Source organism: Diadema antillarum, unplaced genomic scaffold, assembly GCF_040938485.1.
Source record: "Diadema antillarum isolate AM-2024a unplaced genomic scaffold, OU_Dant_1.0 seq00000178_RagTag, whole genome shotgun sequence".
Taxonomy (NCBI): domain Eukaryota; kingdom Metazoa; phylum Echinodermata; class Echinoidea; order Diadematoida; family Diadematidae; genus Diadema; species Diadema antillarum.
In genome coordinates this window covers 795,041-862,760 of record NW_027271245.1, presented here as the reverse complement: position 1 = coordinate 862,760, position 67,720 = coordinate 795,041, and the positions used below count along the sequence as shown (strand labels likewise).

General features: G+C 37.5%; 1 protein-coding gene across 1 annotated transcript; it reads right to left on the bottom strand.

The window, feature by feature from the left end:
• Positions 1–7,016: 7,016 nt before the first annotated feature.
• On the bottom strand, positions 7,017–24,204 carry LOC139728420 (MFS-type transporter SLC18B1-like). Its single transcript, XM_071639366.1, has 14 exons — positions 24,135–24,204; positions 23,271–23,623; positions 21,842–21,937; positions 21,001–21,074; positions 20,108–20,255; positions 18,879–18,947; positions 18,128–18,215; positions 16,611–16,753; positions 12,141–12,239; positions 11,504–11,595; positions 10,674–10,778; positions 9,792–9,866; positions 8,013–8,156; positions 7,017–7,665 (listed from the first exon to the last, which is right to left on the bottom strand). Exons 2-14 carry the CDS (start codon positions 23,601–23,603, stop codon positions 7,419–7,421), a joined length of 1,713 nt encoding a protein of 570 aa, XP_071495467.1. The 5' UTR covers positions 23,604–23,623; positions 24,135–24,204; the 3' UTR covers positions 7,017–7,418.
• Between the last annotated feature and the right edge of the window lie 43,516 nt (positions 24,205–67,720).

Here is a 67,720-nt window from a genome sequence, read left to right as displayed (position 1 = left end):
CCCTGATTTTTATGTGATGACTCAAAATAGGTTAAAGGCATTTCTTCGTTTACATTATCTTAAAGTTTGGGATCATAAAAACATATGAAAATAAAGATGTATTTACATATTATTACACAAGGGAACCTCATAACAAGAACCAAACAACCATGACAATTACTGTGTTATGTCAGGTTTCTCACATCAGTGTTTTAACATATATAAATTAAAGTCAAATTCACTTTGTTATATGGATGACGGTTTTATATTTACTATATCCAACCTATTTTTAATGAGGTTCCACTATAACAGCCTCTTTCTTACCCAAGTGTTATATCATATTCATATCACAAGTTAGGCCATGTCATCATTATATGGAAAATCTGATAATTGAACAGGGTTGCTCTTTACAAATACATTGTTAAAGGTATGTGTGTGTGGGGGGGGGGGGGGCAGTGAAAGGAATATATGAGACATTGAATAGTGTCCGTATCTCCCAAACATTTTAAGGATTGAGGGAGGGGAGTTGCTGTCTTTGTGTTCAGTGAGGGTATCCTGCCATCAGTGTGGGATGTGGGAATCCCAAAAACTTCCCAAGTATTACTAGTAGTTGGAATATGAATAAAGGTGTGAGGGTCGAGCATTTGTATGAATTTAGTTTTCACATACCCTGGTAAAATGGGTATTTTGAACAAAAAAGAAAAAAGTTGAGGCAATTTATTATCGATGTAGAGAATATAAAAGAAATCTTTGTTGCATCTGACAATATACATAGCAGCTTTCACTCTGTAATACAATTACTGGCCATTATTGCTCAAGAAATGCTCCTTAAGATTTAATTCTAAACTCAGCAAAGTGCAGATTTGTTTCAATTTGAACATCAATGTGTAAGACTGCCAGTGCTTGCTTTATGTATTAAGCGTTGTAATCTGTATGAAGTGATGATAAGCAAATACAAAGTGCCTTGCTATCTGTATATGAGATTATTGGGAATAATTGTGAAATGTGTCAGAAATGTACCTGGTACCAAGATACAAGGATTCTCTTATGGACACTGTGTTTACAGGATTAATGATGCATTTTCAAAACTTAAATGCAAAGTATGTCTAATTTGTCATTGGGTATTAGACTGATATATCCTGCAAATTTCAGAAGCGACTGATATTCTTTTGTTATGTTAATTCAATCTGATTTGCATCATTATTATATTTTTCAGCTAAGAGGTTCACCAAAGATGGAATGTTTTTGTCGATATTTACGGATGTTTCATTATTCTCTGAAGGCATTGCAAGAGAGATTTTATTTGTCTCCTTTCTTATCAAGTGCCACAGAAGTGAGGGTGGATTGATACAGTGCATAGTCCAGGAAATACATGTTCTGTTAACTTCTGTCATTTTATCGCTACATGTAACTATTATTGCAGAGCAGTTTCAAAGAAATCTGAGATAGTCGAACTTATTGGTTCCGATAGTGTATTTGTTGCTCCTGCCCTTTTCTGTTGTTGTAGGTATTTATCTGATTGTTTTGTACCTACACTCAGCCAAAATCTTCCAGTAAATGCTGTGTGATCATTATGCATACATCTTTGTGTGTTACAGGTCAAACTCTTCACATGTACATATTCATCCTCAGCAGATTACAGAGAAACCTTGTTGGAACCCTATTCCCTAGAGGGAAAGGAACTCACGTCTGGTAAAAATTGGACCATGGCTCCCAAGGACACAGGATTATGGCAGTAATGAGCCAATTTCCCCCCCCCCCCACCCCCCAATAAAAAAAAAAACAAACACAAAACACAAAACACAAAAACACAACAAAACCACAACAAAAACAAAAGAAAGAAAGAAAGAAGAAGGAGATGATATTACTTTTAAATCCAAAACAGGTGGAGTCAGGTTTAAAAGTATGTGACTGCACTATGAATTTCAATATTTTTTTTTTTTACTTCTGATAAATTTGATGGGAACTTGTCATTTGCTGACTGGTTAGACTCATCTTCGGGGGCAAGGGATCATCCCTGCATGGGCCCATCAAGGGCCAGGAGCTGGACCTAGATGTTGAACATCATCAGCTTGTTTTCACTCATTGTAACAATTAATTCTTGTATGTGTATTTCTGTGTTGAGAACTGGTGAAGGCTCTATTTTTGGTGCATTTGTTTGTTGACTGTTACAAATGGAGAGTAATTAATCCCTAACTTGTTATAGAACTGTTTCATTTTTATTCCCAAGGAGGGAGCAAATGCCTGGTTGGATAGTCTTCTTTGCAATGTCCCAAGCAGACTTTTGCCGAACTTTTCAGGAATCAGAAATAAAGTGACTGGGTATTGGCTTGTTCACCAATGTATATTGGCCGGCAAGGGCCAAGGGCCCTTGATGATAATCTATAAGGTAAGCTGATCAGGTATCTTCTAGATCCAAAACTACCAGATCCAAATTTGGGTAGAGTGTACATTCTATGTGTTGTGAAGGCTAATTCATAGCTGATCCCATCGTGGTTCCATCATGTTCAAGTTTGTTCTGTTCAACTTTGTTAATATAAGTGTCCTCCTAGCCTAGCTGTGTCTCAGAAGGAGGCCTCAGTGAATAACTATAGAGAAGGGGGGATGTATATATGTCACATTTATGTTGACAAGGTATTGTCTTTATATTATTTGTGCAAATTTCTATTCAATATGAAATGTTCTTCACATTCCAGATGTGACAATGGTTTTGCCTTTTGTCACCCAAGTTCTGAGTAACAGTATATTGTTGCAGTGATATTATCTCTAGCGTATATTTCTCATAAGATGAAAAAAATATGAGTGTTCTCTGACATAGACAGATAATTTGAAACTAATGCCAGTTGATTCCTCAATATGACTCTCTAATGTCACAATTAACAGGTTGTCACGATAAAATATTTTCATATTTGTCACCCATGACATATAAAATGCAATGTCAGTCATGGATATGAATGGCAGAATGATCAAGTAAATTTAAGAAATGCCTGTCGTAAAATTCTTCTTCCTTTGCAATGAATTAGTAAAATGATTGCAATGTGTATTACAATAAATGCCTAGCAAATGAAAATGACAATTTTTACCCATAATTTATCTCGTATTTATTGTGCAAGTACTTTATATTTTCCCCCTTCTCCAGTGCAGTATGTTAAGTTAATAGCACTGTTGAATAGTATTAGTATCTATCACTTTTGTTATATTCATTTCTTGTTTGTTTTCATTTTACGTCTGTACAATACAAGACGGCTGGTTAATCCATAGTCAGCTGCACTATCATAGTGCTGCTGGTCTTCTATGGGGACCAGTCATATGATTTGTGTGTACCTGGGGTGGACCACTTGATCACCAGGTTGTGCACTCTCCTCTTTGCTATGAATTAATGAATTAGAATCTTTTGAAGCACATGAGTTGTGACTCTCTCACACACGGGACCTCCATTTTATGTCCAACCCGAGGGACAGAGTGTTTTGTCTCCACTAGAGGGGGGACAGCACGACAACACACAACATTGCTCAGCAGAACTCACTGGGTTTCAAACTTGAGCCCGAACCTTAGCCATGTGATTGCAAGGCAGATACACTACTGACTGATCCTGCTTTCTCCCGCTGGACTGAGATATGTTCCACAGTTTGTTCCCTGTAGTTTTGATTCACGCCATAATCACATTTTTGGCTCTCTCACATTTTGTCACAAACTGAAATAGAGCACTCTCATTCTGCTGCAAGGAAGGGTTCAAAGGTCACCAAGAAGTTTAATCTTCAAACATGGCTTCACCATGTATTAAAAGACATCATATCTTTGGGTATATGATACATACAAAACTATCATTTACATTTCACAGGAAGCTGACTTTGCACACGAAATTGTCAAGTGATGCACTGTGTATAAAATGCAGCACATGATTTGACACTTACGTCAAACTTACTTTCACAAAAATTACATCAATCAGTGCTTGTAGTCTACAAGACGCTGCATACTGCAGAGCAGACGTACAAACACATCAACATATAACCCTCTGTGCGCTGTGAGTGCTGATTGGTACAGAAAATTCCATAGCACTACACACACTGTCCAAAGTGAGTGGCACAGAAAAGGGTTAACAAGAAAGTCATGAACAAGAAAGTAAGTCGGTGCTCTTGGTTTCCTGACAAGACAAACAAGATGTACTTTTTACAGAAATAACCTTCAAAATGACCACGCATCAGCTTTGATTAACTTTGTGCACAGGCACATACACAAGCAGGTATCATAGAAACATGTCACTACATGTACTGTACACCCAGATTTTAAACAGTAATTGTGTAGTTTTTATGACAGACAAAACTTACACATATAAACTTGATGTTATTTATGTCAAACTGGAAGAGGGCTGAAAACGCAACAAGCTAAAACTGATAAAGAAAAAACTTAAAACATTACAACACTGTCACCTGTATAGTGACACAAGGCAAATGTAACTGGAAAAAAGTAAAAAATTATTGCATCTGTTTGACAGAATATTGCACAATCCAGACAATAAAAATGTCCATGCGCTCACTCCAAAAATACACCTGAATTTCATCGCTTCAAAAATTTACGCCGCTTTATCAAGAGAATTAAGAAATAATTGTTACATTTAAAAGTCATCATTTCCAATATCGCCTTAATTTCTGAGTGCTCAGATAACTGCCTCAATGGTGTCAAATTATTGCACAAAATATGATGTGATAATCACATCAATTTGCTCTCTTCTAGATGTATGTCTTCACGTACATGATTATATCATTAAACTGATATCTTTGCAAGTTAAAATTAGGTATATGTGAACAAGTGCATAAAAATATTTTACACTTACATACTTCGTACTGATTTTATTTTCTCCAGCACAATGTGCCTAGTTGTTAAAGTTTACTGATTGTTACCAGTTAGCTTGAGAGTACCATAGGGTTGGTATCACTCGTCCACTATCAAACTTTGTGGGATGGACCAAATGTATGCTCTTTATAGCTACAAGCAAACCACTTACCGGGGTAGTCTTAAGTGGCTATCAACTGCATGTTCTATCTACATGTCTCTTTGTGCCTAAAATGTCACTTGGTTTGCTTAAAATTCTTTCACATTCCAAAACAGACCTAAAATATCACTCAACAACTAACCAGAGCTACATTCTTTCTTCTCCTAATCCTCAACAAGCCAAATTTAGCATGTATCCTAAGATAGGACTCTCGTGATTACAACACTAAGCCTTGTAAAAGGATTGTCTGACATAACATCAACAGATTTATGCAATGTGCATTACAAATTATGCTATAAGCTGACAAAATTAAATAGCAGTTTGATATTATTGATATAATGAAATAAATATAAATTTGAATACACCAAATGATTCATTACTATAAGTCAGTATGCAGATGAATGGGTAAGCATGTCTATTCTACTAATAACTAAGATGTGTTAAACTGTGGTTATTCCTAATAATCTAATGCATTACACATGGGAATCTATGCAACTTGCACTAAGTGGCATGTCTGTTAGAAGACATATTATTACGTGATTAAGGGCTTAAACCCCGTGGCATCTTAACTTGCTAATATCAAACATACTCAGACTCCAGTAACCATGGAAACAAGTAGAAACCATGTCACCTGATTTGACTTTGCCTCGCTGATGGCTGTCAGAGTAAGTTAAGTTTGTAGCATGTCTTTCAAGCTATGGAGCTTCAATTTTCACTTCGACATGTACTAGGAAACTTATAACATATTTATCCAACATATTTGTTCAAACAGATATTAGATATTGAATACAGAAGGTATGAACGCATAAGATAAAACAGAGAAAACATAACTCAGTAGAATATTTTCTTCTCTTGCAGTGCTGTGCTTGTTACCTAGACATGCATTCGCCAAAGCAATTGGCATGTAATCTTGCTTGGCCTGAATGCATCACCTAGCTAATTGCTTGTTTAAACTGGACATTTTGATTAGTTAGATTGATTTCATAGTATTTCAGTAATAACACATTACACAGAAAGAAATGAAACTTAGTACATCATTAACAATGTTTTGCAATCTGTGTGGATTATCATTATGAAGCTTCTGATCAGTATCAGCTTCAAAGCTTTCCACAATTGGCTTCATTTTGCACTATGTACACATTGAAAAAAAAATCATCTTTACTTGCAAATGGGTTACAAAAATCCTGCAGTTTGCCCAGATAGTTAGCAGCCTCTAAAAATTCCATGATCCAGGATGGGCAAACACTAATGTGAACAACACCTGTATCACTATGCAGGCATGCATTTGCAACATTCTACCTCCATATTATTTTTCTGTCAAATAGTAGTTATTGATTCATCTTATAACTTAAGTAAATATTGCACAAATTATTTTAATTTGGTTTGTAGACATCCACCCAATAAAATGACAATAATTTGTGTCGACAAAGATAATTCGTACTTCATCAATATGACAACACTTTTTTAAAGAGAAAAATAATTTCACACATAAAACTAAGTCATAGCAAAAGTAAAGATTTTGCTTGTCGCCCAAATATACATGTAGTACGTTATGAATAGGTAAAGTGCCTATGAGACATCAACCAGGTGACTCATTAGTGTATAGCATAATGAATGTCCAATGAGACATTAAATGGTAATTTGGAAAGGCACACAAAAAGTATATCTGGAAAAAAAAATGAGGTACTAAAAGACAGTCTCCTGCCAATTCAGAATATTAGTAAGTATTGGCTGGTCACGATTTGCTGGTGTATGTGTACCAATCCTAACAACACAATATATACACACAAATTGATTTGTTGGCCTAAAAAGACACCATCGCAAAATTGGATGCCTGGGCCTCACACACACACACACACACACACACACAGCCACATGATACATATTACATCATGACTTCAAATCTGATTCGGCAAGCTGCAGGCTGAGGAATGTATAGTACAAGTAGTAGAGATGTCACCCTTTTGGTCACCATTAATGTATCCAACAAAAGAGGCCTTTGTTGTTATTTTTTTCATCTGATAGGATACGAAAGCTCGGACATCGCTTGGTCAGCAGTCAAGAACGGGTCACCCTTTGGAAGTTCTTCACAAAGTCCATCTGTTTCACTCACTCATCTTAGCAGAGCAAAAGTTCCGTGGGTACACTTGATCTGAGACCTCTGATTTCTTCATGTCGATGGTTGATCCTCCCCCGTCTTCTCGTTCAGAGCAAACACTTTCTCATTCAAAGCAAACACTTTCTCAAGTGAATAGCTAGCTATTGGAAAGATTCTGTATCACGCATAGAAAAAATAATCCTCTCTGTAAAAACACATACACATCACACCATAAGGCCCTGTATGGGGACATGATTTCAGGTAGATATTTTAGTGTCAGTGCTGACTAGATTCTTCCAGCAGCGAGGCAAGAAAGAGGGAGGAAGGAATAAAGATGGAGAGAGCCCTCTACGTGTTGACGATGAGAGGACGTTTGTCCGAGACCTGGTCAATCCAAAGTCCATTGTCCAGATAGCTGTCCACACAGATTGTGTAGCTGTCGATAAAGGTTTCTCTGACTTGCGGAGACTCTGGCTCGAGTAGGACAGATGCGTTGATGGACACAGCACCGTTTTGTAGCATCTTAGGTCCAGATGACTCGGGATCAGAACTCCCCGCTTCTTTGTCGCCAAAGTAGATCCATGGTTTCCTCCGACTACAACAACAAAAGAGATCACACGAATATTGATGAGAAGCCTGTTTTAGTAAGTTTAGAGTTACAGTGTTTGAACAGTCAATCTTCCATCTAACATATTCCTCTAACCACGTGTAGCAGGCCTACCATTTGTAAGCAAAAGATTTTCAGTGATCATATACATCCTTATGAATATCATATCATCCCATTACATTCAACACTTTTCTGACCATTAAAATGAGTGCACATACAAAATTAATGTAAAACTTCAGAACTCATGATATATCTTTGTCATCTTTATTCATTTTGATAACCAATTGTGGAGGCTCAAAAGAAACCATGGCAACCAAAGAATCAATTGCACCTACCCTTTGCCACACTGGAACTCCCACAAGCAGAAGGCACCGAACCAGATAACAACAGAGAAGCAACACAAAGCAAAGACAGTGGCTGCCCAGTCAAAGCCATACGTGTCCTTCAGCACACCTCCAAGCACTGGGCCGAGGAAGTTGCTAAAATTAGAAGCCAAACATAAGTCATATATATAATTCAGTTAGCCTTACTTGGAGTAAATGCTTTATTTTTCCTATAATAATCTGCATGTATATCATGAAAACCTATTTCCAATGTGATTACAGATTCACACATTGGAAATAGGTTTTTATGACATGAGTCAACTCTCACGTTTGGGAGCACTGCGATATATGCTAGAGCATAAGGCTCTGCATTGTACACCATAAGGTCCTGAGTTCAAATCCCACATATTACATTCATCTTGTGACACAATGCTTTACCCACAATACCTCAGTTAACCTTAGCATTTAAATGGTAGTGCTTCAGTAATATTAGTGGCATCAGGCCTTCTGGCAACCAGTGTCAACACCAAAGAGGTTACCCTGGTAACATAATACCATAATTATCTTTTTTAATTGTTTTCCCTATTAATTTATCAAGTATCTACATTTTGCATGCCTGGTATGAGATCTTTAGAAGAATGATTTTATCAGATAGCCTGGGGTGGTATTCTGAGGTCGTAATTAAGTCTGTAATTAACTTTGTGATTAAGTCGTGAAGTTAATAGGCCCTTAATCATGGGCAAAATCGGTATTCTGAGGACGTAATTAAGGTATGATTAAGTCCCCTGTAATTATCTTAGGTCCCTCCCATCTAATTGTTATTCCATCCAATCAGACGAGTTGTTAGAAGCCAAAATGATGATTACACGCGCAAATATGCCCTCAATGCGCGCTCCTCCACGCCCCTGTAATTACAGCCCAAGAGCTCCGTGCGCACACTCCGGTATTTGATTACAACCCCTCACCTACGCACGCGAAGGTCTCAACCTCTTTGCTCAAATAAAATGACAAAATTCCTCGAAGATCGGCTATATTTCTTTTTTTCTCTGAATTCTACGGATACCATGATAACAAGATTCAACCGCTCCTCGGTTACCGAAGACGGTAAGCATCGCTGTGGCAGAGAAAACACGATGTAATGCGTGATATCGGAGTAGTTAATGACACTCCTTGGTATCATTAAGTTTTTCATTAACTTTCATACTTAATTACACCCTCAGAATACCGATTCGTAATTAACTCTGTGATTAAGTCCTCTCAGAGGTGCACGCGCATTGATACGCGCAAACGCGTAGGTCCTTCCCGCCAAAACGCTTGTTGCTATGGTAGTTAATATACCCCCTACTTAATCATGCTCTCAGAATACCAATTCGGTAATTAAGTGCTAATCAGACACTTAATAAGCTCTCAGAATACGGCCCCTGGTTATTAATTAAACATATTTCTATGAAATCAAACAGTAGGCATCTTCTTGTATATGATGCTAACATCAATAGCTTGGTCCAAATCTTATGAATAATCATTTTTACACCAATATCTTCCAGTCCTGAACCTAAAATATATATGATAGTTTTATTCAAATAGAGTGACTTGATTGTTCGTATATAATTTGCTTGTGATTAGGCTACTCATTTCTCACTATTGAAACAGTTATGTGACAGTATCAATCAATATGGTTGGTTACTAGTCCAGTGCATGCAAATAATGTTAAACACGACTCTAGAATGCATTATATACAAGCAAAAGTTCTGTGAAGACATTGATCTCTTTTTAAAAATGTGTAATACATACCCAAGGTTGAAGCATCCTCCAAACACACCAGAAGTAAGACCATTTGTTGACATGTCTTCAGGGAAGCCATACCACCTGAAAAACAATTAAATAATATGGAATATATACAAACATATTGATATGTACTTGTAGAATGTGATTCTTATCATTAATGTCATTCTTGAGTGAATATATGTTATCACTTTAGTTATGCCTTGATATACCATGACAACATCATGTCTGTGCCTCAGTCATGAAGTAATATTCGATATTTATATAGCACCCTTTCCACTGCATAAAAAAGCACTTTAAAGTTGGCACTGTACCAGGATTTTTGGCTCCGGTTAAACAGTCACTTGATATTCACACTCCCATCAATGGGAAGTTATTCATTCTGGATGGCTGATACAAAGAAATATGACCACATTTTTCCTGTCGTTAGCAACCATCATGTGGGTTCACTCACAACTTGAAAGCATTATGAATTGCAATATGAACACTGCTTGGCATCATTACAGAATGCTCTATTCAAGCTATCATTTAATGGAATAAGTGTGACATTTTGAATTTAAGTAAGAACTGATTTTGATTATTCACAGATTACATTACATAAATAGAGTCAACAAGATGCTTGTTTTGGCAGTTTCAACTTGCAACAGATACTCTTTGTACAAATCATTCTATATTCTTGAGTATTGTAATTTTCTACAGCATTCCATCTTACAGAGAGCAAAATAAAAAAATCACACGAACAAACAAAAAGTAAAACTTTGAGTAATTAATGAGTAGTATTTTGTGGGAGGCACTCCAAGAAATTATAGTACTTTCAACAATCAATAGTATGAGGTCCATTGTCAATGACTCTTTAAGAAAAAAAAACAAGCAGTTAAAGCAGCAAAGTACCTGGCAGTCACAAGCAAATCGAGAAAGATTGGCATGCAGGCACAGCCTATGGAGACACCAATCATACAGAGAGAGATGACCACTATCCACAAACTGTTGTAAGACCTGGAAGACAGAAAGAGTTGAAAAACAAAATACCTTGTAAAGTACTAACACATCCTCATGATGACAATATAAAATATGATAGTGACAATGACATCCATTCATAATAATCTCGTCTTAGATTACATCATCAAAATATACTGATGTTCTGATATGTGATAATACTGATGATTGATACTGTAGATCCATTTCATTTCATTTCATATATTGGTTTCTGCCACTTTCATGAACAAAATTTTACAAAGAAAATACAGTGGACTCCCGTTATAACGAAGTCCTCGGGACCGGCAGTTTTCTTTCGTTATATCGGAATTTCGTTATAACCGAACAAATAAACAATAGAAATACATAGAGTGGATGTCATTGCAGCCCAAATTTTTACTTCGTTATAACCGGAATTTCGTTATAACCGTGTTCGTTATAACGGGAGTGCACTGTATATACATACAAAATATGATGAAACTATGGGAACATTTTAAATCAGTGAATCCAATTCAGTATACCAAGGTAATGTAATGTAGGCTGAGCATAATTAAGGAGTGATATAAATTGTATGATTTTTTTGTATCATTATTGAATATTTGATGGTGTTGCAGGGATTGGCAAAAAGCAAAGATTGAAGCATGACAATTCAATTTCTAATTCAATTTCTGATTCAAGCATACGAATTTATGAACATCCAAAATTGAGAGCTCTTCCAATGACTGAAAAAGAATTTAAAGACTTACTGTGGGATATGTAAGATTGGGGCGGGGCCGAGGAGCAGGTAGGCCACACCAAGGAAGAAGAAACCAACCAGTGTCATTAGTCTGGTCCTTCCCTGTAAATGTGAGAGAAATATATTAGTAGAGGATTAGATTTTAAATTGCCAACAAGACACTTGAAATCCACCATATATACTTTGATGCAATTTTATACTTTTCATAATTGCCTAGAATTAGAATGGAAATATGATATGAACAGTTATAATGTAGTTGAACATAAATTACTTGTACAAGCTGTAGTATAATTTAATTTTTCACGCTGTAGTATAAATTAATTTTCCCCACAGTATAGAGGATTATAATAGGGTCACACCTAGCTGCTATAGCCATAACCAACATATCTCATTTCCTTCAGAACAACACACAAGTAATCAGACCTGTATGCAAAGGCCACATCGGATGGTCTTCGTAGACAGGTTTGCATGACTGCTATTTTTAAAAGTTGTGAAATTCTAAATGAAGATTTGAATGAAAATAGTAGTTAAACAGAAACATGACAAGCAATTATGAAATTCTATAATCTATACAAGAAAAGAGTTTTTCATGATCCCTCTATGAATATTTCATATTTTGAAAATGTAACATTCTAAGCCCTACATACCGTTCTGTCTGAGAGGTAACCCCAAAGAGGCATGGTGATGGCGTAGAGACCTCCGATGAGGAGAAAGAATGTTCCTGCAACTGGAGTACTCACGCCCAGCTGGATTAGAAAAGAAATGGAAGGAAACAAGAATATAGAGAATATTCAAATTAATGATGCTTGTATCAAGTCCATTCACAGAGAATATTTTCCTTGAAAATAGGGGTTGAGTTTGGCTAAACTAAAATGTTAGTTACATTCTTTGCAGTGCCGGTCTTCAACCGGTCTATGCAGTTCAAGAACCATCATAAACTTTGTTACATATTCAATATGGACAGGAGAAGTCATTGTTGCTTGATGATAGCATTGTAAAAAGTGTGATCCATGAATTCTTTGTTACTCAGTGGCCATTAAAAAAAGACAGTAGCAATTTAAAAAAAGGTTATACTGCAAGCTCAAAGACTGAATGTGAATGAATCTTCAGGATAAAAACTATTCAAACTATTTTTCTTTTCCTTTTTTTTTTGCCCACTTTCATTTTAACAAAGTTACAGACAATGTACAAGAAAGCTTTTTTTTTTTTTTTTTAGGTTGAACTTGCAGAATGAACACATGTTTGTGTCTTTTCCTGAAGATGAAGATTCTTTCATAGATAGGAAAGCTTCCAAGAAGCACTCATTGTTGTTAGACATGTCTTTGCCCTATAGCTAACACAGAACACATCTGTCCACACGAGGCTGCCTGCCATCACTCATTGCCCTGGGGATTCCGCTGCATGCATGGCGCATTTTGCCGTATCCTGTTTACACCAGGCTAAAGCGACTTTCTTGGAGGTCAGCGAAGAAGACGAGGAAAGATGTGTTCTCAATATTCTCCTTTTCACAGATGGCAGATCTTTTCTCTTTTCTTTTTTTCAAAGACCTGCCCATATCACTAGAGTTCATCTTTGGTCGATTAACCCATTGAAGACTAGTCCCATGTATACTTGGGCAGGTGTCTATGGGAAATGTGTGTTGTAGCAAAATCAGTCTGTTCTAAACAGGTTAATAAAACCAGAGTATTTTTCATCGAATGATTCCAAGATTGACAAATAGCTTTATTAATTGTGTACCCGTAATTGTTTTTTTTTAATACTTTTCAATTCAAGTCATTTAAATACTGTTAATGATAGTTTTCAGAAATTTTGACAGGATTAATACGATGAAATATTATTGCTTGCTACAAATAAAAAATCAATCACAACTATAGATTTCATTCAAAAAGTCAGCTCTGCTCCTAACCTGCTGTTTTGTGCATACCTTGAACCATAAACAATACCATAAACAAAATCTTGTTGCTATGAAACAATTATGAAAACAATCAACTGCTCATTGGACAAGTAGCCAAGAAATCTGTGTCATTATTTCCACACATGCTGTGATGATGTCCTTTATCTCTCAAATTTCCCTGAAAAAAAAATGAAAACATATCATGACATCATCCCAGGTCAAAGCCTCCATGGCGCCTTTGGAAAGGATGCAGGGGAAAAAGATGAAAAAATATGCTAGCCATAGAGAGTTGCCAGAATCCCCTGGCACTGAATAGAAGACCACTGTCAGCAATGATTCTCAATCGGTCGCTTGACTCGAGACGATGCTGTCCCTCTCACTAACTGGAGAGGGCCCAGGCAACCCTGGCGGTTGTGAACTCGTCATGGGAGACATGAATCACGGTACGAAACTGATGGAATCCCCAAACAGAGGGCTCTCCTAAATGACAAATGGTGTTGGAAGATCTCCGATGTGACAGGATTACGCATTACAATTTTTCCAAGTTAGGCAAAGAAGAAAAAAAAAGTTGTAGGCGGCTGCTGAAGCCACCGACGCCGCAAGAATCCTGAGCGCCAATTGCTTTAAAAAGATTAACCAAAAAAACAAATAAAACAAAATGGGCTCTAGACACTGTGTCAGCTATGCTTTTACCATGACTGGCTGCTATAATTTGTCTAGTGTGTGCTTGTATGTGTATGTGTGTGTGTGTGTGTGTGTGGGAGGGGGGATATGGCACCTATAATTCTGAAGCTTTTGACTCCATGCCACACCACATGGTGACATATTTCTTATTGTATGCACAAGTACAAATAGTATTATTGACTACCTTAGGTTTGCTAAAAAAAAAGATAGAAAAAACAGCCCTCCCTTGGGACTTACACATTTGTTAGAGAGTGGAAATTGCTACAGACTTGGAAGGATGTGTTCACTTATCCAGTGAGTCAAAAAACATCACATCCTCTGCTTTCGTTCATTCACTCTCAGACTATTTGTCTCCAACATTTTTTTTCATCTAAAGGTTTTTGTAGCTGAGATCTTATCATTTAAACAGCCCTCTCAGACAGCAATTACTCTCGATCATGATGCTAAATCCGACAATAAAATGACTCTCCAGTTAACACATGTAAAAAAATAAACTTGTATTGCATCAACATTAATTAGTAAAAATAAGGTGATTAATTTGCATGCATATAATGCATCCCACCAGCAAAATAATACTCCTATTACCGTATGACTTTGTTTTCTCTTAATTTCAGGTTCTTGAATCTGTCATTAAATTTGGGGGTTTTGAGTTTGTTTGTTTGTTTGTTTTTTGTGGTTTTTGTTTTGATTTTTTTCAACACATCATGAAAGGATAATTTGTGACCGTGCACCTCAAAACGAACATAAAGTCGCACACACTGATTTTGCGTGAGGACTGAAAATAAGTTAAATGGGTCAACCTAGCCGAGCTTGACTTTTTCATATTTTCTGAAAGAGCGGGTCTTCTTTTACATTATGCTAAAATTTGGTATCATAAAACGGGCAGGAAAGTGTGTTTTTTTAGCAGTTTATCTCGAACATTTTTGGTAGATAAGTGTGATTTGGTGTGCCTTTTAGAATCCCTTTTTCATTTCTGAAAAACCTTCTCCACACTCTTCACTTTCAACTTTAATAACTTTTGAAAGGTTAATGCTACTGCTTTGAAAGTTGGCATTAATTATGGACAGAATATGTTAATGAGGCATGATTAATTTCAGTTTAATCTGATAATCCTTTCATTGTTGTTACTCTGGTGGTTTACTTCCTGTTTTTTTGTCCCATTCATCGCACAGCCAGCACGGTTTGGTAAAGATTAAGCGCTTGAATAGACACTGTACTTCAGGGCCTCTTTTCTCAGTTCACACTTTTCCTGAGTTTGTGCTTTCTTTCCAATATTTCGATAGGTTAGGAGAGTCCATTTGATTTGAGTTATGCTACATCATTTTAAAGCTTAAAGTCTGCTCTTTTAGAATATGGTCTTAACTAAAAATTCATGTCTGGCGACTTTTTGTTTGTTTTGAGGTGCAGGGTCACATTTGTTTAAATTACCACTGGTTTACTGAGAGTTGAGTGAATACTAAGACTGTACTTTCAAACAGGAGACCCTGCCTGGTGTAAACATCCCATTTCACCCTGGAGTAAGAAGTGACTACCTGGCAATGCTCCGACAGCAATAATAACATAATAACTGCACAGCAGTACTGTCTGAAAGAGCAGTGGCAACACCGAAGGGGCTACCCTGGGTAAATCAAACCATATTGTTATTATTATTGTTATTATCGTAACCTACAGGGTGCCAGATTCATTCACCATCACGAGGAATGGCATCTTGCCTTCCTGGCTTGGCTGAAGCAGGGAGGTTAGTCTCACCTCCCTGCGTGCCTCCTGGCTGAAGTCAAGGATTAATCACGCAGTAAGAGCAAGGAGGTAATGCTTCTCTCATACCTCCTTGGCAAGAGCCATGCAGGCACGGAATGCAGCGTATTCCTGAGTGGTCCACATGATCTGACCACAATTACAAATTCTACCACCAGTAACCGCTTCTAATCCGCTAAACTTGTTTTCCATCCTAATCATCCAAATACACTGCCACACCCACATTGTTGTTATTCCTCAACTAATCACCTTTTCAAATCAAAAATGAAAATAATGATAATGATAATAATACACAGTAATAAATGAATAAATAATGATAATTAAACTAAGAATAATAATAACATTGGTGTGATTTTTTAAGATCACACTCTACCTACACGTATCAAATCAATATTACTTAGATAAAATAATGAGTTGACTATCCGAGCTGATCATACAAAAGACCTCGAGATCAGATCTTTGATCAAACGCTCTCTAAAGTACTAATTCAAACCTTGGAGGTAAGACCATCCCTCTATGGAGGGATTTAGGTATGAAACAATTCAATTTCTCTTTGTTTAATATTGAGAACAAATATTAACAGTCCCAAAGCTGCTGATTCCTTGCAGTAATGCAGGACCAGAAGAACTATGTAGCACATCAAGAGAAAAAGTGCAGCAGAGCAAAACTGTGCACCCTCGTTTACAAGCTAGGGTAGTGGCAGTTATTAGGTGCAGAATGTCACCTGACACAGTTCATTAAGTCTTGACACCAACAAGAACAAGATGCAATGGTGTGTACTCACATTCTTGAGATGAAGGGAAAGAGTAGGATCCAGCAGGGAATAGGTTGTTGAACCCACGAGTATCGCCAGGATCATTGGCCACACAGCTGGAATCATCATCAGACGCAGGATAGAGCCTGGCCTCGTGCTTTCCTTGGGTAGAACTGTAGTATAATCACAAATAAAATAGACTGGGTCACATCACATGTAAAGAGATAGGGCTTTTTTGTCTTCTAACTGTCTTGGAGCTACAAGATGATACACATGTTCAGTCTAAACTATCTGCAGTGCATGTAGGGGAAATCACCTCACCATAAAACTTCGACAAAATTTATAAGATAGAAACACTGGATTATAAAATAAGTTCATAACCAACAGAAGACGTCTAGATGAGAACAGACATGAATAGGTTTAAAATGCACTCTTTCTGAGCAAATTTAACTGAAATATTCAATTTTAAATCATATGACAAGCAAATCAGTGTTGTTAGTTCACATTTTAGTATCAGTAAGGTATCAACATGTGGACATCACAGAGAAATCTACTGAGATGGAACAGATTCTCTCTTAAAAAAAAGAGGCTTTACTAAAAGCTTGCCCATATTTAGTTTCATGATATCATGTGTAGCCTAGTCTGCAGTATCATCACAAATTGAGACCATCATCTCAAAGGTCTATTTTTCATGAAAATACACAAAATGCGATAGAAAAAAAGACAAAAAAACCTCCAAAGTTGCCAACCCTTTGATGCAAACAGATGAGGTATAAACTGCAACAATGAACATTTAGGGTAGATCAGAAAGCAGTTGTTTCAATATTTAATTCTTAATTGATGATACACTTATTTTCCCCAGTGTCTCAAGACACGATTATTTCTTTTTTCTGAATGAATGAGCTATCCAAAATATTAAAAGGCCATAAAATCTGAAAAAAAAATATACAATGATTATACTGAATTGATACAGAAACATAATTTAGCGGCACATCTATGATAAAGAACAGTTTTATATGCAGGACTAGATATACTTTTAGAATTGGAAGAAAAAAAAAACACACATCAGACAATGAAATCCAGATCAAGAATATCATATCTGCCTCTCATTTGAATAAAAAAAGGAGCCACGTTTGCCCTGTGATCATCTCTTCAAGAGGTTTTTTTATAGATTCTTATCCAGCAGATGTATATATATGCCCAATATACCATCCTATTTCTTTGAAAGTCAAATGTCATGTTTATGTAGTAGAAGTTATTTGTTTTGGTTTCAAGTCTTCATATACACATCTTTTGGTAAACATGGTGGCTGTTGATTGCATTAAATGACACTAAAATGGAAGGGCATCACAAAGTCACGGCAATCAAGTGAAGAACAAACAAAGTAATTACGATCTTTAATGAAAGTTGTTTACCAGCGCTTACAATGTCATTATGTTACCGGATAAAAGGGACAAAACCCTTTGATTACATTATAATGTATTGGCACTGTGAATGCTCTGTCCTGTGTTGTGGAGTTTCATTTCCTGCCTGACGCACTGACTTACTCTCTTTGGGTAGCAAAAACATGACAATGATCAGAACAGTCAAATCGATGCCTCCGAGTACCAGGAAAGGGAGCTTGTAGCCACCAATCTGAGGGATAAGAGCAAAGAAACCGAGAATGACTAGAGAGCCATTTTGTCAAGACCCTGGAGGAGAGAGTAAGTGGTTGCTAGGAGACTACATCCAATCATCCAAAACTCTGGCAATATCCACAAGCATGTCGTGTGTAACATACACGAGACACCTGTCACTGTGTCACACATAATTTAATCGCTTTGACCACATACTAACATCAGCAATTCTTGTAACAAGATTCTCAAGGTAGTATTAGGGGCGAGGTAGTATTACAGGCAAGTGACTGCAATGGAGTTAGATCCATTGTGTAAAGTTCCTGTCCCAAGTTTCTGTCACCTTTTATGATTGTATCTGCATCACAGAAGGAGATATCATACAGCGTTACACATCCTTTCATCCTTTATATTATGTGAACATTGTTTCTGCTTTTAAATCCTATACTTCTTCAATAAAAATGACACATTGACTTTATCCTATGATTCTGAAAGCCAATGCAGAGGAAATCAAGTATTGTTATCATGTTTTAATTTACTCATTAATAACAATGTTGTAGATGAAATAACGGTCAGTTAATATATTCATGATTTTTTCTCTTGATTTCATTAGGTGACAATGTAATTGAGATGAAATATACTGGCATAACAACAAGACAAGAAGCAATTTGGAGGCTATTATTACCTTGTAGAACAAACTTCCAAGTGCTGGGCCAATCATCAGCCCAAGACCATTGAACATTTCCATGGTTCCCTGTTAACAGTCAAAAAAAAAAATGAAACATTACCATGAACATTATGAGCTTTAAAGTACTGGTATATATTTGGGGAGAATGGCTGGAAGAGACCAACCCTACACCAAAACTCAAATGCTACAACTCAGCCACAGTACACTATTTTATATATCCATGGTTCCCTGTTAAACAGCCCAAAAAAAAAAAGAGAAAAGAAAAGGGAAAGAAACATCGCCATAAAAATAGCTTTAAAGTCTATATTTGGAGAGAATGAATGGAAGAGACCAACCCTACACCAAAACTCAAATGCTATAAACTCAGCCACAATAAAATAAATGTTCTACAACGCAATTATATATCCCATGCAGACTTCCTTGTTGGTTTCCTGAGCGCCACACATTTCCTGCACACCACAGTGCACTTCCTACATCCGCTACCTGCCCCACCTACGGGTGACCGGCAGGATGTGGTACCAAAAAGGGGTCTCCGATAAGAACCCGGTGCCTTCTTGGATTAGAACGCAGGTGTGTGGGTTTGGTATGAGCTTAGACACACTTAATTCTCCTCTCAGAAACAAACAGACAATCTAGAAAACAGGAATTACGCAATATGCGCACTAATTGACTGACACAAATCCGGCGGAATTCCACATAATATCATGAAAGCTTAGTTGGCTTAATTATTACATTCACAGGATATACCACTGCGATGCTACCTTGAAATGATGAAATGAACATACTTTCTGATAAAAAGTTGCACTTATGTTTTTTCAATGATTAATACTGCTGTATGAGTATCCATATTTCCTACTTGCTAAAACAAACAAACAAACAAACCAACAACAACTATTCCAGCCAATTAACACAATGCTACAGTGAAGGGCACACTAGGTCATGAAATTAAATGAACAAACATAAGTAGGCCTATGGTAAGGATTCATATTTAAAATTGCAATTCTTATGCCAACATAGCCACAATATTTCTTTCTTAAGTTCTGTGATATATTTCATTGAAGTAGGATCCTACCTCAGCAGGCCTTTACATCATTGATTAAAGTATTCATGAACTCCCTCAAGACACTCATAAGAGAGATATTTTCAGGAGTGGAGTGGATCTTTTAGAACACATTAATGCTACTACAAAACCTAAAAACATGATTGTGTCAAAGTATTTTCCTTACGGTCATCTGAGTGACCCGGTCAGGGAACATTGTTGCCACGATGGTCAGGCATGCCGTGAGGGCAGCAGACGAACCTATGGCCTCGATGCTCCGAAGCACAAAGCAGAATGTGATGAACGTTGTTTTGTCATCTATCTCATCTAGCACTCTATGACATAGTAACAGACAAAGAACCAAAAAAGAAGCAAATTTTAGGCAAGAACATTTTAGCAACATAACATGAAAATCCTCAGAGGATTACTGGAAAGGCAAGAATACAGTGTGTGGGGGAGGAAAGAGAAAAATTACAACTGATTTGAAAATCGCTTCTTACATTCATGTGCAGCTCAAAACAAACAGTATAGTTCTTATCTTGAAGGTAATAATTAGTTCCAGGTAATCAGTTCATGGAATTTGCCCATCTGGTCCCCTTTATAAACCATACTGTGACAGCAAACAAAACTAATCACTCTTCACAAATAGATGATATGCACTTACAGTGCTGATTACTGTAGTATACAGGCAAATAAGTTTACACAAACTGGGCTGATAGACTACTTGAACTTGTGTTCCATGGTTATGGGTGATATCCATGAACTTCCATGCAAATAAGGATTTTAGATAACATAGAGACAGGACCTATAAAATAAAGTGAATACATGGTAAACATTCAAAGGTGGTATTTTCAGAAGAAAAATATCAAAGGGTTCCTTGATCGATCTCTCTCTCTCTAAAAAAAAAATCAAAGCAAAACCAGTGAAGTTTGCAAAGAAGATTTGTTTGGTAACGATGTACCAATATCTAACTCATGCTTCCATATTTCAAATTAAGTTTAAAATGGTTTTTACCTGCCAAGAGGTAATCAATGAATTACTCTACGTGGAAAAATGCTATTTCAAATTCTCAATCCTCACCCAAAGAGAATGTTGCATCCTGCACAAACAAATGTTCCGCTGAAGAAGAGGAATTTGGGGCCGAACACACCGACCTATTAAACAAGAATGAAATAAAACATGGCATGTTAGATGCTTTACTAAATGCAATTTTCATTTTGCCCTCTTCTCTTTAATGTTGACAAACTTGAATCAATATTATAGTATTAAGTCTATCAAGAAGAAAAAAAAAAAGAAGGTCATATTCATTTAGCAACTTGTGTATTATTCTCTTATAACCATTACAACAAAGCCAGCTCTATATTTGTACTTAGATACAGATTAATAGTTGATTCTTCAGGTTTTCTCATGCAGTGTGAATGTAGAGTATAAATTTGGAACAGCAGTGCTGTGTGATACCAGTACAAATATCAAGGAGCTACTTCTTATTCCTTGCTGCGTTGGAGTATACATTTTGTAGTCATGGTGGCTTAGTTGACCACCTGATACTTGATCCACCACTCGTCTGCCCACTCTGGGTGAAGCAATGGTAATATATCAACTGGGAACCCATCCTGGGGTGTGATTCAGGGCATTTTAGAATGGGCGTGTTCCTGATGATGTAATGTACCTCAAAAGCAAAGATACGTCATAGATATGTTTCGACACAGCTCTAAAAGGAGCTTAATCTCCATTTCTATGAACATGGCAACTAAATCCAGTCTAATCACATAAATTGATATACTTAAAGATTTGAGGTGGAGTGATCTTACATTCATATAGCATATATGAAATACAATATAATTTTCACTTGTAAGTTAAGTTTCTTGGTCTCAAACAAAGGTAAGAATTAAGAAGCACAGCTCTAAATTACAGCACTTACATATTTTCCAATGATTGGGGAAGAGACAAAACCAACGAGGGCATATACTCCAAAGACAAGGCCACTGACTGTTGTTGAAACACCTTTCTTGGCTGCCTATTGGAAGGAAGAGGTGGACACAAAATGCAAAATATTCTAAGCATTTCCTTCCAAATGTAGATGAAGTCTTGATAAATCATAATATTGCGGCATCATGTGTAGATATGGTCAAATACAAGACAAATTTATGAATGTTCTTTACTTTGCTGTGACCAACAAACTATAAATAGAACTCTGATACATTCTCATTTGCTAAGTTGACTGGTTATTTACCTATATGGTCTGCAGAACAAACATCTTTTTTTTTTCACATAATGCAACTATCTTTTTTATTATATGTATATTATTATTTTTCAATCTGTACACATGCAGTTGCTAATTCGTTCCTTTTGTGTAGTATATCATTATTGTATTTTGATCATTGCATGTATGTAAATCAGACACAATTCAGCCATTGGGCTGCCAAGTGTGATAATAAACAAACCTATTTAATTCAAAATAATTAATCAAAAAAATCAACCATCTTTATCACTGATGACTGACTATCACTATGTTAGACAGTCCAGATGGCAACTACAAAACATGATAGCTCTGTGTTTTTCCTTGTCATGTATCTCACACATTTCCTTCCTCACAGAGACAAGTGAAGACTGAGGGAAGCAATTATTACCAGGAAGTCATAATATAGGTACTTTGGCCATGAGGGAATATGCAGAAAGCAGGCCTAGCATTAGCAGCTCTGCTTAATTTGTAGAGCAACCACCCAGCTTCCTATCCCCCTACTATATACAACACACAATTCACAAGAGTCTACCTACTGATGCAATCCTGACTGCTTTAAATGCAATACATATACTCTAAGTATTATGTCTCTCAAAATAATAGGCATATTGCTGTTTAAAGCACATTTTCTGAATTAATCAAGCCTATGATAGAAATAAATGTCTCAATTTCAAAACCCATAAAGTAACAAGCAAAAGTAATATATAAAAAAAGTGTATCCATTTCTCTTTTTTATCATTGCTTCCTTCAATGTATCATTCTGAGTGGCTGAAGAGCTTGTATCAATGTGTAGGTGATAATGAATGCTGCATCCAACATCTGAAAAAGTGAATCTTTTTCATTTATATAGAGGAAAACAACCCAGAAACTTACTGCATCAGATGGCAGTTTCAGAAAGAAATCACAGAATAACTGGGCGTTAATTGTTCTTGACACAAATAGCTTCTTTTGTCTTGTTCACTTGGTATCCCCTTCCAAATTTGCTGATAGGTGCAAGTATATAAATAAAACATTGTAAGTCATTTTTGCCACTGCCATTAGAAAAATATGGCAATTATGAACAGGTAAGTATAATTGTGCAAATTTCTGCTGCTAGCTGCACGCTTACCTCGATGGGAAAAAATGGAGCCAGTACTGAATACAGCATCAGATCAGCAATAGACACAACGGCAAGTCCAGCATATACCATCTTATCCCTCCTAGACATAGGAGCATAATTCCTTTTGCCCTTTTTAGCACCTTCATCTTCTTTGGAGTCCACCACTGTCTCGATGCAATCCTCCTCGTTCTCAACTACGGCACGGTTGCCTAGCAATGTGTATCCATCTGCCTCTTTGGAAAAACTCCCTGATATAGATGATACTCCATCGCATACTATGATCCCGGAAGCTTTGGAGTTGTTGCTGTTGTGATTTTCCATGGCTAGTTGTGTACTTTCCATCAGAGATTTGCAGTCAAATTCTGAAAGGGGCAAAACATCATAGAAAAATTTTCAACTAGGAATCTTCCACAGTGAATAATTTCAGTATAGCAAAGACAGAATGAAATCTTCAATGTAATAGTATGTAAAGCAGCTGCACTTACTATTTTAGTATTCAAGTTCAAATGTTACAAATCTAAATAAGATATAAATTAACATTGTAAACACACTAAAATTAGCGATGGCTTCACAAACACAGGAGAAAAATAAGATCACAATTTGTATTGTCCAGGCTACAACAAGCATTTTATATCATTACAACATCACCAATCTGCAGTTACTGCAAAATCTTAATCTCATAAGATAAGTTTGGAAATGTACAGTAGTAACATATGAGCTACAATTATCTCCCTCATCTATTGCAACGATATTATACAAGCCACAACAAAAAACCTGCTTTTTCTAACAAATTAAAAATAGAAATACATGTTTATATTTCACGATGATGAACAAAGGAAAAAAAAAACACATATTATCCAGAAGGAAACTCACATCGTGCAGAGAGCAAGATTTCGAGCTGTCACGCTAAATCTGTCGATTATCAGTGATGGATAAATCAACGCGCGTCACGATTATATATCCCCTCACGTCGAATTAATATTGCGACATCGCCCGGACACCAAACGGAGAAGAACAATAAGTAGTACAGAGAAAACAAAACAAACGAAGGATTACGCGACGATGGTAAGAGACCGAAGTTCAGCGGTGTGGTGGTGTGCGGCGTGAAACCGGCGAAATCATGCTTCAGATGGTCTGATCATGACACTATCTCGTATGTATTGACAAGAGACGTCTAGGAATATTGTTATTTGACTCCTTCTAATCCGCAGCTAGAACTCCTGTAATGATTTTTCGAAAAGTAAATCACCATGATTGGGCTGTCCCACCCTTTTTTTTTGACATACCAAAGCCCTATTCTGCAAACTTTTAGTATCGTACCAAGCGTTCCACTCTCTAACACGACTTCCCGAAACCAGTTGAGCGGCTGGAATGGAAAGTATCGCTTGGAAAGGACCAGGTTTATTCTTTGGGGATGCGCTCATCAGTGACGGCTCCCTATCGTCGGCCTTGAGCTATCGATTGTCACCCGTTCGGCAAGCAAGGGTAGCGCGGAGATCACGTACTTTGCAGTTGTTGTTGTTGGTGGATTGTTGGCTTCAGCGTTAGGATAGTACGTGCACGAAGTCTCCCTGGTTAGACTCTGTGACACTAAAAAGTATGTTCTGTGAGTCAGTGATTCCAATCCATGCACAGCTTGCCACTTTTTTGTTGTTGGAATAATGAGAAGGAAAAACTACCAAAAAAAAAAAAATGAATTCACTCATACGAGCCCATAAAGTGAAACTCTCGTTTTTAGAACCATTCGTCAATTCTTCTTGTGAAAACTCACCAATGACTCGACTGCCCAACAAAGCAACTGATTTAGAGTCTGAAAGAAAAAGACTAGCTTTTCATTTATGGAAAATAACACGAACTTCAGCGTTCTGGATGATTTTCTTTGCTTTCGTTTCTTTCGCTTTGAGTGGTGTTAAAACTTTCAGAGTTCTTTAACATCACGGTGAATATCGTAACTACATTAAAGTTATATTTTCTCCATTCCGACCATGTCATTCTTAAAGGAATTGAATTTAGAATACATAATCAGAATATATCTTTGTTAAATCATGGAGCTTCGTTGGTGTAGCTCCATGCCATGTATATGCTGCTCAGTCTTTAGTTTTTAGAAACGTGTATAATGTGGTTTTCTGTGTGTATTTTGTTGTTTGTTTGTTTTTCAATCCTAAGAATCTATCAACTGTTCTTTTTTTTTTAATCGTCTATCTGAATGAGCTTTTGGCTGATGATGATATGCCGGCGAAGTTTATCATATCATGTTTTGTAAAAGAAACTTTGCTCTCGTAAAACAATTAAAGAGGTTATGAACAAAATGAATTCTTTTTATAGCAAACCAAATTGTCTTCATGCTACGATTTTCTTATACGTGTTTGCTAGCTGTGCAAGGTGTACAAATCACGTGGAGTCAGTCATTACCATTTTCATTAGTTTATCAATGAATTCATTAAAATGTGATCATTATGTCGTATAAACACAAAAGCCTTCTCCTACTGAAAAAAGGGTAAACGAATGGAAGCATAACAACGCAGTGGTGACGTATATAGACAGTTCAGAACAGGCGTTAAGTTTATTCGGGGAATGAAATTTTGATATGCAAATTCAGTGATCATGAATAGAATATCTCTTTAGCTCTTTTACAAAAACTGTTTTGCTAGCATACTGATAATAAATAATATTTGAGTTTTACCCTACCCTGCTCCACTTTGACATTTAATGTGTGCCACCGCAGGACATGTTGAGCTTCACACATCCTAGTCTTCATTCACGAGTTAATCACTGGATTTTGAACGAGACACTCTTCAAGTGTTTGACATCGCTTTCTCCACTATAGATACAACAATAAAGGTGATTAGCAGTGGAGTTATTTTCGTCACACTCATCCTGAGAGATTTGGTTCATTGATCTGATCCAGGAAGAACTCTTGTCTACTTCATCACATTGTGTGTTGACCATAAAGAAACTTTCTCTTACCAATCTCAATTTAGACCGAAACCCTTAATCAAGATCAGTATGCTCTATTCTCACCATCGAAGGTTGACAGGGATGTGTGATCAACAATAATTGACTCGCTGGGATACTGAACGGAAGTGGAAGACACATATAGGGCCAGAAGATCTGTAAAAGAAATGCAAACCTCGCTGTGCCAACTCCAGAACCTAAATATCAATTGATATTGTACACAACCTGAGTCCAGATAATGAGATTAATTGCATAATCCCATCAAAATAACCATAACCATTTATTATATGGTACAAATATAAGATGATGATGAACAAACGACATTGCCTGAAAACACTCAAGTTATGCTCCATCTACATGGGAAAGTGCATTCCAATGTCTTTTGTTAATCATATTGGTACTTCAGCAATGATTGACAGAATGATATTACCGGCAGAATCTTGGTTTGGAAAGGTGTGTGTGTGTGTGTTTGTTGGTTTGTTTATTTTTTGTTTGTTTGATTTTTTTTTTAAGGGGGCGTATCCTATAGCAATGAAAGAAAACAGTATAGAAATATTATTAGAAAATAACATGCTATATATTTAGTTTGTGTGTGTTCTTTGGTTGTTGTTGTTGTTGTTTTGCCACATTTTAGTGACGGTCAGGGTATCTGGAGTCATGGAGCTATTATACTCCGTGCATTAATCTATACAATTAAGTCAAGATGTTTGCACTGTAGTCCCTTTAACAAGCCAGCTCATATCCATGGTCACATACCGGATCTATATATGCTCGCTGCACGCCAAGCAGATGGACACATATCAGACACTGACTTGGTTTCTCTGATCACTCAGGCATCACCTCTAGTTTCAGGCTCCTGAAACCAAAATCTCTTTGAAGCTGATCTCCTTCCGGAAACTCAATCGATACTAATCCTGTCGATTTTGTAAAGAGACTTATAGCTGAATTGTCCTTTCTTGGAAGCTGTCCGAAGCTGTTGAGAACTGTGAGCATCTTGCAACTGATTGACAAATATTGCTCTTCCTCGACGTAAATTAATACTAATTGAATGTTTAAAGCATATCCATGATCAAGGGCGTAGCGAGGGGGGGTGTTTTGGGTGTTCAAACACCCCCCTTTGCCAAAATGGGGGTGTTTGAGGTGTTCAAACACCTCCCTTGGGCAAAAGGGAGGTGTTTGAGCTGTTCAACACCCCTCTTCAACAATGTTTAGATGTTAAAAAATGAAACAAAAGCTGTCTTTACCGCCTTTATTTCCGTTTTGAATTCCGCCTTTCCTTTCTTTTGTGTTCATTTTCTTTCTCTCTCTCTCTCTTCCCTGCTTTGCTTTCTGGCCGAATCGCGAAGATACATTGCGCATAACGTTCACCGTTTACCGGTATTATACCGTACGCGGTACCGTAAATTGTGTATGATGCATTCATGTGTGTGCAATGCATGCTATACCGATTCTGTGACGCGCTTTGTGTATTATCGAAGCGTCGACGTTTCTACTTCTTCTCTTCTTTCTTTTCCTCACCTTTTTGTCTTTTTTACTCCTTTTTTTCTTCATGTTTTTTCGTTTCCTTGTTTTTTTTTTGCGTTTTGGGGGCGACCACACCCATCGTCTCCCTGGCTACACGGGTGTGGTCTGGGTCAGGTTCTCCCATTTGTTTATACACAAAATGCGTCGGTTACTTATCCAATGCTGTTTTGCGCCCTTTTCCATATGCATGGCAGGCGTTACACCAAAAACGGCGATCTATCCGGTCTTCCCCTCTCCATTATCTTTTGTAAAAGTAATTCATGAAATTGGGGTCTTAAGTCTTAACTATACTGATGCTTCATACATAACTAGTAGTACATTACTAGTAGTAACATTGGTTATACGAGCACAATTTCGCCTGCGGAGGGGAGGGGAGCTGAACCTTTCGGCTTTTTGCCAAATTATCAACTTCCTTATTTTCCCAAAATAAAGTGAGAAAAAACGCTACACAATGCAGTGCCTCAAATTTCGATTTTTTGTTCTTAATAATTGAAGTTAATTTAAGCTAATTTGTGTGTGTGTGGGGGGGGGGGGGATCCAGACTATTAACACTAATATAAAAACAAAAGCCTTTAGCTGCCACTTCCATTTCCGGAAAGTGAATAATTTTTATTCCTCCAAAGTTAAACTACTAGTACTCTGTCTCATGATTTGACCACAAATTTTGAAGATAAAGATATGCAATAATTTGAATGAGTTTTGATAATATAATTATTAGACCCATTCATATCCGGGTTTTTTCTTTTCTTCTTTTTTTTTTGGCGGAGGCGCACAAAACTAAAAGTTCCTAATTTTTCCACGATCGACACTCCTAATAGCCCTGTCATGACGTGCCAGTATCAGCAGACCTAAGTTAGTTCTGTTCTGTAGTGTCTGATGTGGGAATATTTTATTCGCAAACGCAGTGCATCTGTGCAAGGACGAAAATAGGAAGTTGTTGCAATGAAAGATTTTTTGTAATGATTCAGCTAGGTATCGACTAAGATTTTACACTTAATGTCTAAAATCATTTAATATCAAATTATTTGCATTTAATGCCCCTTTATGAACACCTCCAATATTACTGGGGGATGCATGTATGTTCTTGAGGGACGCACATTGCACCGTGCATTGCCCCCCCCCCCCCACACACACACCATGGGAGTAAATCCCGGGGGAGGGGGATGGGGGGGATATATCCCCCCCCCCCTGAAATGGAGGAGGGGGGATGGCCTGTACAATCACCCCCCCCCCCCCTGAAATTTGAGGGAAAAAATGGAGGAAGCAGAAATGTGATTGCATCAATTTTGGCATATTGCATGACGTTCGTACGCCCGCCTCCAGATAGGTAATAGAGCTGAATAGTCTTGTAGGATAATGTATACATAATTTTCTCAAGCGCTCGCTCGCTTCGCTCGCTCGCAAAGACAGTAATATCGACATAAGGTATGACCCAGACGTTGACAACGTCAAATAGTATAGGCCTATACATTGTAAACATGTAAATCCAAAATTTCACCAAAAGTGTGCACCAGATCGCTTAATTTCAGGTCTGAAAATGCAAAATCTTCCTCGTCTGAGAGGGGGGTATCCCTCTCCCACACCCTCCCCCCATTCGGTCGCTCCGCTCCCTCGCACAGATATTCCAACTCCAAGTCCCTCCCCCACCCACCATCATTACAGAACGATGCCTCTGGGATGATTGCTTTATTGACTTAAATCAAGAAAACAGAAAAATACAATACATACAGGAAGATAATACCGGTACGTTACACACAAAGAAATGGAGATCCATATTACCATTTCATTGAATATATTTGGGCATTATTCAGGGCTATGCTACGTTTTTAAAAAGGGGGGGGGGTCAAAATCACCTGTCAGTCAAGAAGAAAGAAAATCAAAAGATAAGATAAACAACAACAAAAATCCTTCCTTCTTTCAAGGTCTGATTTTCCGCCAAAAGTCGGCTGACAAGCAAAAGAAAAAAACAAACAAACAAAAACAAAAAGTCTTCATGTTTTTGCTGCCACTTCCCTCATACTTTATATTTCATGCAAAACAGTGGTACATTCGATCCCTGTTCAGTGTGTGTGTGTGTGGGGGGGGGGGCGCCAAGCTCCCCCCCCCCCGCATCCGCTCGTTAAAAACGAATAAAAAACTTGATTATACCAAAATGGTAATTCAAGGGTTACTAAACTGCTTTTTAAATCGACATGAAAGGAGGATCAAGAAATAAGATATTTTGCTATGATTTCTTTTAACCATAATTAAAGAGGTATATAACGTGAAACATTGTGCAAAAAGTCCTGAGCCGACAAAATATTACGATTCCGCATGATTCCTGGTTGGCATTCTGAATATAAGCAGGATGTGCACAGTGTATTCAGAACATCCGAACGGCAAAAAGAGTCGCTGTAACGTTGCGCAATGTAATGTAGAATGTACACCTTTGTACCTTACGCTTCGTATATATCAAAGCTAGATCATTAATGATTTTGCAGTGTTGCTTTACATACTAGTCTATATCAAAATGCCTTGCATTGCCAATAATAAGACTTGACCTGGGCTATTTCCTAACTTTTTCATGTATATAAAACACACACACACACAAACACAAACAATAATATTAGAGGATGTTCTAAAGTGCAGATTTTGGATATCCTTCCCCCATTTGGTCACTTCGACGTCCCCTAGCTCGTCATACCTCCCCAAATCATGAACATAAACCGACACCATTGACTACCAGTGGCGGATCCGCCCCCTCTCAATTTCCAAAGCGTAAAAATATAGCTACAAAAGGCAGTTTTTGGACTGCAAAATGTCAAAATTTTCAAGCTCACTCGGTCCGCTCGCTCACATTTTTAGTTGTTATGCTATTCTCCTGATGTCACTGCCAGTTATTGACAGCAGTTGCGCCCGTTGCACCCCCCTTAATTTCCAAAGCCAAAAAAGTATAGCTACAAACGGCAGTTTTGGGACTGTAAAATATCAAAATTTTCAAGCTCACTCGCATTTAATCGCTATGCCATTCTGCTGATGTTGGTACCAGTAATTGCCAGCAGTTGCGCTCGGTGCGCCCCCCCCCCTCCCCTTAATTTCCAAAGTGAAAAAATACAGCTACACAAACGGCAGTTTTGGGACTGTAAAATGTCAAAATTTGCAGGCTCACTCGCTGCGCTTGCTCGCATATTATAATCTTTATGTTATTCTCCTAATGTTGCTGCAAGTAATTGCCAGCAGTTGCACGCGGTGCCCCCCCCCCTTAATTTCCAAAGCGAAAAAATATAGCTACAACCGGCAGTTTGGGGACTGTAAAATGCAAAAATTTTCAAGTTCGCTCGCTTCGCTCGCTCGCACAATAATCGTTATGTCATTCTCCTGATGTCGCTGCCAGTAATTGCCAGCAGTTGTGTCCGGTGCGCCCCCTAATTTCCAGAGCGAAAAAATATAGCTACACAAACGGCAGTTTGGGGACTGTAAAATGTCAAAATTTTCATGCTCGCTCGCTCCGCTCGCTCGCATTAATCGTGATGCCATTCTCCCGATGTTGCTGCCAGTAATAATTGTCAGCAGTTGCGCCCGTTGCGCCCCCTTAATCTCCAAAGCGAAAAAATATAGCTACAACCGGCAGTTTGGGGACTGTAAAATGTTAAAATTTTCAAGCTCGCTCGCTTCGCTCGCTCGCATATAATCGTTATGTCATTCTCCTGATGTCGTTGCCAGTAATTGCCAGCAGTTGCGTCCGGTGCGCCCACTTAATTTCCAAAGCGAAAAAATATAGCTACAAACGGCAGTTTGGGGACTGTAAAATGTCAAAATTTTCAAGCTAGCTCGCTCCGCTCGCTCGCATTCATTTTAATTGTTATGCAATTCTCCTGATGTTACTGCCAGTAATTTGTCGTTTCACACCCGACGTCCGTCATTCCATAATCCATAAGGAAAAACATGACTGCGCAGTGGAATGTATCACATTCCGTTATGTATTGCAGTCCCCATTACAGTTTCCAGACTGACAGCACACGCACCTACGCGCACACACACATACACACGCACAAGCATGCATACACACCCTAAAAATTACTTTTCCACGAGGTGCCCCCCCCCCCCCCCCCCCTGTCTTGACCAACCCGCCACGGTACGTCACTGGCTGCACCCGTCCGGTTATGGGCTTGTAATCGTGGTGATGGTGACTATCGCCGATCATCCCCCCCCCCCCCCACTCCTCAGCACGGATTTACGCCGTTGACACACACACACACACACACACACACACACACACTTGTTCAACGTCCGTTGGCAAAAGCATACGGATTTGGGAGCCCACAGACACGACGTAGCAATTTTAGGCTACTGCATGAGAAACTTCTGCTGCGTCCGGGCTGTGTTTGGGCCACGGATTCACTCCCCGTATGATGCGCGTGCTCTCTACAGCCAACGAGCGCACAACGAATTGACACCGTGCGTCTTTTACGAAAAAATATAAAAGACGCCCGGTGTCAGTGAGTTGACCGTAGAGAGCACGCGCCTCACGCAGCTCGATCAATCGAAGCGAAAGATCCTCATGCACTAAAAGTGCCAAGACGTGTCTGCGTGTTCCAAAATCCGTACGGAATCGGTACTCCCCACGTACGGATCTCAAATTTTGCCCACTTTTTTGCACGTAAACAGCGTGCGGGCCACGTACTTACACCTTGCGCAACCGTACGGCCGACGTGCGTTGACGTACTCCCTTCCGGCGGTTGCCACTCCCTCCGTTTTCAGAAAAAACGTGGCGGACGTGGCCTCCGCAAGAAAGGTACGGGCAAAAAAAAAAAACACGCATTGTGGGTTACCTGGGCAAGCTGTTGCCTTATTGTATTATTCTGCTATGTCTGAATTAATTTGGCTCTTTTTAAATTAATGATCCTTGCGTGGAGTTATTAATTTGAATAAAATATGCAGTACTCGCTGCTATTAACTTTAAGGGATTCGGACCAACACTGACTATCGGGCGAAAGCTCGGTAGTCTAGTGGATATGACGCCTGTCTAGTAATCAGGAGGTCGTTTGTTCGATTCCCATCCGAGTATGTAAAGCCCATGATGTTTTTTTTTTTGTTTTGTTTTTTTAATATCGTGGCTTACTCAAAACACACTGAGTAATCGGTGTTTATACATGTTGAGAAGGGCGATTTGTCAATCAGTTGCATTCAACCACTCCAACCATGTTTAACCCAGTGACTTCCTGGGATACTACATTAAATCTATAAGTTAAAGCAAAATTCAATGTAACTCGTAAGAAAAAGAATCAAGATAAATTTCCTTCATAACAACAGGGCTCTGACACTGTAGAGGGGTGGGTTTGCCGCCTTCGACGGCCCTACTAGTTCACATTGCCCATGAGTCGCATTGGCATAACTACGGGAAGGGGCATGGGGGGCACATGTCCCCTCAAATTGGCTGGTCAAAAAACCCAACAAAACATCTACGAAAGTAGGAAAGGAAAAGAAAAGGAAAGAGAAAGGAAAGAAGAGCAAACAAAAAGAAAGTGGAAGAGAAATACCCGGAAGCGTTCGCTACCTTCGCTCACTCGCATTTTAAGTATCTTAAGCAATGCAGGTTATATTGATAGTTACTATTCTTATAAAAGGGAATTGGTTTGTATCTTGTGTCTCTATCTAATGTCATATTATTCTTTTACTTATAAAGAATTTTAGTATATAATATAACTGCAAGGAATCGGGCGGAGGTTGACCTAAAATAGATGAATTTCATCTGTGGATAATGGCCTGTGACCAATAGCCTAGTCCTATCATACCCACTATATGAGAACGGAAGATGCCGATAAAATATACACCATCATGAGAATGGAGAAACAATACACTAGAACCTGGGGGGGGGGGGGCGTTTCATGAAGGAACTTGTCGGATAAAATGTCCGACAAGTCAGTTATACCCGACAAGTTCAGAGAAATCAGCCAATCAGACTTAAGAATTTCTCAAAACTTGTCGGATATAATTGACTTGTCAGATATTTTATCGGACAAGTTCCTTCATGAAATGCCCCCCTGTTCTCAGTATACAAAATTCCAATTTTTCATCGCTCGTAAAATCTAGGAACAAGATGGTTTCCAGTAGCGTGATCTGCCATGCCTGAATATCATAATACTTGGGTAACTATATTCGAATGCGGCATGAAGATGTACTTAATAAAAATCAATTATTGTATTTTGATGACGAATCTACGTTTTAAAGAAAATAAAGTTTCTTCTCGGTCGCTCGCTCGCAGAATGGTTACGGACGGCAGCGAAGTGCCCAAACAGTCATATTCGGCTGATAGCTTGCGGCTGATAGCTTAGGTGATGGAATTATCTTATAGGCTTATAGTGAATTTTGGTGACGAAATCACACTTCTATACCGTGAAAAAAGAGAAGTTAAGTTAATGAAATTTCAGATGAGATCACTACGAACACGATACAATAATAATAACGATAATGATTGATGATAATAATAATAATTGTACTAGAAAATGATTATGATGATAATAATAATGATAATAATAATAATGATAATAATAATACTAAACAGAATGACAGAAATAGTTAAGATAGATATGAAATAATTAAATCTGACATTTCCTTTTCCTTGTTTCCTGTTAATGTCACTTTCATATATTAGGATGTTTTATTTTTATGTCTACATGTCTCTGTATCTTCTGAATATGTAATTTCCATTGAGTTACATGTAAAGAGAACAAATTCCCATATGGACAATAAACGATGAGTTGATTGAATTCACATTATTATCATAATTGTTATTGTCATTATTATTATCGTTATTATTATCATTTTCCATGTTTATCGGCAAAACTCCTTTGAGCTTCTTCCCGCTTCCCACCCCCTCTCTCCACCATACTTCCAAAGCGTTCCCGCTTCTCCTGTCAATCAATTATTTTCAGTTAAAATAAATAATAGATCTAATCTTGAGCACCCCCCTCTAAAAAATCCTGGCTACGCCTATGTCCATGATACCAAAAAACAAACAAACAAACAAACAAACAAACAAACAAACAAACAAACAAACAAACAAGCAAACATGGGCATATATACATACTCGAGTATACTCCCACCGAGCGTATGTCTATTATTTTTATTTTTTTATCATGATTACATCGCTATTTTACTTCGATGAAGGTTACTTTGTCGATTAGTTGCAATAAAAACAACTCGAAGCAAGAATCATTAACTTGAATAACTAAAATATCCTTTTGAAAACTGTTCTAGATGAGCATGCCCCGGCACGTATAAGCAGAGACATGTAAAGATCCATCCGAACAACCCATGGAGAGTATAGACCTATATACATTGTACATCAAAAGCAAAAGCTTCTGCATATCGCAGCATGAAAGGAAATGGCGCAAAATGTGGTTTGGAGATTTACCGCCGATTTCACTGTCAAGAATGCGGCAGGAAGTATAATCCCACATTCTCTCTGCTAAATTGGCTTATAACTTGAATAAAGGATCAAAGACCGCACGGGTAATCAAAATGATTTTATGGATGACAACCCGTTGAGACTCTCCTTACCAGTCTCTCTGCTTAAATTCTGAAGGAAATAGCAAAACGAAACTTGACATCAGCTGTTCTTTTTGATGTATCAGCTGCTTTCTACACCACTCAAAAAAAAAAGGGGGGGGGGTAGTAAATCAACATTTTAAATGTTGTCACTCCAACCTTTCGTTAAATGTTGAATTTAACACTCAAATTGTTGAATTTACACCTCAAAATGTTGAACTATTATTTCAGAAATGGTAAATCCAACATTCTATGTGCTAAATTCAACATTTGCATAAAGGTTGGAGGCCGGAGTGACAACATTTTAAATGTTGATTTACCATTTCGTTTTTGAGTGTGTAAACTGTTGACCACCATAAACTACCAAAAACACTCGGAGTTTCTGGTTTTGCTTATGGTTCAAATCGTATAGCTGATGATGAGTATATCAAATACTGAATTTCGTCATTATAGGTTGAGCAAGATCTGAATCTAATCTAATCTATATTGTGGAATTCCACATCTGTTGGTAGTCCACTGCTCTTTCCTCTTTCCTTCAACAACTTGGAGACACAAATAACATTTAACAATGTGAAGCATCACTGCTATGCTGCTGACACGAGAGGTTGATTTGCATGGAGAAAACGGGAAAAAATGCATTGATGAAAATAACATTTGGATAGCGACTTATATGCATGTGAACTGAAACCAAATTTCAATTTTTCAATTTAATTTCAAGTCATTCCTGGTTTTTGTTGAGAGTGCAATATACGTACAATCAGAAAGTAGCAATAACATAAACATTTGGGTGAAATTGACTTTTCTACGAAAAATCAAGTTTTGTCACAAACAAATTCAATAAATCATTCAGATAAAAAATAAAAACTTGCCAGTATTGCATTTTCTCTTCCATGATTATTTTCTAAATAGGTGAAAAATGTTGCAGTGGCCGTCAAAATAATGATACATAATGATGCTTGATGAGATGACAGCCCTTTTTCATGACAAAACGACTCCAAAAAGTAATGAAAGCAAGAGTGAACTTCTAGTTTTTCGATTAACTTTGTAAGATTACTTGACCCAGCTTTCGACCCCAATGCCTGTCCATGGGTCGGAAATAGTACAATCCAATCAGTCTGTGATGTATCAAAGTACGTGAAAACATGATGACAACAATACTTGATAGCAATTTCCCTTTTAGTGATCAAGTATTTCGAGACACGATACACGCTCAAATCTCGCATGCGCATTTTGTGCTAAGTTTGAATATACTTGATATTATGTGCCACAGTATTTTTCGATGTATTTCGTGATGTATTTGCATTCACATTACAATTTAGCGCTCGATTTTCACTGGGAAGAATAGTTCCAAAAGGTGCTAAATTATTTTTTCATCAAATTGGACTTCTTTTGACGGAAAGATAATCATTTTTAGCAGTTCCATATACAGCAAACTCTTCAAAGTAGGCCTACTAAAATGGAGAAATCAGGGAAAATGAAAAATGAGTATTAAGCCAAGGTGTAAGCTTACTTTTATGGGGCGTGAAGTTATTGCATCTGAAGTCTTAGAAGCATGTAGAATTAAAAAAATACAGGTTATTCTCCGTACTGTCAGAAATTGATTTAGCACCTTTTGGATTGATTATGTTTATCTAATCCGCACGCTCTCTTCCCCCCCCCCCTCTCTCTCTCTCCATAAATGAACATCTGAAGACCCATCTGTATGTATGATTTGTAGCAAGCATTATTGAAATTATCTCGTATGAATTATTGAAATTATCTCATTTATGTTTACTTTCATGAAAACGTGCCCTTCTTACTGTTTGCCGTTACCGTCATTATTGCGCAATGTGTTGATAAATGAAGCAGTAGCTTACATTGCATGCATTCATGCAGCGATCTCTCGTTTCCACACACGTGTGCACGTGCAAAAAATCCACAGGGGACTTCCCTTCTGCTACTTCCTACTAACGACGTTAGAGCACTCAACTCGAAAACCCGTACCTGAATACTCGTCATTCTCAGGAAGTTTTGGTAACTGTTATTTCATTTGTCTCTTCATGCATGATTATTTCATTTCAGTTTTTCTCAAGATGTATCTCCGGATCCAGGGGGTTCCGAGAAAAGTCTGTGACAATGCAATGTGTACGTACTTGTACTAAAGTTTACCGATGAGCAAACGTATTCAGTCCCACATGTTAGATAGTGTGCTGGAAAATTCCAAGGTGAAGAGTGCGAGTGCAGTAAAGTGATGGTATTAAATGATCGGGCATGGCCTATATAATTCACCACTCAATACGTATTTGGAGGGGGCTTGACAAAGAAAGACTGATTAAAATAGAAAAAAGTGAAGTTGTTAACTTTAAACACCTTCAAGCCCAATGAGGCCGAGGTGACTGTAAAAAGTCCTATTGATGTAATAGTATTACAAAATAGGCTATGTCTATAAACATTTAGTGACTGTTACGGCCGGCTGGCCATGATATGATGGCTAACGTGTTAGGTCTGGTAAAATTAAATTCATCTCTAATTTTTTAAAGTAGTCTTTAGAGTAGGGCCAAGTCAGTAGCCTAGTAGGGGCTAGATCTACATCTAAACTCTTGTTTGAGAGTGGGTTTAGATCTAAGATATTTCATTGTTTGATATGGTTAGAGAGGTGTGGCACTGAGCAGAAGTTGTCTCCATGTAGATATTCTCACATTCTGTACTCCCAAATTGCAGCAAGATCACTCAGAATACATAAGCCTACTTCCAATCTCCCGCGTAAATTTGAACCAAATCGGCGAGGCAATCGGTAATTAGAAAGCGTCGATCCACATCAACATCGACTTTTAATATACTGCTTAAAACAACTCACTCTTTGTGAGCGATCATGACACGCTGCCTGCGCAATCTGAAACTGAAGTTGGCCTGTAGGCCTTTTGATAATATATGATGTATCTTTCAAGAAAATCAATATTAAAAGGATTCATTGCAAATTGAACGAAGTTGGTTGATAAATGCAGTTCGTAGAGCACACATCACACACACACACTTGTACACACACTGTGACACAGACATTCGAGGCAGACACAGGTACACATGTACACACATGCATAATTTCTCAACCAACTTCTTTCATGAAACTAGCCAATTGGTATCATTGTACATTGATTACCAGTATTAGCTCCTGGCCCGGTTACCAGTAACTTTGCTAAAAAGACAGTTGATTTAAAATGCTTCTTTACATCATTTTGATGCTTGGAAAAAGATACTGGACATTTTCAGTTGAAATCCTCAGCTACAGTCATTAACTCTTTATATGACAAGTTCGCACTCCCAACTCAACTGAAGGTGTGCCAACTTCGCATATTCTGCTCAAATGCACAAACCTGCCCAAACAGATTGATAAATCGCCAAAGGCCACAGTAAAATGAAAGCATTCATCACACTCTCGTTCTCACATGTAGCGTGCATTTTGTGTGGTGATTAAACAAGTGGTGTTCCGTACAGGATTTGTGTGTAAATCGTAAGTTTCTGTCACTGTTTTGTGTGCAAAAGACATGCCTTTACAGTAATGTAGCTACTGGTCATTTGAAAGAAAAACAAACATAGATTAGTCATGCAATTTACATCAAAGCAAAGCTTGGCATTTTCGCTACAACTTTGCTCACTACATGTCCAGCTTAACAGAAATCTATAGAAGTTACAAAGATTTGAAAAACAGAATGTTTTCTTAGGAGCAAAGCATGACTTTGTTGGTGTCTCAGAATAATGTGGCACAGAGGGGGGGGGGGGGGGGGTTCCACATGGCACATAAAGAGTTAACTGCCCATAAATGTTAGTAGTGTGGACTGCTCTCTTATGATTTAGATAATCCACAGTCCATGAACTTCATTGTGTGTGGACTTGTCAGTGTCCAACAAGTTTTGACAAGCAAACAAACAAAAAAAAACCCACACATACACACACACAAAACGATTTTTATTGTTTTACTTTGGCTTTATTAATTTAAGTAGTTCACTATATGTAGTACGTCCCTATCTTTTCCTCGGGCCGGCCATCTTTTCAAGCAATGCTTATAATGGCGGCCCTCTGCATAATCGTTTCTTAACTACAAATGTTATTCTTATCACTGCTGCATGGACATGCATACTGTATATTATATCATTAATTTTCTTTCATATCGTTGTTTATGCAAGTCAAAAGACTGTGTTAGATTTATTTCATATATTTCCTACATGTTCATGATTATGTACTTATATGTATCATGGTTTATGCAAGTCAAACGACTCTGCGTTGAATTTACTTTGTATATTTCCTGCATCCTCATGATTATGTAACTTATGTATATTGATTTGCAGAAAATAAAGTATCTATCAAACAAACAAATATGAACACCCCAGCAAAATGAGATTTTGATTCACATTTATTCCTTTGTGCCACTTGCCATGACACAACATTAGCTACCTGACAGTCACAAGAGGAGCACAACATGGATATTTACCATGCAATATTTGCAAAGAGTTAAGACATGTTCAAATGTTTGATAGAATTAGAATTTCTCTTTGTGTCATAGCAATACCCTTTCACTTATGATATATGTCATCATGTGCTTCTGTCTCTCTGTTCAGGCATTACCTACACTGCGAGTTTTACATTTTGAAAAGAAATGCTGTGAGCAATCTGCAGTGTCACAGGAACAATGGCCAGAAAAATTGACAGGTAAGCTGCCTTTGATTTTAAAACCAAATATGTTCAACTATACACTCAAATCAAGTTTCTACAAAGCAAATCTTACCACAGTATCATTATCATTACTTTGTTAAGGTAAAACTTATATTTGGTTAAATATAACATTACAAACATTCAATTTACATTGAATTGTAAATTAAAGGTACTGTTTACCTTTGGGAGCAGTTGGCAGTGATTTAAAAAGATATTTGAGTTATCACATTTGATGCATATGTGTAGGTCAGTTGTATCACAAAACACTCTACCATATAAAAATTTTGCAATAAAGCCTAAAATATAAGGAGATATCACTATTTTTCTCACTAAACCATAACTGTAGATGGTTTAGTCTAGAGACAATTTTATTATTGTTCACATATTGTATATTCAACAATACTTGACATAAATTATACTGATTAACTTTTTAACACTTGTTGTTTCTATCCCTAACTCATATTTCAGAACTATTTTGAAGCATTAAAGCTGGGTTTTTGTTTCATCTGCATAGATGGTAAACAATGCCTTTAGATGTAAAACCAATTTGAACAACTCACTTCCATCAAAGCTGTCCTAAGGCTTGTAGCATTTACTACAATCCTGTTAAGAAATATTTGATATATACTTTTCTACCTTCAATGTCAATAGGACTCAGAATGGAGGTGTGCTAGGATTTGAAATTTAGTTGCCTGTCATTGCATGGTACCAGGATGGTTATTGTTATGAAAACTCCAATTCATGAAACTTCAATGAAGTGTGCTACTTTGAATGAAATTCTGTATTTAATTATTCGATTACAATTACCACTCTTTTCAGTTAGCAATATCTGGTTTTGTGGAATTGATCAAAATGTTGACAGTTTTGAGTGTGTAAATCTACTTGCAAAAGTCAGATGTTTCATTAAAATTCCTTTGTTCTCTTCCTGGTACCAACTGCTCAGCTATAATTTGACTCCTCTTAGTTTTGTTTAAAAGATTATTAACACATTCTATGTGGTATAAGATAGTTTGTCATGATATATGCCATTTCATTGCTTTATTTTGCATTAATGCTCTTCAGGTATACTGCCCCACCATTATTTGAAGAAGTGAGCTTTCCAGAGGGTGTGTACCCACTGAGCCAATCAGCAGCCAGTAAATCTAGCAAAGAACTGTGGCTAATCAGAGCTCCTGCACATGTAAGTTTTTTGGTATATTTTGTTAGTAGCTCTAATATCCAACATTTTCAACAATGTAGTGATCATATTATACAGTTTAGGATGAATTTTGTCGAGAAGAATTATCTCAAATTTTGGTCGACGCTTGGATGAATTGTCTTAATGTTTATGCCCACACAAATTTGTCTGCTGGTATTTCACATCTGAAGCACTTGTATTTGTGAGTTCCTGTAGATTTCATGATATTGGGTTGCTGGTTTCTCTATTTATTTGAGTGTTTGAAAGTTGAATGCATTCAGCAGATTTCAAGTTATGTGTGTAGATGTCAAGTAAAGTTTTTTTTTTTTTTTTCTGGAATCCCTTGATGTGTTATTTCATAGCTTATTGTGCCTGTCAAATGATATCCTATTATTTCTGTTGAGAGAGGTTTCATATCATAGATATCCTCTAACCCATTGAGGGCGAGTCCCGAGTATACTTGGGCAGGTGTCTATGAGAAATGCATGTTGTAGCAAAATCAGTCTGTCCTCAAAGGGTTAAGTATAGCATTTTGTGTAGTGTCTCAGGACCGATGACATGATATTTGCTGCTGCAACAATTGCTCCAGTCTTATTTTCTCCAAGGATGTAGGGTTAAGGTTGGAGTGTGATAGGGTTTTAGGTTCATTTTCATGTAAGGATTAGGATTAGAGTTAGGGTTGTGTTTGTTGATAGAATTTATGTTTGGCTCGGCATCCAGATATAAATGGGAGCAAAAGTCACATGAGCAAATGTCATGGAACCATCAGGACCATGTGTTTATTTGTACAAGTTTGCTTTTTACTGAGATTCAACTGATAGATATTTCTACCAGCATGGAAGTTGTGCTGGGTGAGCTTTTTTTTCATCCCCTTAGTAATCCTTTCTACATCAATGATTTGTTGATTAAAGGTGTTTGTATGTGTCTGTGTGGATGTCGGCGTGTGGTGCTAGCTCTCTGTTAACTCTTTATGTGCCACGTTCGCATGTCCGACTCAGTCGACGGCGTGCCAACTTCGCATATTCTGCTCAACACACAAAGCCGCTTAAACCGATCGATAAATCGCTAATCCCGTGGTACAATGAAAGCGTTTGTCGCGCTTTTGTTCCTCTCACATACGGCTTGCATTCTATGTGGTGATTGACTATCAAGCAGTGTTCCCAACTAGATTTGCTTGTACATTCTAAGTTTCTGTTACGGTTTTATGTGCAAAAGTCATGCCTTTACCGTAATGTAGCTACTGGTCATTCAAAAGAAAAATTGAAAATAGATTTGTCATACAATTTATATCGAAGCAAAGTTTGGCATTCCTCTTTAACTTTGCTCACTATTATGTCCACCTCAACAGAAATTTGTAGAAGTTATACAAATTGGAAAAACCGAATTCTTTCTCAAAGCATAAGTACTACCTTCATGTCTCAGAATAACGTGGCACACAGGGAGTTTCCATCGTGGCACATAAAGAGTTAAAAATCAGGGATGTTCTCAAATTTCCAAGCTCTCAACTGTGATGAGAATTTGTTGAATAAGAAGGTGTTATTTGTGAATTCATCCCCACAATTTGGATCTCAAAGATTCCAGAAAAAAAGGAGTAGTTACTATTACTGTGTACTGATTCTCTCAATATGCTCCTATTTCAGCATAGATGTGTCATGTGATTGAATATCCTTGGCTAAATTCAGACTTCTACAAAAATCAATGACAAAAAAAAGAGAAGGAATAAATAACTTTTTGTGGTCAGAATGAAAGTGATTGTCATTTTTGGCAATGAACAGTGTGATAACCCTATATTTGCAACACAGTGAATGCATATTGCACAATAAATGTAGTTTATAATGGGAGTATGAGATACATCATGTGGTGGTTCATTGCCCTAGATAAATTCTTTATACTAGTACAGAGTTAATGGAGTGAATTCATCCTGAAAGCTTTTGGAGCTTTTTCACTATGCAATTCCTGTTAATGACAGAACCCTGAGTGTAGTCCCAAGGGGAATGATTCATTGTACTAGGTACAATTGATTGTTTGTTTGTTTTTTTCAATACATGGTCAATTGCTGAATTGTGAATGACACTTCAAATGTCTACACATTGAATTAAGTATCATGCAGTTGTTCACTTAAAAATAACATTTTGTACCAAAGTAGTTGTCTTTCATATAATGGCAGTACATCCAGACTACAGAGTAAAAAGAAGTTTCATTTCATTTTATTTAATTTCCAACAAAAATGCAATTGAAATAAGACATTTGAATACAAGTAGTTACACAAAATTAGTAACATTGTAATAAAGAGGGATACTGTAAACTGAAGTACGATAGATGTTGTGACTTTTGTAACAAATACTGTTTAAGTTTGAAAAGTTCAAGTTTAGAATTAAATGCATAACACAATATATACATCCGTGGCCTGAAAATTAAAGAAAATAGATGAAAGATGTGAATGGCACTGTGTAGCCTTGAATCAATTGTGAAATGTTTACTTAATGACTCATGGGGGTGAACAGAATACAGTATGTCCCCCCAAAAATTACAATCAGATTTTCACATGATAACACCCAACATGATTACTGTAAAAGTGGTTTCTTTCGCGGTGGTTTTATTTTTGCGCTTTTCGCACTTTGAGGTTGAACCGCGAATTGAACATTGCATGAAAATGTTTTGAACCCGTTGCTTGTTACAACGCTATCATTACTGACTGCGAATTTAAACACACGCGAAAAAGTCGGCACCGATGGAAACCGCGAAAGTTTCTGTACGCGAAAGAAACCACTTTTACAGTATACTGTCTAACTGATACTTCAGGGTCTTAAAATATAACATCTTAACTCTATTTTACAGAAAACTCCATTCAATTTGGTAAAACGGTCACAGAGAAATGTGGATTGTTGTAAAGCATGTCATGAGTCTGATTCTTCAAAGTTTAGCACTTGGATGCTCATGTGTGTGAACACAATAGACAAAACTTGGAGGGAAGAGATTCCTGACATACTCAACAAAATTCCTCATTTCTCTTTGACCACTGAAGCAAATTGAATGGGGTTTTCTGTAAGATGTGGGCAATGAGTTATAGTTTCATATCCTGAAATTGTATTTGGATGGATTCACTATTTTTAAAGTTATCATTACGGAGGGTCCCGTTGTAATTTTTTTGGGGGGACATACGGTACATCTACACATATTATGAGTCCATCCTGTAACTGTAGCATGAATAAGAGTGAAGAACACCCTGTTGCTAATGATTTGCAAAATCTACACTATGACGAGCTGTGTAATGATCATGAACTGGTCATGTGCAGGATCTAGCGATCCAGATGTATCTTACATTAAAAAAAAATGATGTTCATTTCACCTGCAATTGTAATGTGTTGCACATTTACACATGAAAGTGCAGTGCAACTACCGGGGTAGGCAATGTGCACTCTACATTAATGTTGAACTTTTCATAGCATTTTGGTGATATAAGGCCACTGTGGTGGTATGTCTTTGATAGACTGATATGTGCTCTGTCTAGTTTTTAAAGATACCATAAAAGTTCTTTTCCCCAACATGGCCTGTTTAGTTCTTATGCATCTTGTTATGCTTTATTTGAAATATGCTACCTCTTAAACCCTTAAGATGCCAAATGAATCCCCAATCAGGGTTGTTAGTGGGTGTGCAAACTTTCATGATCAATGTTTTTGTTGCAAATGATGATTCTTGACATTATTATCACTCTGTCATAATTATTGCAATAATTTCACTCAAATTGTCACCTTCCAACTGCAATGATAATACATTAGCATGGCAGTTGTAGCACACACATCATGCCAGTTGGTAGCAATGACTTTGCCGTCCAGGGGAAAAAAAACTTGGCAGACCATTTAGTGATGTCATCTGTTATTTTGTCCTAACTGGGCTGATATCGCTTCAGTGCCATCATCACCCATGCGGTGGTAATACCATTGGCAATGTGCCAGCTCTGTGAAGGAAGCCATTATCATTGATCTGAACTTGAACTCATGATTTGCACTCTTTGTGGTTGCGGCCATGATGGAATATGGGAGACAACTTTCCTTTCTTTTCATTTCATTTTTGTCTAGAGATTCACTCTCCAACAAAATTTAATGAAATGGCATGAGGGAAACAAAAGCAGGAAAAATTCATTAATCGCTATTTTTCTTCTGCATATTCAGGTTCTTTTCTCATCATGTCCAATTTTTGAATGTTGCTATATGGTTACTGAAGAAATGACAGCAATTCAAACTTGAGAAATTTTTATTATCAACGTATCCAGATTATATACTGTAAACCAGACATATGCGCACTTGAAATTTTCACAAATTTGGTAAGGAGCCAAGATCTCTGAAATTTGTTGTCCACACAATGCGTCGAAAGCCAGTGGCTATCTAAAGTTCCATGCTGCAAAAATGGCTGTTGGCTCTATTTTGTAAAAGTTTCATGCACAGAATTTTTCTGGTTTTGCAATATTCTTTGTGTTAGCTTTCATTTTTGACCTCTAGTAACATGTATAATTTTCTAAATGACTTTTTATATTTGATCACGCATCTAGTTTGATGGCTCAGCACTCAATGATGTCTCGCTAAACTTGGATGGGGAGGTCGTGGAGTTCAGTTCAGCTGGCAAAAGACTGAGGAAATATGAGGCTGTCTCTGTCCAGGCGTTGCAAGAAAATGGGGTATGTTTAAAGGAAGTTATTTAGTAGAATAATCTTCCACAAACCCACAAAATATCCAAGAATTTGGCAGGTCCAGGAGAAACTACTAATTAGCATGCTTAAATTTGCTGAATCATACATCCTCAGGTTTGCCATTTCCTCAGGACTAGATTATTGATTCAAGTCAAAATGGTATTTTCCCTTCATTGTGCAATTTTTTATTATCTGAACATTGTTTTCTTTTTCATGTTTGTGTGCGTCTACCACATGAGGTCATGACCTCAGTAAATGCTAGGTGGTGGTGGCTAATGTCTTCTGTGGTTGGACTTGAGGCTGTCTTTGCCGAGGATTTTAAAGGAAAAGTTGAGTGCTTTCTTGTGACATGAAATCCAACAGGAAAACTTGCATCCATTGCATCAAATGTTTGTTGTGTTGCAATATCCTAGTTATGTTGACTGTCTGGGGAAAGGGTTCTTATACCGTAGTCACCAAACAGAAACACAAGTTTATGAAAGTTTGATGGGCAAACCAATTCTAGAGTATTTTTTGTCACATTTTGATGGAACTTCTGTAATTTTGTGAAATGAAGGATTAAATATCATATGAAAACTGCCAGTGATTATGAAAGAGGCCCAAGCAGTTTTTTGACGTGAGTGAAAGTTTAAGTGAATGAACTACTAGTATTGATTATTCAGGACATGGTGGAATATTTACACATACAGCTAGACTGCCAAGTTCTATCTTTTGTTTCATGTATTCTGGTATTACTGTAATTTCAGTATTAATGATTTATTTATTTACTTATTTTATTTATTTCATTTTATTTATACAGGGTTTATTTATACAATGATCAATATTAATTGGGCATTTCCATAGTTCAAGAGTAAATAATTGATATTTTGTTGTTTGATTAACAGATGGAGTCGCCATATCTTCTGCTACCATCAAAGGACGAACAGGTGCTTCTACCAGGTAGGGTGTGGTCAGACAAGGATATACATTAAACAGTGCAGGCTGTCAATGTCATAGAGTGGGACTTAACTCACAAATGACCTGCCTCACATGTAACTATAGTTAGGTTCACACGCCAATCCTAAACTTTAAGTTTAGGTCGAAAACTTTACTCTCGATGATTAGCTTGTAGTTAAGCGCGGTGTGGATGCTCTCAAAAGTTAGCAATCTTAACATTTAGTCGATGATTAGAACTACAAGACATCTTAGGGTTTACGCTCTCTCCACGAGCCACGGGGGGTCCCCGCTCATAGTTTCACTCCTTGTGGACATAATAATTGTGAGTTAGCATGAACCTTGCCTCTCGTTTGCTGCACTATTTTGTATGGGCATAAGGTCATCTAGCAAAGACTCTGCACTTCCGTTGTAATAATCGAATGGGGCTCGCTTGTAAGTTGTAACTTCAAGTTTAGATTAGTTTAGAGCTAATCATCGACAGTTAAGTTTTCAACCTAAACTTCAAGTTTGAAAAGTTCTGCATGTGAACGTAACTTATGAGTGTGGCTCAGTCCAGTTGTTTTCATACTGACAGCTTTCAGGCTGGAATGAGATTGTAGACGTTGATGTGATGCCAGTGGTGGTTGTAGTTGTTTGTTGGGTTTAGTGGGCGTCTTCATTCAGTGTTTGATTATTTACGCCTGAACCATTTATCTAAAATTCAATATCTGTATTAATTAATCAATTATCATGACATGTCTTTATAGATATTCTATATAAATGAATGAAATATTTGGTCTCAAATGTTGTTACACATTAAAAAATAATTATTACACAAATGAAGAGAATTGATTTAGTTTGTCTCAAAATATACCCCCCCCCCCCCAATAGCTGTTCCATCTTCTGGTCACCCTGAGCACTACAGTTCATTGAGCAGCCTTCTCAGGGCATGCACATAGACCACTCTGATGCTTTGGAGAGAAAGTCAGATGGCATGTCTTAGAATCTCTTCAACTGGAATTTTCATCTTTTGATGTATCACCGGATAAAAAGATAAAATACAATAATAACATTTGTGGGTGTGTTAGTAAGCGAGGATGAGAGTGAATGTAAGAAGAGCTTCCCGGGCAGTGTTGGCCAGCAAGTCATTAAAGGACGAGTTCACCATTCATATACATGTGGATTGAGTGAATGCTGCAATATCAGTAGAACGCATTAGTGAAAATTTGAGGAAAATTGGACAATCTGTTCAAAAATTATGAATTTGTAAAATTTCTGTGCAGTCATCGCTGAATGAGAAGACTACTATAGTGTATGATGTCACATGCATAGAACAATATAAGGAAAATATAAAGAGAATTCCACAAATGTTTATTTTTTGAAAAAAGTACACAATCCCTTGACTTGTCACTGGCATATGTTAAGGGTAACATTATCTCCCCCCCGCCTTCTGAAAGAGGTGAGTCAAGTGTTCTTTTGATATGCGAGAAAAAGAAAAATATGTTGAGATTTTCTGTATATTCCCTTTACATCGTTGTACACATGTGACATCTTAAGCTGTTCTTAGTAGTCTTGTCACCCAGCGATGGCAGCACTGAAACTTCAACAATTTATATTTTTTAATGGATTGTCTGATTTTCCTCACACATTTACCGATGTTCTACAAATCGTCACTGGGGCGATACGACCTCGTATCTACAAAATGTCAAATGTTCAGGAGAGCCAAAAAACGTGGCGGCCAAGCACTGTGGCGAATGGGATAGCCTTTCCTTTGACATGCCGTGGTGGCTTCATTTTTGGAGTAAGACAGTTGGGATTTGGACAGGACATCACTTAACCCATTATTTGACCATTAATCCAAAAAACTCATTTTCACCAAAATTGCAGATACAAGGTCTTATCACCCCAGCGACGAAATATTGCTACATTTTCTCAATCCATGTGTAGGCGTACATGTATATTAAGGTGAACTTGTCCTTTAATGGATAGTGTGCTTGTTTCTAGTAAAGTGTTGGGCTAACTGGAAACTCTGTGATGGGAAAGTAAACAGGCTGTAAGAGATAGTCACAGGAAATTATGTAAGATGGTGATAATAGATGTTGATATTGTGATATAAACGATGAAAATTCATATGAAATAATAATTAATCAGCTTAAGCATACATATACCAAGCACTCAAACTGATATCCCACAATTAATTTGTGTTTCATGTTAAAGGAAGTAAACCAACAACTTTTTCCGCCTTCAAAGGATTTCTAAAAATTTACCCAAGGTATAGTTGATAGTGGCTGGATGCGCAATTGATGAAATCTCAGTCTGTTTAAACAACCTACCACTATCTTTCATCGTGATAATGCTCATGAAATGTCTGTAATTAAGTACAATGTTACTTGTGTCAACTTTTATGGGGGTGGGGTGGGAGCTTTTCAGGAAAAATAGAGGATAAAAATAGTATTCAGGTTTTTCTCAGCAAAAAACAAAAAACAAAAAACTGAAGATGTTAGATGAGATTAATCATTTTCAAGAATCTTAACTTGTTTGGACTTCAATCTATGTAGTATTCTATAAATTCTGGCGTGAAAGGTAAAGTTCTTTTGGTTACGTGCAAACTGTCAGATCATTGCTTATGTCTACAAGTTTTGAATAGATTATCCCAAGGGCAGTGACCCTCTCATTATTTTAACAAAATAGCCCCCACAATTTTTGGTCATCAGGAAAATGAAATTCTGCAGTTTTTGTTATCATTGTCATTTAGATTGCCATGGTAATTCATGGAAACAAAATAATGGTAAGTCACTGATTCTGAAGATCACTCCTCTGCATTTCCTCCACACTTTAAGACTGCATTATTGCTATTATTTGCCAGGAATATCAATTAAAGAACCACTTGAACCAGAAAGACTCCTTCCTCTGTGGTTGTTACTTTTACATGCGGAGCATTACATCAGAAATCTTTGTTTGACAGCTCAGTCTGTTTCCTAAGAAACCCGCCATGTCTCATTTGGTGATGGCTGGTGATGGCGCCGTGGAGAATTTTTTGGAAGACTTTATGAGTGGAGTTCTTCGAGACAAGACCCGCAGTGTGACCACATTTTCACATTCAGATTTTAAAACTCACTATGTGAAAGACAGGAAATTTTAATGCCTTCTGGACTGTGCGGTACTTGTGTGATGTATGTTTTAGGGCACTTTGAGTGAGAAGGAATCCGCCAAAAGGTCAAGTAGTGTTTACATTCTGATGAGATTCCCACAATCACGCTTGATGATATTGCAGATGAGAAAATAATCACCATGTGACAGGATGCAGTTCTATGGTGTGGATTTTTCATGTTAAACTCACTGTGTGTAGGCTGAGCTTTGCACAGCATAATCAAATAAAGGCATGCTCTGTGATAATGCTGTGGAAAGTTTTCACTTCTGGGAATTAAGAGAATATATTGGAAGAGTGTGACTGGTGTGCTGTAATAGATTGATGCAGGTTGCTATAGCAACAATAAAGTATTGGAGGGCTTCTCGTTGGTTGTCAGTCAAGGGATCAATAAGAGGGCTTTTGTGTATCCTGCAATTTTCTCTATATTATTGTTCTAGACTACATTTCTAGCATAAAGCTTTTATTCAAAAAAGGTTACATGACGTAAAAATCATAATGTTTTCCAAAAGCACTTGTGGGTTGTAGTCTCAGAGTGATGTGACACACAGGAGTTTTTTTCTTGGGTGCTGTTCGTTTTTCCGAAGGTTCGTTATTCCGAAGGTTCGTTAATCCAAAACACACAAAATCCCTATACCTAGAGGTTTGTTAATCCGAAAATGAAAAATGGTTCGTTAATCCGAACATTTGTGGAGTTATTCCGAAGGTTTGTTGTTCCAAAGGTTCGTTAATCTGAAAATGAAATAGGGTTCGTTATTCCGAAGGTTCGTTAATCCGAAAATGAAATAGGGTTCGTTATTCCGAAGGTTCGTTGATCCGAAATGATATATAGGATCCATAACGAACCTTCGGAATAACAAGTTTTGTTTCATTTCCGGATCAACGTACCTTCTAGATAAGAACCTTATTTCATTTTCGGATTAATGAACCTTCGGAATAACAGACCTCATCACATTTTCAGATTAACGAACCTTCGGAATAACGAATCTTCTGAATAACGAACCTTCGGAATAACAAACCTTCAGACTAAAGAACCTTCATAATAACAAACCTTCGGAATAACGAGCTGTAACTTTTTTTTACACTGTGGCACACAAAGAGTTGAAAACAATATATGAAAAGTAGCCACGGGATATGGCATCACCTGCTCGGCAAAAGGCCCTAAAGGCATGCAAGCCTAAGGAACCTGCTATAGCAAGTTTTAGAGCACGCAAGCTGTAGGACCCTTCTGCTAGCCAGGCGACGATATATAGTCTGCTTTATAGCCATTGGATATACTGTATAGTCTGTTTTAGGAAGGTCAACCTATAGATTTAGATGCAGTCAAACATTAAAGAAATTTGGCTTGTAAACAAAATAATTCAGCTCAAAACACCACAGTTAAACTGTTTAAACTTTGATTATCACCTAAACTGAAAGTTACTAAGAAGTTCTTTACAATCCAGAAAGGAGATAATTAGATATCTCTCTCAAGTTTGACTTTGGATGTATTAAATTTCCTGTTTATCTATAAATTGAATGTATTTGTTTCTTCCAGTGCTCTCAGCTGTCATGTCTGCAAATTTTATCAGGGTAACATGGTGATTGATCGCAGATGTATGTCACAACAAATAGGAGTGATATGAGGTGTGAGGCAGCCACTTGGCAGAATGTATTCTGTTTGTTAACTTCAATGAGCTGTGAGTGAGATGGGACTGCTGAGGTCTCCTTGGACTTGTGACAGGTTGTCCTCACTGTGTCAACGGATTGATACTTTGTTCATCGAACAGAAGAGTAGTGACTTTCTTGCGTGCGTCACATGGGGTGCGCATCGAGGAGCATCATATTTTTATGATTCACTGTGTTTATGTTCACTGTGTCAACGTATGGTTACTGTGTTCATTGAGTAGAAGGAGCAGTGGCTGATGGGGGGGGGGGAGGTAGTAATATGAATAATAACTAACACTTATTCAGTGCTTAGTACTGACGTTTCTAAAAGCAAGTAGTTGGTTTAAACGCCCCTTGGGCTGCTTTTGTGATTTTTCATGTCTTTAATAATTAGTTTTTATTTTGTTTTTGCTTGTCAGTGGATTTGGGGAAAGAAGTGGCAGCAAAAAAATGTGAAGATTTCTTTTCTTTTTTGCTTATCATGACCCATCATCATTAGGTACCCCCCCCCCCTTTAGCAGAAAGCTAGATCCACCCCACTGAAGACTGCTTTCTTGCATCTCTCGTGTTCCATGGAGCAGGTATGGAGGATCATCGTGTTTTGATGTGTTTGATGTGTGCTTTACACCGATATCCGTGGCCGGCCTCGATGGGCCTCGAGACTGGAGCTGTCAAACAGGCACCTCCCATATCACCCAGAGTTCATTATGCAGCCATGTTTGGGTGTGAGAACCAATGATTGACAACTAGAGGCAGCCAGTCAATAATAAAAAAACAAAACAAAACAAAACAAAACAAATGAAACAGACTATGGAAATTTTTGGCATATGTGGTGTAGCTGAGAGGTGACGAATCATTTCGGGATAAAGTTTTCGCTGAAATGAAAGCAGCATGACATGCCAAATTTGTGAAAAACAAACGTCTGCCAACTCAAATACAAATCAGGACTGATGTGACTTGTTTCTTTCCTGATGTGAAGAAAGTGTTTATGTTCCAGGATGACTGCACAACTTTCTCAAGCATTGCTTTTGTTTTACCACCAGATTAAAGAATACATCGTCGACTGAGAACTGGAAGAGCTTTATTGCATTTTTTTAGCGGAGAGATGGGGTATTGAGTTATTTGTATTATGTTGTTGAGCTCCATCTCCTCTATGTTATGGTGTCAATTTTGAATATTTTTCATTTTCAGTAAAATATTAAAAATTAAAACCACAAGGGCATTATTTTACCCTGCATTTGGAACAGTGCTTATAAATCTACCCACTTTTGGTTGATAAACTTTTTTTATTTCATGAAAATGTATTGTTTCATTTTTATTTATGCTCAAATCTTGGAATGCGATACTGCCTTTCTGGTTCTGAGCTGATGACATCACATATGATGATGCATAAAATAGAATGTAAACTTACATGAAAACTGGATGATGAAACCAATTATTTGGTAGTTGTGATTTTAATGAGCTTCTTGAATCATGTTTAGAATCACCTGTTTAGTCAAGTCTTTGGAGGTATAAAAGCCATGGGAGTCTTCGTGTGAAAGCCACTTGACTGTTAAACTGTCATTCCCTGAAATTCCCTTTTGTTTTAGCAAAGATTACCATATTTGGCTAGGGAGGATATCATGGTTACATGTAGAGGGTTTCTTCCCCTCGTCTGGCATGTTCTAACCTGATCCATTGAAAGTGGTTTAAATCGCATTGAATTCATGGTCATCCAGGGTATGATATGACAAGAACAATACAAAAATCCATCCTTTGGAGCTCTTTTGTATGCAGGGATTTTCAGCAGTATGGTTTCATTTCCTTTCACAGGATCTATACCGTTGTCTTGGCACAGATACCGGTTCTTTAAAAAAAAAAATAAATGGAACATGTTTTGTTTTAAGCTATTCATTCCTGGGGGGCATTTATGGCAGAAAATATAATCTTTTCATCATTAGATATGCACCTCTGAATTTTACTGCTTATCTTTTTATTAGAGAAAGATAACTAGGTAGAAGTGGTTGAATTCGTTAGTTTACACAAGGTCAGAAAAGAATCATAAAGTCACAACAGCAAAAAGATCACCAATTTGAGAGAGGAGAATTATCTTTGATCTTTTTTTTTTAAGTCTTCTTTGATTTGGGGCTGGAGTGTGTGACATATTACCCTATTTGGGCACAACATGCTATCTGTCCTGGAAAAGACGTGAGAAAGGAAGTAGGCAAGCATGGCCAGCCTAGTGATACAATGGGGGAAGATAAGAACATCAAGCAGGAAGTTGACCACAGTCACAACAAAAGAAAAGAACGACACAAATTAGATGAAGGAAAAAAAAAATCTGCCGGTAAAGCCTGTCATGGTCTCCCAGCCCCAAGATCCTGAAATGTGAAACATTACTTCCGGAAAATTGATTTATAATAAATCCTTGATGTCCTGTTCACCCCCTACCTGATGGTGGCTTTTGCGTGAAAGATCATCAACTCTCAAGGATTCATTGAAACATAACCTCATGAATTGCTAGAGAGTATTACTGGCTAGAGTAGAGGAAATAAAGAGTGTATACCAACCAGAGTATGTCAATGCTAAAACCACCCAATCTCCCAAAGCTGGCATTTCCTTTTTTATTCAGAAAAAAAAAATGGGAATACCCATCTTGATTTCAACACAGAACTACTCTTTTGATTGCTGTACTAGCAGTTGCTTTATTTCTTTCAGAGTACGTCAGATATCTCATTTTTGTATATGTGTGAGATACATGTTATTGCATGAAAAGTGTGGTATATCAATTTTAGGAGTTGGTTGAAGAAACTTAGGATGTTGTTCCATCGAGTATTTTCAAGTGGCAAGGAGTTAATATGTTATTGCTGTAGAATAGAACATTAGCTGTAGGGGCTAGAGAGGTATCAAGGTTTTTCCAATATCTTTTTAGAATTAAACAGTCAATATAACTGAATATATGCTTGATTCATTCATGTTTTGAAATGTGTAGGCCCCTACGATAGCTTAATATGAGATTAAGATGAATTACAACTAGCTTAAATCTCAGCCATGGAGGAGATCTTTTTTTCACATTTTTGCTATAAATTACTTTTGGCAGTGTAGAGATTTTTTCTGTTGTATAGGAAAGAATTGCGGTAGGATTAATTTCCAGGGATATCCTCTAGAATGTCCGGAGTACACTGCATTGTGCTGCAGTGAAAACTTTTTACCAGTTAATAATGGAATGATCAGAGATTCGATTGTGGATTGTGTGTGTGTGTATGTGCGGGGGGGGGGGGGGGGGGGGGCAGATCTTTTTCTTTTTTGGACTACCTGTTGTTAGAAACAGGATATAGATAGGGGTTAGATTGTGGTAGGATGTGGGAGCGGCTCTTCCAGTCTGAAAGCTTTTTGTTTGTGTGTGGATACAGTGTGCTGCAGTGCCAGCTAAAAAAGGGTGCATTAGGTAATGCTATAACATCACCTTGCTATCACTGGCTCCCTGGCATACCATTCGGGTAGCAAGTTGCAGTCTTAATCATTCATTATTCATAATTAATTTGCTGTTTTTACCCTTGATTTCATCATTTCCTCACATGCAAATAACTGGCCTGTGGTATAAGACACATGGAGAAATTTGTTTGAACTGCTATTGGTTTTTATTTTTTTCAAATAACATTTAAATGATGGTTTTTCTTGTGTGTGTGTGTGTGTTTTTTTTTACGTGATTAATTTCATTTATAATGTTAGTGTACCTCCAGTATACGGGAGAAAAAATGTGTGCCCTGCTAGTAACTGATGCTAGACTTGAGACAAATCCAAAAGAGGGTGATTATGAATTATTTACTTCTGTCGTTGCTGTCTTGGCATAAGTTTGTATACTGTATATATGGCACAACATCATGATGCATAGTCTTTACTTTATTGAATCGATATGCAATTTGGTCTTATTTTGCTTTGATTCCTTCAAGTGACAACAGAGTACTCTACCAGATGTGTAAATGCTCCTCAAAAGATGGGGTGATGTTTGTTATTCTGAAGGTTCATCACACAAAAAATGAAATGCAGTTCATTATTCCGAAACACACAAATTCAATAATACCTAGATGTTTGCTAATCCAAAAATGAAATAAGGTCCGTTATTCAGAAGGTTTGGTAATCCGAAAATGACATACAGTTTGTAATTTTGGAGGTTTATTAATCTGAAAATGAGATAAAGTTCTTTGATCCCAAAATGAAATGAGGATATGTACTAACAAGCCTTTGGAATTAGAATCATAATTTGTTTTCAGATTTATAATGAACCTTTGGAATAACAAACCTGAATAATGAACTGTGACCAAAGGATGTAGCCTCCTTATGAAAGCATGAAGATTTCCGACGGAGACCACTCACACTGTGTCCTTATAGGTCAACTTAGTTTCAAACTCATTTAACATGCACATAGAGGTCATTTTATTCTTAATAAATTTATAGACATTTTATTACATGTATCCAAATACATACATTCCTGACAAAGGTCTTTGCTCTATCGAATGATTTGAAATCAGCCATGATGCTGCGATAGATTGGTATGGAATTCCTTGTGGACTGCACTGAACAGTTTGAGGATATCCTGGATTGGGTGTGGTCACTGCATTGTGAAAACATTAACTGGTGGCTTACAGAATGCATACATCTCTTTATTTAACTATGACATTGCTGATACCAAAATAAAGCAATGCTCTATTTTTGTTGTTTTTACCCTACAAGCAAATGATTATGGAGGTGCATGTGAGAAATATGCATCCCATCTGAGTGTGATGATACCGTGACTGTGTTACTCCGTTAGGGACCACTGTATGGAAATTGAAGGAAATGAGTAAAATTCATCTCTGCCCCTCTGAGGTCCTGCCCTATCATAAAGCGTATCTGATATCGTCACGTGAATTAGCAATTCTGTGTTGATAGAGCGCCACCAAGAAGGCATATTTCCAAGGAAACATGTCTCTCTTGATATGGTTATATCCTTTAAAGACTTTCACAGGTTTGGATTTGAGTCAATCATATTTTAGATAATTGTGATCATTTGTGCTGAATTATTTTCTTACTTTGATGGGATGACAAGTTCTAGACTTCAGTGAAAGTCAAAATTTCCCAATAAGCTGGAGTGAAAGATTTTCTTCCCATTTAAATCAGATTACTTTTATCCAGATCTACAGATATGGGTATACCATGATCATTTAGCTATAGATATTTCCCGGTTATGTCCTGGGACAGTAGGATGGTGCATTCATATAGACCATGTATTTTATGAGCCTTTGCCAGGTAATCTGCAAGCAGGTTTTGTTGATATGTTGTCTGCACTGTACAATTTCTAATACTGTAAAAGTGGAAATTTTCGCGGTGTTGAAATTTTCGCGCATTTCGCGCAACCAGAAACTAGCACGAAAATAAAAGCACGCGGATATTTTTGCTTGCCATACGTTCCTGTGAGCGATGTTTTGATTCCGTGGAATTAAAAACACGCGAAACTCTTCTGACACAGCCAAGCGCGAAAAATTAGTCCCGCGAAAATATCCACTTTTACAGTAGAATATTATACAAAGGGGGGGGGGGGGGAAATTATGCAAATGTGACCACCCAGCTCCAAACCTACAAACAGTAGGCCAAAATGAACTTCCACTTTTCTACATTGTATAGCTTAAAAGAGTCTTAGCTCTAAGCTATAAAATGGTATGTAACTTGTTAGAATTGGACCATCCTAATCCATTCAAAAAGTGATTGAAATAAGAGAGAATTAGGAGGTGCAGTTTCATATAGAAAAGGGAGAATAGAAGCTTTAAAGATTAGGGTCACTCAGGCATGCTGGGCATCAATGAAAACATGTTCTATTTCACAGTGAAAGCACAGCACCTGTCTGAAAAAAAGATGGTCTAGAAAAACTTCTAATATCTTGATTTCAGCTTTGTTTTGAGCAGCCAAATTTTGGTAGTAAGTAGAAAAAAAAAAGATTACTCCCTCAGATAAAACAAACTTTAAAAAAAATTGAGTTAATCAGCCCAAATGACATATTTTGGTCTATGACAGAGAATCTTAATCTGCAACATTTTGTGGGTTTTGAGCTGGGCAGTCACATGATTTGTTTTTGAGGCCATTTTTAGATTGAGGAACATAAATGTATCCATCTCCATTTGTGTGGGTTTTTTTTTTGTACTTAGGTACTGTAAAATCAGAAATTTTTGCATGCTTGACACTTTCACGAAACTTGTGAGCCAAGATTCGCTAGTGAATGCCAGTGGCTGCAATTTGCAAAAGTTCCATGCCATGAAAAAGTCTTTTGGCTCAAATTCACGAAAATTTCATGCCACAAATGTTTCTGGATTTACAATAATAGAATGTGCAATGTTATGAGGATAAAGATTATTTGGGTCACACATGATATTGACCTTGCTTGTGTTTATCTGGGAGGAAGAACAACCCTTGGACTGGCATTGGTACAAGCACCATTCTGTCTGGGCCAGGAATGAATAGAAGGCCAAGTACCTGGTCCCAGCCATAAATATATGTCAGCCCTGTAGTGGTGCAGGATTGCTATGATAATCATTGTACAGTATGTCCCAAAAAATTACAATCAGATTTTGGCATTGATAACTTCCAATATGATTAAACTGTCTGAATGCTACTTTAAGGTCTAGAAATATAACATTTACCTATGTATATTTTGCAGAAAACCCCATACAATTTGGTTAAGTGGTCACAGAGAATGTGGATCATTATAAAACATGTCATGGGTCTTATTCTTCCCAGTTTAGCACTTGGGATGCTCTTGGAACTGCATATTAAAGGCATAATTTACCATTTGCAGATAAAACAATAACCCAGTATTAGTGCTTCAAAATAGTTCTAAAATGTGAGTTGGGGCTAGAAACACAACCACTACAAAAATTTGAATCCGTATAATCGATGTTAAGTGCTGTTAAATGCACAAAATGTGAACAATAGTTATAATAAAAATGTTTCCAGGCTAAACTGTCTACAGTTACGGTTTGATGAGAAAAACACTGATATCTTCTTATATTTTAGGCTTTAGTGCAAAAATTCTGTATGGTAGGTTGTTTTGTGATACAACAGACGTACACATAAGCAGCAAATGTGATATTTTGAACATTTTTGAAATTACTGCTCCCAAAGGTAAACTGTACCTTTAATGTGTGACCACAATAAGCCAGTTCGGTGATAGCTCATGTGCACATGGGTACAAATGACCTTTCATTTTTCTCAGTTGGTTAGGCACTTCACTCAATTCAAAGTGACATAATGCAGCAGCTTGCCCAACGTAGCAATTTATGGAACTCGTTTTCTAACAAAGAATGAACCTGTGTAGATGAAGTGACCAGAATGGTTCGTCAATCAACACTTTGGGAAGCATCAATTTCATTGTGCTGTTTTGAATACATTAACAAACTTTTTCTGTTAACATTGCCAAATACCAGGCATGCTGTCAGTCAGGTGGATGTACTGGCAGGCACCATTTATAAGGATGCCATGAATAATCATAGCGTTACAGATGCTTATCTCAGTGAAATTAAAAAACCAACCTGTCTCTCGGTACAAATGACCTTTTTCTGCTCATGCTCAAACTGGAACCCCGAACTGGCTTATAGACAGAACTTGGAGGGAAGAGATTCTTGACATCCTCTACAAAATTCCTCATTTCTCTTTGACCACTGAAGCAAATCAGATGGGGTTTTCTGTAAGATGTGGGTAATAAGTTGTAGTTTCATACTCTGAAATTGTATACAGACTGATTCACAATTTTTAAAGTTATTGTTGCGGAGGGTCCTGTTGTAATTTTTTGGGGGACATACGGTATTTTGTCATTAACCCTTACTGCACTTTCTTCACCAGTTAGCATGCATGCTGGAGTCCTTTCTTTGCTGCTGGGCACAGATATCTTGAAACTAATTGTTAATAAATAAGAGATTACCAGGCACCTAATCCCCCAAATCCATATTGTGTCACCATGGCCACCATGTTGTTCTGAATTACAATGATACAGCGGGTGGGTTTGTTCAGTCTACAACTAGGCCAAGGTTTGGATGGATTACTACATGCTAGTGTCATGAGAAAACTTGGCAAGTTAAGTGAAGTACCTGGACACATTAAGGGTTATATGAAATCAGAGCAACATGTATGTAATCCAAGGATTCAGGAATGAGATTGTGATGTTGACAAAGTGAAGTGGATGCTCGCCTTAACCCATTGAGGATGGGCTAATTTTGCTTCAACACGCATTTCCCATCGACACTTGCCTGCTATACTCGGGGCTCGTCCTCAATGGGTTCAGTGAGCATTGAATCAATTGTATCTTGGGTCATTGTGTGGTGTCTCCGAAATCCAATACCAACCTCTGACAATCTTCATACTTTCCAAGAAACATCTGGGTCCATTACAAAAAGTCTACGCGTGAACGGTGACAAACAGATAATGTCGAGCTATGACGTAGATCCGTCATTTGCATACCACCTATCACAGTGCATTGAGTGTTAAAGAATAATACATATTCATGATGCAATCACGCACCGCAAATGCTACGTTGAGCTAATGTATTAATGAAATCTAAATAGTAATAAAGATGCGCGCACTTATTGTCACGTCACAAATTTACATACGCGCTACATCACGATCACGCGTTGACCCGATGCGACCTCTTAAGGCCAATGACATTTAGCCAATCAGCGTAGCGTATTCAAGTGAGAAGCACGCAATTGCTTTAGCTATTAGTGTATGAACATATTGGTGGGTTATTCACTCGGGGCTAAACTGACATGGTTTATGAATATTGAAAAGGAACTGATGGCGAAGTTTCACGAAATTCCTCCAAACTCAGTATGAATACACGTGAATATTTGCTGCAACTTACTAGGCAGGTGCATTGTACAAATACAACAGGTATGGCAGTAAAATAACCCTCCCAAAATGGCCTTCAGGCTCACAGTTGGCACACCGCGCCGTCAATGTAAAATTGCGTGTTGTCGTAGAGCTGATTGCGTTTGAGTGAGAAATGAAACCTAATTTTCAACTCGAAAGGTACCGATGTAAAATTTTCACAAAACTCTACAAATGAGGTATGTAGAGCAAGCTTGAAATCTAGATTTTCATAAAAACCAGGTGCATTTAAGCAAGAAGACATATTCTGGGAGGTATGAGTTCGTAAAGTCGAGAGTCCGTGTAAATGTCCTATACCTGATTGTGCGCTCTGCGCGGTGCATTTAAAAATGCTCGTTTCCTATGGAGGATGTCACCGCACTTTTTGTAATGCTCATTTCACAAATGATGTTTAGATAGCAATTTTTACTAGAATGGTAACTTCTTGTAGCAATAGCCAATCAGGAAGCAGGGTTGTTTTCATTACCATGGCACTTGCCTTTGCAGCAATACTTGCTATAATAGCTACTTTCCAAGAAATAGAGCCCACATGCTGGAACTTGCTTCTCTCCTCTATTTTCACATTATACAATATTATTGTATAGTACCAGTACCACATAATCATGTGGGTATGTATGTGGATATAGATACATAATACTAAGTATATAAATGCATAAAATTTGTGTTAGCTAATCAACTTCTCACTTCACATGATTTCCATTTACCTATTGCAGTTGAAAATTTTCAGGGGCATTGATTTTATAAAATGCAACAACCATCAACGCGATAGTAAACTAGCTAGTTTACTATCGCTTTGATGGTTGTGGATAGTTGCTTTACTGTAGTTTGCTACTGGGCAGTGGTGTACTGTTATGAGTAAACCAGCAGGAACCAAATCTGGTTTGCTGGCCATGTTAGGCAGGTGGCCATTATACAGAGGTTTTTAAAGGGATGGTACAGTATTGGTGGAAATGAGAATTGGGCTGTTAACTTTTTGCGAGATACCAAGAAAACACTTATGATATAGTACAGGGCGTACCATTTTAAGAGGAATTCAAAGTTTATTTGATGAAAATTGGGTTTGGAATGACTGAAGCATCCAAAAACAAAGTAAAACAAAGCGATTGTAATAAAGTGTGCATCCCACACTATATTAGAATCGCTCTTTTTTTGATATCTCAGCAATTTCAAAACCAATTTTCATCAAATAAACATTGAATTCCTCATAGAACGACATGGTCTTTCATATTTCATTAAGAGGTTTCTCATTATTTCACCAAAAAATGTTAGAAACCTGTAATTAGGTCTCAACCAAAACTATACAATCCCTTTAAGTGCACATTTTCTCTGCGGGACATTCTAATTTATTTGCTATGGGCAGGTCCTTGTTACAGGCAGGTGATCGCTAGAGCAGATTTGACCGTACTTATAATGTCTCTTGATATAGCTATGATATCCAGTCTATGCTAGATAAATTTGTAAAATGGATATAATTCATATTTTGGCCTGTTTTGCATTACTGTGATGACATTATTGGGTCCAGAATATACTAGTGCATCTATTTGGTGAAATACCAATTCTGCAAGGAAACAAATAAATCAGACTTTTAGGGCTGAGCATTGCTGAGATGGAAACAATACATGTACAGTAGCCAGGAATTACCAAACATGTCTCGGTCAGAGTGTCTCAAAATAGTTGAAAGGAAGACACTGATGATAAAAATGAGTGGAGCTGTACATGCAGTGGGATTTGTTGAGATAATGACCAAATGTTTGTTTTGATAGGTGTGCTTTTGGTAGGCAATGCTGGATTTTGTGGACCATGAGTCATTTAACAGCTTCATCAAGTATTACTCAAGTGACCACAGGGTGTTACATAAAGTGTCTGTAGTCTAGGGATGAATCAATTTAAACTCATGCGTAAGAATATATTTTAAGCATACTTTTGGCTGGGAGGGTTCTAATCAAAATCTTGTTGGTCATTTAATCTTTGCAGCAAATTCAGGACCTCTTTCTAGCTGCGACCATGGAATGTGGTAGAAAATGGCAGATTCACAAGTACACGTGGTCAGATGAAGAGGAAATATTTTGTCAGTCCAATTAAAAACTGATGAAATATATAGTTTTTTTTTCTGTACTTATCCTCTTCAGGGCATATAAAGCACCCAGTGTGATGATGCAATACAAAGAAAGATCACATACATCATTTCTGTACCATGTATGCATGAATATGTTGTATCAGTCTTTCAAAGCAAAACTCTGTCACATGAATGATAACTTGGTTATCTAGATCACTTTCCGAGGTTGGTACTCATTTCCTCGACACGAGGAAAAAATGGTGATTGATACTTGACTTCTGAATAAATGTCTAATTGATGTCTGAAGTTATTTTCATTTTTAAGTTTAATTCACTTTAAGACTTAGTTCCCCTTTTCCCTTCTTTATATATCACTTGAAATCAGCTCCTGCATTCAGGGGTCAAGTCACAATCATGGAGACTCCAACCCTCCCGCCCTCCGATGGAGCTCCAGATATTGAGGCTTCCAAGGCGCCAGAGATGCCAAGGGGGTTGAGGCAGCGCTTCAGGCCCTTTGGATGGGGTGAGGATTTGTTCCAAAGTGTTAAAACAACAGTTTTGTGCTTCTTGAGAATTCAAAATACAGAAGCATAACATCATCAAAAACTGTAGTTGGTAGTATACCTTCCTTCAATTTTTTCCCCTGCCAGCAACATCTGTGAAAAGATTGACTCAAAAGAAGTGAATTATATATTCTTTCTGAGAACATAATATTAGAAACAGAATGGTAGTAGCCCAGTGAATATTGTGCTGAGTTTACACCTGAGCCCTATTTCTGTTATGTTTGATGCTTACATTTGATGACTTGTTATTGAACAAATCCCAAGACAAATGACATATTGCCATTGGACACAGCATCTTTTTTCAATCTATCTGAATCATTTTTTTTCTAGATGTTTTGTGTCTATTCATTTTTGTGTTTTAGTTTCATTTTATTTTTTGAAAATGATGCGCGAGTGAATTCAGTCTTCTTGTTCCATATACTTTGTCTGTCTGTAATGCACTTCAGAGGAGCCATGCAAAGCAAGTGAAGACAAACTAAATGACTCTCAGACAGAGTCTTCCCAGTCCATCAAAGTCTCCAAAAAGGGCAGCCATAGACAGAAGACTTCAAAAGATCTCCACACCAGTGGTGTCTGCGAGGATGACAGTGTATCAGAACCAACACCAAGCAGTGAGCGCCTTTCAGCGGAGGAGGCGATGCCACATGGCCCGGACCGAAACTCGCCAAGCAGGAAGATGTCCAGTAAGCTGAAGAGGAAACACGAACTACGCAACGTGAGTAGATCCCAATTTTACTCGTCAAATGTGATTAGGTGAAGATAGTGTTCTTGAATGAGGCAGTGGCGGATGTGGTTTTATCTGTACTAAACCCTGCATTAGAGATGTACCAGAGGAAACGTCGGTGACCAAGTGTGATTATTGCCCCAATGTGGCAAAACGTGAGTTCATGTCATTCAAGAAGATCGGAGAGGACATTTTTCATGCGCCTATCAGAGAAAGGAAGCATTTATCTGTGATATTATCTGTGATCAGATATGTGTACTATTGTAGGTTACAAGTGAACTTTTCAAGCAACTCTGAGATCTGGTCATACAGCACAGAATGAACGGGAGCTCTGCGGATATCCCAACATCTGCAAGTACTTCAAAATAGGAGCCACTTAGCAGCAGAAGTGGTCAATGAATAAAGTAAAGATGTAATGCCTTTGGCACATTTTTCAAATTATTTGCGTGACTTTCTTTTTATTTGAAGGGAAGGTATGTTTCAATTTTGAAAAACAAGAGAGTGAGAGAAAAAATATCACTTGTATTTGTATGATGTTTCTGAATGTCCATTTAATGTACTTGATATTGCTTTTGATGTCTGTGGGCTGTTAATCATTTTGTGTATACCTGGCTCAGGTAATTATTTATACCATTTTTCCTGCATTGAGCAAGTCAGTCAAAACTGCTAAAGTTGTAATTCTCCCTTACTTTGTGCAAAACAAGACCAAGCCATGATTATTCAAGTGGTAATAAAGAATTATCTTCTCCTGTTATGGAGTTTCATACATAGGCACGCAACATCTTTGATCTATTCTAGGCAGATGAATTAAGTTTGTCAGGTTAATGAAAAAATGATGACATATCGACATAAAAGGAACAAGGATTTATATAGCAAAACATGTTCTAGTGATGTGACCAAGAAGATCATTTCATGTACCATCTGAGCTTTGTCACAAATACTCAACTGACTCACAAATACTCTACTGGGGATAACTTTCTGAATTCAGTCTAGTTTCACTCAGATATTGTCAGTGGTGTGGTGTTCTTGTTTCCCTCCAGTCATGCCCAATTGATTTCCTTTGTGGGTGCATCCTTCCCTTAAATGAATCATGGCATTAAATCAGAAGCATCTACCAAAACTTAAGTGAACTTGCAGAGTGAATATGCACTCCAGTCTGAACTCTTGATTTCTTGTCTTAAGATGTTGTTTCAATCTGGTAGTAATAAATTCAAGCAGAGTTTTGGGCCAGCCTTTTTCAAGTCTACTGGCATCACATACCTTCCACCATGTCCGTAGGTTTTCTCGCTTATGTCTGGAATAAATAATTTTATTCTACAGGCCCCGGAGTTTCTCCGTGATTTTGTCAAAGGATGACATGTAGAATGTCATATCTGTAAATTGAGTTGAAGTTCAATCCACCCAATGGTTTAGCAGCAAGAGAACAAAGAATAGCCTTCAACCCTCTGTGATTGTTGAATTAAATACTAGGCATTTCACATCAGCCCGATAAAAATCCAAGCTCGAGATATTTTCCAATTTCCCAAGTCAGAAAATAGCGCGCTATTTCGAAACATCGGGCTGATGTGAAAACGCCTATTGAAACACATTCTGGTGCTGTCTGAGCTGTTTCAATCATAATCTGTTACGAGCCTGAGTATGTTTCTTACTTGAACTGTTGGACCCATATTTTGCAGAGTGGGTATTTTGCCCTTAAGATACTCAGACTCAGTGGGAAGATATTTTCATTTCCTTTCCAAAGAAAAAAGGGAGAGGGTAACAAGGAGTCAACTTGTGGTCAGCTGGTCAGCCAGTCTGCCCCACAACCTTGTGGAGTGAACCACTGCAAGGGTTTTCAGTCAGTTCTACTCATTTTGGAACAGACTATTCCCACTGCTTTTAAATGATGTTAAGAAGAATTTGGGCCCACAAGCTGACCAAAGGATGACTACATTGTATGAGGATATGTGTGTTATTTTTCTTATTGTATCCAAAGTACAATACACTTTTGGCCTGTCAGTAGGGCCCCTGTTTTGATAAAAAGAAAATAATTCTAAAGTAATTGTGGGGATGTGTGGTATTCATAAAGGCCTTGAGGTTTACATGAGGGAAATATTGTTGATTTGCTTGTTTATTAGAATGAGTGTTGTGATGGTAATCACTGTTTGTTTAAATCTTAAAGTGGAGGGAGCTACTCTCACAGTTTTGAGCAATTGTAGGGCTACTCCATGATAAGGTCCCTGAGAAGACAACATTTCATCTTTCCTAAATTAAATATTGACATGGTTGGTATCATTTTGAAGTGTATGAGTTGAAGTTTCAAATCCCGTGGCAGAAAAAATTGTATTATGCAAATAAGCTGTGAATGAATCACTTTTTCACACACTTTTGAAACCGCAGATAAAAGGGATATTGATGGACAATGTTCTTGTCATTGGAGCATTAAGAATAAGAATAATGAATGGTTTGGGACCCCAAAAGAAGCAGAGCTTGTAAAAAAAAGGGGTCCCGGATAAACATATAAAACAAAACATACTAAAGTTTTAAACATATTAACAAGAAGTATAATAGTAACATATTTACATAGGACAGATGCAACGCAAGCACACACACACACACATACACACACACATTCAATCACACAAACAGGTGTCACAAAAACGCTCATGCACATACATGTAGTTCACATGAAATTGCACAAAGATACTTTATATTTTACTATACTTTTGAATTCAGCTTCCCTGATCAATTCTTGTTTTACAAATTTCCCTCAAGATATATGCGACATGTACGTTTAAAGTTGGATAGTGTTGCGGCTGACCTAATTCTCAATGGCAAATTATTCCATTCTCTAATACAAACATATACAAATGAATTTTGGGCAGTTTGAGTTCTTACAAAGGGTTGATGAATGAGATTACTTTGACACGTATTATAAGCATGAACGGTAGAATTTAACACAAACTGAACAGGAACAATGTCAGCACGTTTAAAGTCCAAAGGAAAGTGGCCAGATTGAATTGAGGGATTGAAGATGCGAGTTGAGGGCATAGCTATCAAAAGAGTACTGATTTTTGATAATCTGGGATGCAAATCATCAAGACCTACAGCTTTAGTACAATTTTGGCTACTCTGTTCATTTAAAGAAAATTCAACAGGGATATCCTCGAAAACAAATTTAGATTTTGCCTGCTTCAAACTTTTCAAATGAGGATAGTCACTGTGTCTCTTATCAAAATTTATTTCAAACGCATGTTTTCCTATTTTTTTCCTACCTTACTAAACATTGCTTTAAACTCAGTTGCAATTTTGAATTTTTTTTGAAAAAAACAAACAAACGAAAAAAAAAAATTGTTTTTTTTTGGTCTGGTCCCATAACTAATGGCACATCTTCTCTTTTAAAGTATAATTGTCAAGGTCATTTGATGCCATTTTTTTACATGATTATTCTTTTCTAAGATACCAATCAACATGATGAAGTTCAATATAATCAAAGGGGTCTAGGACAATTATCCTGTGGGCAGTTACCCCAGACCCTTCGCCTGTCTCTAACCCTAATTGTAATCATGATCCTAATCCTAACCCTAACCCAAATACTAACCCTAAACCTACCCCTAACCCTAATCTTTACTCTAACCTTATCAGTAATTAGCAGGGGGGGGGGGGGTAATTGTCCTCATTGAGGTAATTGCCCTGATACGAATCAAAGGCCATTTACACCAGTTGTTTTTCAGACCATGAAAGCCTAAAATTTCCCATACGTAATATGCCGCGTTATCTTGGACTTGCCTTGTAGCAGAACTCGAGGAAAATTTGAAACAGAGAGATTGTGTGCTTAAACATTTCCCTGCATTTTTTTATTTTACGTATACTGCATACTATGTCTCTACAACCAACATATATTCCTTTCAATTTTTGCTGTAATGTGCTTGATAAGTAGTGTTGTTAGTGTATCATTACGGAAGGGAGGGAAATCC

What these genes read in the sequence shown, in the direction of transcription:
- LOC139728420 (XM_071639366.1), bottom strand. Translation starts at nt 23,603, where the DNA reads ATGGAAAGTACACAACTAGCCATGGAAAATCACAACAGCAACAACTCC. An exon ending in CCCCAATCATTGGAAAATAT is followed by an intron (nt 21,075 to 21,841) that starts GTAAGTGCTGTA and finishes CTTGTTTAATAG; the next exon opens with GTCGGTGTGTTCGGCCCCAA. An exon ending in GTTTTTGCTACCCAAAGAGA is followed by an intron (nt 16,754 to 18,127) that starts GTAAGTCAGTGC and finishes ATTATACTACAG; the next exon opens with TTCTACCCAAGGAAAGCACG.